This window comes from Schistocerca americana, chromosome 3, assembly GCF_021461395.2.
Source record: "Schistocerca americana isolate TAMUIC-IGC-003095 chromosome 3, iqSchAmer2.1, whole genome shotgun sequence".
Lineage (NCBI taxonomy): Eukaryota > Metazoa > Arthropoda > Insecta > Orthoptera > Acrididae > Schistocerca > Schistocerca americana.
In genome coordinates, this window is record NC_060121.1 from 874,177,547 (window position 1) to 874,249,635 (window position 72,089).

A 72,089-nucleotide genomic window follows, 5' to 3' on the forward strand; every position below is an offset into this window, starting at 1 on the left:
ACATTCAAATGAAGCACTCTTGAGAGAACTACAGTTCTAAATTACGATCCAAGGAAACAAATTAACGTATATTAGATTTCTGTTTTGACATTAGCACAGTTTTTGCATGAGTAAATCACTGTTAAATGATCACACGTTTTCATTTCATAATGCAACCCTTATTTGCATGGCATCTTATATCCGTAATACATCTTTCCCAAATTTAAATCAATTTTATACAGGATGTACATCTTAGGCTTAGCAAATAATCTGAATAGTTTATCAGTCTGAATTTGTCTGATTACGGTAGTTACTTATTCAGCACACCCGTAGCTGACTTAGGCTTCTTCAAAAACTGTGAACTAAATTTCTGCTCAAAGCACTTGCCTTTTTGAACTGATTTTAAAATCAAAAATTTCTCCAAAGACGTTTCTGAAAGCATGGACCTGAACTGAGTTTTGGTCTTTGTAACTGTGCTAAAAATTCTCTCACATTCCGCATTACTCCTTGTCCACGATAAATTTACGACTGCGCTGGTGCTACCAGAAGCGGAGGAAATTGGCACAAGTTGAAAGATATTCATTTGTCTCCGAACGCTGCCAACGATAAGTTCCTTACTTCCTTGTAGATACGAAGCGAGAGCTACGCCTACTGCCGCTATCTACCAAGTTAACATAGACGAGTAGCAGACATACCTTGTCATCCACCAATATATCGAAGGCGCAGGATTTTCAAATAGTAAGGAAAGTATTGAAACTGCTCTGAAAATCGGGAGATCGGTGTTCACTGTCGGGAGATCGGGAGGAAGAAGGAAAACTCGGGAGTCTCCCGCTTAAATCGGGAGAGTTGGCACGTCTGACAAAGTAACAATGCGGATGCGATCGAACCGCTGTATTGACAGTCTAGGCATGGTTGAACTACAAACAACACGAGCCGTGCACCTCCTTCCTAATGGAATGACTGGAACTTATCGGCTGTCGGACCCCCTCCGTCTAATACGCGCTGCTCGAGCATGGTTGTTTTCATCTTTGGGCGGGTTTAGTGACATCTCTGAACATTAAAAGGGACTGTGTCTGTGATACACCAACCACAGTCAACGTCCATCTTCTGGAGTTCTGGGAACCGGGGTGATGCAAAACTTTTTTTGACGTGTGCATTACCCTCGCTGTCATTTTGTCACCGAGTAGTTCTATAAGCCTGGTTTTGTTCTTTTCGTTTGCGAGAAAATGCTCCTGTCGAACAGTGACAGTCATGCTTTCATTAAAATTGATGTCAACTGAAGTTTTTTGTGAGTACCCTTCTCTTTTGCTGTGCTCATTCTGCACCGTTGACGTCATAACAACCATCAAAAACCACAGTACAATTTTGACCATAATGTTTGAGTAAACAGGCTATTTACTGATTGCAAAGCACAGGAAACTTGGGGCCGACATTCCATCTCACGTGGTGAAAAAGAATGCCTCTATCAACTACATTGGCGCTTGTTGTTAAGTCACGAATGGCATAACTGTCCTCTGGAAAAGTATCGCAAAGAGAAGATTCCTTTCCTCTCCTCATTCCCTCTTTATTAAAAAGAGCAAAGTAGAATACAGCTAATTCGTCTCCCATAAGCTTTACAATATCCTCATCACTGTTTTTTGCAACAACTTTTCTTGGGAAAATTGTCAGAGGGTCTACAGTTACTGTTACACAGTGCATTTTTATGGCGTTGTTCATACTGGCAAAAGACAGCAACACATTCTTCTGTGACTGTATTGTGTCGCCAAAATTACAACCAATATAACTTTGATTGATTCTGGTACCAATTTCTAGGGCTTGGTGCGTATTTTTTTTTTTCTTTTCGAGTTTCCCATTATCCCTGTCGACAGAGACATACGTGAATTCATTTTCGGAAAAGGAGGATGGCCAATGAACCACTCACAAATCTTTTCACGGTCTCGTCCATCGCTACTTTGTCCCATTATCCCTTAGACGAACCAACGCATTCTTAAATTTATTTAAAAATAATGTCAAACAAGTATCTCCCTCAATTTTTTGCACAATAATATCTTTTATATCTATGTACGATTATATCTTCTACATTGCTCAAAATGTTGATAACACTCTTCTCTTGTTCTCCTGAGACACTGGCGCTTTCCAGAATGATATGAACTGAAACACCTTGGCCAAGAACGTGTTCGAACGCCTCTGCTGTAAGCGTGTCTAGTTAACATCTTGTCAACTGAATTTGCAACACAAACTAAACTTAACACTTCTGTAATCCCAGATGGCGCCATTATGTGACCAACACAGACGATGTACGACATGAGTATATGAAATCGCCCCGATCTCACGGAAATAATCCCAGACTGGATTTCTGGAGCCTTTATGTGCAGCTGTTGGTCGAAAGTAACAAAACAAATTACGGCACCTTGCTGCCAGCTATCGTTAGCGGCGTATTGTAAAGCTGAGTACACTGTATTGCAGTCACCTGGTGATGAATTAATGAATGGTAGGAAATTTACTACACTTCTTTCACCTCTTATTGTTTTACTGGCAGACTTCATAAATCCCTTCCACTTACAAACAGCTGGCACTTGTAGAGTGGGCTGTATGGAACGGAGGCACTCACCCACACATCCATAACATATCTGGCTGGCATAGAGGGTGTTAATATATCAGGTGGATCTGAACTAATCATGTACCGACCTCTACGGCAGAGGGAGCCGACTCAGGCTTCTAGATCTCTTCAGATAGTGGGAGAGCTGAGGCTGGGGTGATGCGTTTGATGCCCCTACCATGTGAGCAGTATTCCATCTGTCGGTAGTGCAGACGTTGAAATCGACACTTTGAATCTATATTGACAAAGTGTTCCACTTTGGGGCACGCTCTTCATTGTGGTAGACAGTTGACACCTTCAGCGGTAGTGCTGCGTAATACGTTTCACTTAATCCCAAACCAGCCAGTAGATTGATCACAATTTTTGATTCAAACTTCCTGTGGATGAAGAGGGCTACAGCGTAATATTATAGGTGATGTGAATGGTCGAGGGCGTGAGATATAAGTGTCAGCTTCTTTTAAATTTTCTTAGCCCCTTTTCTTAGCTGAAATGCAACTCATGAATACACGAAGTGCACAACGTACCATTTCCCGAGTCCCACTACATAATTTGTCAGAAAGTGGAAAAACTGAACCGTCGTACGCCACTGACTCATCTTCTAAGATTATAGTGGCAGCAGTTTTAACAATTCTTTCCCGTTCTGCTTGTTCGTCGTCTTCACTTTTTGAGGAATACAACGCTCCATCAAAAAAAAATTTCACCTGAACTACGAATGCACACAACAGTTTTCCTGGTGCAGATTGTGCTGAAAAGAATGCGGTCCTCAAATTTTTCTCTCAGTCTGTCCTTGACTGTCTTTATATAAGGTAATGCTCCCGAAACTTGCTCCAAAAACTCATCTAAGGTGAACTGGCAGTCGTCATACCCCTCTATGTAATTGAACGCATTAATTCCTTCATCGTCAGGGCGTCTACCTTTTTCTAGATTTAGGTGCTGAACCTGTAAAGAACTTTTTACAGCAGTCCTCGTGATATCTTGCATCTGCATCGTGTAGATCCCCAGCCCAGCAGGTACGTCTTCGCATGGTCTCCCCATTCATCCATCTTCTCCTCTGCACGAACTGTAATTGTATTATCGTAACTGAAGGATCTAACACTGTCAACTTTTCGTCTCCGCTTTCGGGCTTTTTCCTTCTGTTTATCAAAAAATTCATCATCAATAACTTCTGCACATAATAGGCAGCTAGTTTTGAAATCAAGCCTCTCTTAGAAATCTTTTAACTGCCCTAGCTCTGTTGTACTCTTTTCTGCAAGATGCATGAAAAACATCGAGTTTCTTGTTCCTGAAACTATCAGCTTTGTCATATTTTGTCAAAGAATCAGCATTTACCAACCCACGTACTCCTTTCTCACCAACACTGCATAAGGCACTGAAATCACACTCACACATCAAACACTTCTGTCATTGTTTATATGAACATATTTTATACAAAAACTCTTTTAATTACGGCAATTAACTACTCACTGAACAAATTGAAAGTCACTCCACTATTTAAAAAGGAGCAAAGTGAAGTTATTTTGTCTACACGCAAAAGAGAACTGTACAGCAAATGCTGGGCAGTATGTAGTCGATTATTGTGTATGTAAACTGAAAAACGGTCATTTCTCGTGTGGTGGGAGAACTGATCTTTACCCAGAAAAAAGCCACAAGAGTCGTCCGGAATGATTGTCACTCAATTTCCCTGCTAGCAGGGCAAGGCGGTGTGCAGAGACTTATGTAGATTCTCTTTGTACGTGTAGTTTCATTAGTAACTAATATCTGTATTTCAATTAACGTTAACGCATTTTGAGGAAAATAACGCTTCCCAAACATGCTTAGCACAAGGCATTTTGTGGAAAATAAACTCTGTCCAGGCGCGTCTCCCCGCTGCGTCACCAGTGATTGACAAGGCGTGCTGCGGAAGGGGCGCTATAACTGCGTAGTTGTTTCCAGCGACGTAGTGGCGTAGAGAGAGTGGCGACTCACTTGCTCGCTCTTCGTTTTGCAGACGCTCAAATGAATGAATTGAGTGGCCTCTATCTCCGACCTGCCTTCCTTCACACTTATATCCCCCCCCCCTCCCACACACCCCAAATACCACCAGTCACACCGCCAGAACACAATTTGTCGCTCAATATGGTTCTACTGCACATAGATACGGTACAGTCAGTTTAATTAACAATTAACATTAATTTCATACCATTAAAAGACGATTTTTAATAATTTGCGATTTTTCGGTCCTCTGCAATGCAGAAACTATTAGTTGTACAGAAAAAATGAATCGGACTTCTTTTGTAGGAAATTTAATGTAGTTTAACTTTGAACTGATAAACATTTTCGCTAGAAGCCGCGGTTCTAGTCATTCAGAAAAAACCTAAAAAGTGAGCTTTAAACGGCCCCAAAGGTGGGGATTTTCAGTACGTAGTTCATGACAGTCCTCCCTACCACAGTACCAAAATTTGTTACTACGCGAATTTTTGCCCCTGGTCGCCGTGTTCTAGTCTTCGTTCACTGGGCGATAGACCGGTGGATCTGCTCTCATTCGGCTTTAATTCGTTCGATGTCACGGCTCTTACGCCGTGAAAAGTTATCGTCACTACAAAATCGTTGACTTACAACGAGACAACCTGGCAATCGAATTTTTGTAGTTGTTTATATTTAAGGTACGTGAAGTTAAGAACTCATATATCGATCTACCAAAGCACTTCGATGCAACTCCCAAACATTCTTGACGAAGTCGACTTTAAGAATGTCCAAATGTGTGTTAGGTCCTAAGGGGCCAAACTGCTGGGGTCATGGGTCCCTAGTCTGACACATTACTTAAACTAACTATGATAAGAACAACACACACACACACACACACACACACACACACATGCCCGAGGGACGACTCGAACCTCTGGCGGGACGGGCCATGCAGTCCGTGACATGGCGCCTCAAACCGCGCAGCTACGCCGCGCGGCAGAGTCTACATACTTTAAAGAGACAGACATTGAGCGCGCTGGAAAGCACAAGCAAGGCTTTTACAAATACCACCAGAGTGACTGACGGTCACTTTCAGACGTCACTGACCCTCCCTCCCTCCCTCCCTCACTCATTCCCTGCCTCCTCCCCCCTCTCCGTCGGCCTGGTCTGGCGCGCTGCCCGCGGCGTCAGAAAAATGCCCGCCAGGTGTCCGCAAGTCAGGCCGTCGCGTAAACAGTCTTAATGCCGCCATGCCGCCACACATTTCAGGCACGCCGCCCAACTGCACAGCCGCCACAAGGGGAACGCAAAACAGCGCGACACACGCCTTCCCAAAAGTCACCTTGTTCCTCCTAACCCTAACCTGTCTCGCGAATGCCGCTAACGAGCACGGAGCAACTACATTAAACGCCGCAGGCATGCGGCTCACGATGGTACACGCGCAAGCCGCCTCGAAGCAGGTCCATACTACAGCCCCGCTGTTTAAACGTACCCTAGCTGTGAGCCTGGCCGGCCGAAGTGGCCGTGCGGTTAAAGGCGCTGCAGTCTGGAACCGCAAGACCGCTACGGTCGCAGGTGCGAATCCTGCCTCGGGCATGGATGTTTGTGATGTCTTTAGGTTAGTTAGGTTTAACTAGTTCTAAGTTCTAGGGGACTAATGACCTCAGCAGTTGAGTCCCATAGTGCTCGGAGCCATTTGAACCATTTTTGAGCTGTGAGCCTGCCTCCTCTACTGACGTAACAGACAGGCTTCAAAAACTGTGAATATGCGCTGAAGACTTTAAAGTACACACCTTCTTCGAAGACGACGGAACCGCTCAATAGCCGAATGAAAAGAAATAAAAAGGAATGAAGATCAGCTTCTAACAACCTGAAGAGGTATGTTTTCCGAGTCGTAGTCTCATCGGAAACGACTCAGGTCAAAATCATGAATTACAACTTTATTTTACCACATACTTTGACAAAAAACGTGCGCCGGGTGATGTTTCTGACTTCACTATTCCGTACTTACACACGAGTGCCCGTCATTACAGCCATGCAGAACAACACGGCAGTTATTCACTTGCAATATTGTTAGTAGAGCACCTTCGCTGAAACAGTAGATTGAAATAGAAGTGGTAATGTGCAATACTTGCCAGTAAATGGTCGTGCTACAGACAACCACCGTCCTGACCACATGTGCCAGACGCGTACAGAGACATTCAGCAACAAGAGAATGCTCAGACACTAAATACGTTAGTCAAAATTCTCTTGACAATGACAATATGTGGTTCATGGTTTGGGTTCTTGTTGTCATGTCCTAGTTCATGAACCACAGGCAACGTATGAGTGTCCAAGTAAGTAGTCCTGACAGTCGGGATACCAGTTACTTTGGAATAAGGCAGAGCATCTCAGGCATATTCTGAGTCGTGGTCACCTTTGTGCTCAGACGGCAAAGACCACCAAATCCACCGGTTAGTCCCTCAACCGTTAGGAGTAAAACTCAATGGGACCCGGGGCAAGTAAGGCTAGCAACCTGCTTCCCTGGTACTTTAAATATGATGCTGGCAACAATCAGAGCAAAATGCCTCGGACATCTGGAGGTGACGGAGTCCCACCTCTAATTGACAAACCAGGGACTCCTAAGATACGACTCGGCAAACGAATAGTAACAAGATGGGGAGCTATTAATATCAATGGGGGCTACTCTGGGAAGAAGGTAGAGCTGGCAGAGGCTGCAAGTAAGATGGGGTTGGACGTTTTAGCTGTTAGTGACATTCGGGTAAGGGGTGAGAAAGAAGAGGAAGTGGCAGAATACAAGGTCTACCTGTCAGGAGTGAAAGCAGGAATAGCACAATGGGGTGTAGGGCTTTACGTCAGGAAAGAAATAGAACCCAGCGTAGTTGCAATAAGGTATGCAAACGAACGACTGATGTGGATAGATTTGACAGTGTCTAGCAAGAAAATTAGGTTTGTGTCAGTACATTCGCATTGTGAACGGACAGATCAAGATAAGATGTATAGTTTTTATGACGCACTCAGTGATGTGGTTGTTAGAGTAAAGGACAAGGACAGTGTTCTGCTCATAGGTGATTTTAATGCCAGGATTGGAAATCGAATAGAAGGGTATAAAAAGGTTATGGGTAAATTTGGAGAGGATATGGAGGTCAACAGGAACGGGAAACAACTCTTGGATTTCTGTGCCAGTATGTGCTTAGTAATCACAAACTCCTTCTCAAACATAAGAACATTCACCGGTATACTTGGGAAGGCAGGGGAACCAGATCTGTCATTGACTATATAATAACAGATCAGGAATTCAGGAAGACTGTGAGGGACACACGTGTATTCAGGGGATTCTTTGATGACACTGATCGCTATTTAATCAGCAGTGAAATTGGTACTGTGAGGCCGAAAGTGCAGGAGGACAGGTCCATATGTAGGAGGATAAGAGAGGAGAAACTTCAGGATAAGGAAATGAGACACAAGTACGTAACAGTGATCTCAGAAAAGTACCAGTTAGTTGAATGTAGTCAATTACAGTCATTGGATAAGGAATGGACGAGGTACAGGGACACAGTACTAGAAGTGGCTAAATAATGTCTTGGAACAGTAGTGTGTAAAGGTAGGATGAAGCAAACAGCTTGATGGAATGATACAGTCAAGGCAGCCTGTAAAAGGAAAAAGAAGGCGTATCAAAAATGGCTACATACTAGAACTCAGGTAGACAGAGAAAGTTATGTTGAAGAAAGAAACAAAGCCAAACAGATAATTGCAGCATCCAAGAAGCTATCTTGGGAAGACTTTGGAAACAGGTTGGAGACTTTGGGTCAAGCTGCTGGAAAACCATTCTGGAGTGTAATTAGCAGTCTTCGAAAGGGAGGTAAGAAGAAAATGACAGGTATTTTGGACAGGTCAGGAAAACTGCTGTTGAATCCTGTTGATGCCTTGGGCAGATGGAGGGAATTTTTTGAAGAGTTGCTCAATGTAGGTGAAAATACAATCAGTAATGTTTCAGATTTCGATGTACAATGGGATAGGAATGATGATGGAAATAGGATCACATTTGAGGAAGTGGAGAAAATGGTCAATAGATTGCAATGCAATAAAGCGGCTGGGGTGGATGAAATTAAGTCGGAACCCATCAAATACAGTGGAATGTCAGGTCTTAAATGGCTACACAGGATAACTGAAATGGCGTGGGAGTCGGGACAGGTTCCATCAGACTGCACGAAAGCAGTAATCACACCAATCTTTAAACATGGAAACAGGGTAGATTGTAACAACTACACAGGTATCTCTTTAATAAGCGTTGTGGGTAAAATCTTCTCAGGTATTGTTGAAAGGAAAGTGCGAGTATTAGTTGAGGACAAATTGGATGAAAATCAGTGTGGGTTTAGGCCTCTTAGAAGTTGTCATGAGCAGATCTTTAGCTTACGGCAAATAATGGAGAAGTGTTACGAGTGGAACAGGGAATTGTAATTATCCTTTATAGATCTAGAAAAGGCATATGACCGGGTTCCTAGGAGGAAGTTATTGCCTGTTCTACGAGTTTATGGAATAGGAGGCAAACTTTTGCAAGCAATTAAAGGTTTTTACATAGATAGTCAGGCAGCAGTTAGAGTTGACGGTAAATTGAGTACATGGTTCAGAGTAGTTTCTGGGGTAAGACAAGGCTGCAACCTGTCTCCACTGTTGTTCATATTATTTATGGATCATATGTTGAAAACAATAGACTGGCTGGGTGAGATTAAGATATGTGAACACATAAAAAGCAGTCTCGCATATGCGGATGACATAGTTGTGATGGCAGATTCGATTGAAAGTTTGCAAAGTAATATTTCGGAGCTAGATCAGAAATGTAAGGACTATGGTATGAAGATTAGCATCTCCAAAACGAAAGTAATGTCAGTGGGAAAGAGATATAAGCGGATTGAGTGCCAAATAGGAGGAACAAAGTTAACAGGTGGACGGTTTCAAGCACTTAGGATGCATATTCTCACAGTATGGTAACATAGTGAAAGAACTGGAAGCGAGGTGTAGCAAAGCTAATGCAGTGAGCGGTCAGCTACGATCTACTCTCTTCTGCAAGAAGGAAGTCAGTACCAAGACTAAGTTATCTGTGCATCGTTCAATCTTTCGACCAACTTTGTTGTATGGGAGCGAAAGCTGGGTGGATTCAGGTTACCTTATCAATAAGGTTGAGGTTACGGATATGAAAGTAGCTAGGATGATTGCAGGTACTAGTAAATGGGAACAATGGCAGGAGGGTGTCCACAATGAGGAAATCAAAGAAAAACTGGGAATGAACTCTATAGATGTAGCAGTCAGGGCGAACAGGCTTAGATGATGGGGTCATGTTACACGCAAGGGAGATACAAGGTTACCCAAGAGACTTCTGGGTTCAGCAGTAGAAGGTAGGAGGAGACGGGGTAGACCAAGGAGAATGTACCCGGATTCGGTTAAGATTGATTTTGAAGTAATACGCTTAACATCAGAAGAGACACCAATGTTAGCACTGAATAGGGGATCATGGAGGAATTTTATAAGGGGGACTATGCTCCAGACTGAACGCTGAAAGGCGTAATCAGTCTTAAATTATGATGATGATGATGATGATGACAATATGTTCTGAAATGTATACCACAGAAACAATGTAAATAGAATACGCGAGAGATGGTTACCTCAAAATTGTAGAATGCTAATGACATACATGCCTGCAAACTTTCTATCCCACGGAATTACACAATTACAGCGTGTTAGTAATAGACTCACTCCAAAATTCAGCTGCCACCTACGCATTTGGGGGCGAAGAAAACTATTTTCCCAGCATTAATCATTAATATAATCCAGAGATTAACTTACAAGCAACGAAAAATTCTTATGCATTCCAAGAGTGTGTCCATTTTTCCATCTATATTAGACTTCTCTAGATCATCTTATTTGCTAATTTCTGGTAAGTTCCTATGGGACCAAACTCCTGAGGGGGGAGCCGCGCGAACTATGGCAAGACGCCTAGACCGCGCGGCTACCCGCGCGGCGAAATCTTCTTAAACACAGGCCACCGAGACAAAGGGTTCCTTAGTGTGCTCTCCAATACTTAAAATGAGAGAAATGTACATAAAATTTCACTTAAAGGACTCCGTAATAATTCACGAAACGCATGGCAATAGCGTGGGCTCAATAATGCCACATGGCCTTACACAAACGAACAAAGAGAGAAACCCCAATCATTCACTCGATAAATCCATATGTGAAACGTTTATCTTCTGAAAGTATTGTTAAAGAAAGGCTGTAGCGCAAAGCGTTAACACAAAGAGCGAGTAACGGAATACGAAACAAATTAGCAGGCTGAAGGCCAAGCTCCTTCAAGACAACTGGCTGTAATCGTTAATTTTTCTATGTCTACTAGAAAGCGTTACTACAAGCATTTAACTCATAAGTTATTCCTAACTGAAAGACATGAAACAGGTATTAAATTCTCCTCTGTCATATAAGGCTATAGGCAAAGGGCTGGTGTCACAAAACTGTGTACAGCGCGACGGGACGCCATTAGCACTCCGATGCAAACCCTACACACGTGTGTTACGGGCTTCACTTCAACTCCGACTCGCTGTCTCTTTAAGCTTCCGTACGACATTCCACTCAATCCGCAGTCGTTACTGTTCACAACGTAATTTAAAAAACTGCGCATCACCTGTGTTACAACGACCGTCTTGAACCTTAAACTCGAGGGGCACACGGAATGAAACGGTAAAGTTTATAAAACTATAAAAATAAAACTGATAGCCGAGACAAAGGCGGTCTATTCGACAGTTAACTCTGCATATCTGTGAAATCAAAATCTTCTGCTGGCTAACATTCAGTACAGTGTTGCTGCGCGCCATACACTGTAACCTGCTCGCATACTCCTTGGAATGCTGCCCGTAGGAAGGTCAACATGCCGCTGGCCAAACCTGTCGCACTCTTCAACGGTCGTCATAAAGCGTGCGAGGAGGGAGTCTGTGATGACGCACTGCGAGTTTCAACTGCGTCCAAACGGGCTCAGCCGAATACAAGTGAGCAGAGACCGCACGCCGTGCTAATGATTCAGGATTCATCCCAGGTGTTCCCTTTGCCACCATCTAGGCGCACCGCGGAGCGAAGGGGGTTAGTACCGTTGTTACACGGTAGCGGATGCCGCGAAGTCTAAGCAGTACCAATCTCCTGAACGGGAAACACATTTCTTCCTGCGGACAGGCAGTTTCTCGGGCCCGTTTTCGTAAAACGTACGTGGCTGTGACAACAGCCACTTGCGAACGAACGAACATTTCGACAACGCCGTCGTCAAATCTGTGTCCTCCGACCGCTTCCTTTAGAAATCCAGACAAAGGAAAATCGCAGGGAGATAAGAGCGAATTGTACGAAGTAGGGTCTCATATGGTCCACAACAATTCCTCAGTCTTTTGTTGAGTTCGGGAAGCTGTGTATGGCTCAGCGTTCTCATGAAGCACGATCGCATCCCAGGTTCTGAACACCCACCTTTTTTCCCCACAATATCCATATTTTGTTTGGTTCAGAAGTTGGCAATAGTATGAATTGTTCACAATAATACGTTCGTGGAGAAAATCGATCAGAACTCCTTTAAAATCAAAAGAAACTGTTGCAAGAACCTTCCCCGCGGAGAAGTTTTTAGCTTTGACGGGTGCAGATTCGACTTCTTGCACCAATCTACGTCGCTTTTTTTGATTCTGTGGTGGAACGGGGCACCCACGTTTCGTCGCAGGTCACAACCCTGTGCACAAAATGTTCCCCTCCAGTTTGGTAACGCGTCAGTAGCCGTTTACACACCTCGACACGATGCGGCAAGAAGATAAGGCACGCACCTAGCGAACACTTGCCGAAGTCCGAGGTTGTCAGTAATGGTTGTCTGATCATTACCGTAGCTTATGCCAAGCAATTTCTGCAACTGCTACTCGGCGACCGTCTTCAATACGCTGGCTGGGAATGCGAGTATTCTCCTCAGTCATGCCCGTCGTCGAGAGACGTCGGTGAGCTGCTTCTCGTCCTCACAAAAACCGTTCCTACCATATGTACACTTGAATCTTTCTCAAGGCGTTGTCCACGAAGTGTGCAACAATTCTTCTCAACAATTCGGACGGTTCTACGTTGTCTGCTGTGAGAAGCTTGATTATAATGCGTTGCGCAACAGATGACGGTCCCTATTGCTCTCATATTGCGATTCTGACAAAAGAAACGGCACGACAAAGTTCTAGCTGTGCAGAACAATCACTGGAAGGGAAAGCAGCAAGGAGCAAAGATGGCGCCGCTATACGTTTACAAAAAAAGGCCTAAAACAAAAACACCCTCGTGTTCATTGCAAGTCTTCTAGTGAATGTATAGACAAATGTTAGAAAGTGTTTCAGAGAACTCATTATCTGTAATAGGATTCTGGTCCGATACGTTGTTGTTGTTGTTGTTGTTGTCGTCTTCAGTAGGCAGACTGATTTGATGCAGCTCGTCATGCAACTCTGTCCTGTTCAGACCTCTTCACCTCCGAATAACTACAGCAACACACGTCCATTTGGACTTGATTACTGTACTCCTCTCCCGGTTTATCCCTGCAATTTTCACGTCCCCACACTTCCGAGCAAAACTAAACTGACGATTCCTTGATGTCTCAGAAATTGTCCTGTCATTATACCTTAGCGCCATAATTATAAAGAAACAATGTGTAGTTTAAGCGATCTGTCAGTTTATTAAAATCTCGCTGGCCATCATACCCAACAGAGCAGGAAAGCGCTGGGGAATTTACGTTTCACGGAATACCAGCGCGAGCTCTGAAAACAGAAGAGCATTAAAGGACGCAGGGAGCGTCAGGCGTCAGACTCGGCTGTAAACACCGACACCAGCTGACAGTCTGGGTACAGTCCAGGTAGCGAGTCCACGTAACAGCGAAACTCGCGACACCTCGAGGGGACGGCTGCGTCGGTCGCCGATATTGCGCACGAAATGCAAAGGACAACTCGGCAAATCACCCGGAAGCACATCATCCAAGTGTAATTTATCCTAACAAATGCTGTCAAATATTAACAAACGCTCGAGTAATAATTTACTGGTTGGGGGACAGCGAAAAGGTTTCAATTCTATTGCGAAATATTGAAATAAATTCTGAATTTAATAAAAAGTAAATTGCTATCTGAATATACGTTTAGATAAATGTTTAAATTTTGTTTAATATTTCATTGTTTTCTGGGTGATAAAATATGGTGACAAAAGTCACAGTACATAGATACGCTTATACACAGATGGCGGTAGCATAGCCTATACAAGGCATAAAAGGGCGGAACCGTCATTTGTGCTCAGGTGATTCGTGTGAAAAGGTTTCGGACGTCATTATGGCCACACGACGAATTAACACACTTTCTGAGAGCGGAATGGTACAAGCGCTAGACACATGAGACATTTCGTTTCGGAAATTGCTAGGGAATTTAGTATTCCGAGATCCACAGTGTCACGAGTGTGCCGAGATTACCAAATTTCTGGCATTACTTCTCACCACTCCCAACGCAGACGGCCTTCACTTAACGACCGACAGTAGAGGCGTTTGCGTAGACTGAGGCGAAATTTGACGTTAATAGGCTGTGGCAGCAGACGACCGACGAGAGTACCTTTGCTAACAGCACGACATGGCCCGTAGCGCCTGTCCTGGTCTCACAACCGTATCGGTCGGACGCTACACGACGGGAAAACCGTGGCCTGGTCAGATGAGTCCCAATTTCAGTTAGTAACAGCTGATAGTAAGGTTCGAGTGTGGTGCAGATCCCACGAAGCCATGGACCCGAGTTGTCAACATCCTCTTCACTTGATTGTTCCTTTTATATGCCTGAATATTGACCATTCCTGATACGACACTCTGCATTAGACGGTACACATATATTAGGAAATTATTTTCTGATTCTATATTCATTTGCATAGTCATATGGAAAACTGAGCGCGGAGTCCTCGTGTGTCTTGTCTTACGCACGCACTCTGGTAACAGTATGGTGCATACCGTTGAAATTAAGTCGCACTTGCTTAAGAGTCCACGTTTGCATAGCCAGAAGCCAAAGTCGACTCCCACAGAAAACTTGGGCCACATTCTCGGTACTGAACGACTCTTTAAAAGTACTTTTTAAAATACTTTTTTATTTTTGTCTACATCATCAATATTCTAACCGGTTTGATGCGACCTACTATCATATCCTTTCTCGTCATCTTATGTTATTATTACAGCAGCACTTAAATGTAACGCCCTGAATCATTTAACGTATATAACGCAGTTTTCTCTTGTCTGCGACTCCCTATAGTACTGGTAGTTATTCCCTGACGTCCCGTTAAATTGTGCCTTCTCCTAGTGAGGTATTTTGCACACATTCCTTTTCTGACCGATTCTGCAAAGAACCTTCCTCCTCCCCCCCCCCCCCCCCTTACTTATCTTTTCAGTATCCTTCAGTAACACATCATTTCGAATGCTTTGATTCTCTTCTTTTACAGTTCTCTGCAGAGTGCGATTCACTTGCATACTATGCTATGCTCCAGACATACACATTTCCTTCTGAAGTCAAGACTAACGTTTGATACTAGTAACCTCCCTCTCTCTCTCTCTCTCTCTCTCTCTCTCTTTCTTTCTTTCTTTCTTTCTTCGTCTATGCGATCCCTCATTAGAAAGTCAGTTATGCCGCTAATCTCTTCCGACGGAGCACGAAGGAGGTCCGCAGCGCGGGGCCAGGCCAGAACCGCTGGCGGCGTGCAGGCGCTGTCGGACCGAGGGGCTGTAGCCGACGACCGAACCCAGGACGTTTGAAGTTGAATGAACCATGTCCAGTATTGAAACCTCCACTGTTTGAGATCTCGCTGTTGTTTGCGTGTTGCTGCTCTCAGGGTCGGTGTGACCAACCGCAACAAGTGGAGTCTGTCAGGTTGGCGGAAGCTATTAGCCGCCTTCTACTCCTTGATGTTAGTTTGGATTTAGTATTATTCTTATTAGTGAAGTGCAACCAGTGGTATTTTCTGCCTTGTGGCCGCTAACGCCCCAGTTACCTGCAGGAGGTTAGCGTAATTTTCCGGCAGTATACCTTTTCTCGTTGTGTTTATGCTGTCCGACACAGCGTGTAGTTCGACAACCTCTTGAATTGTACTGTGCATATGTTTTGGGAGGTCCACCTTGGTTCTAGTGTTTCCTTCGGCCTTGGGTGTGTTCCTGAAGACGTGGTGCTGTCCATCTCTTCGCCCTTGCCTAAAAATATTCCATCGTTGTACCGGTGATCGGACGTTAGGCGGATTGGTTAGTCGGTCGGTCGGTCGGCGCTTAAGCTGCCCGTAGTGTGAGTTGCCGTCCTCTTACGTAGTACAACTCTTGGCTGCCTGTCTCACCGCTTACACAGATGTAGTCACCTTCCTCAGGTCGATCCAGGGAGCACTATCTGTGGATCACTCCGTCTTATTTGGACAAGTTGTCATGACTGTCTAAAATTTACCCTAATGTTTTAACATTTTATTGCCTTCCCCACTTGTAATTCCGGCATTTGGCCGTTAATTGTTTGTAACACTGCTCGTGGCCTGGTTGTGTAGCTGGTGGCTTTACCCCTTGAGACGAAAAGTTTGACGGTTTGTTGCACAGCGGGATGAGGGGACCGCGATGCTACCTTGAGACTGGGCGATATCACAACCTCAGAGTTGAATTTGAGTCGCATGTCAGTGTGGCCATGCCCTTCATGGAGCGAGGGGTAACGAGAACAGAACTATAGGTGCCAGACGGGAGAACGCAGAGTCTGCAACTAGCCAGTAAATTGCGAGCTACTGCGTAAAGCACTTTTTCCTTCACCCGAATCTCTTGGACAGCCCACTCATCAAGATACACGGGACAGTCCCGAGAAGCGGCGGCATGGCTGCCATTGCACTTGATACAGCGGGGAGGAGGAGGCGGACAATTGCCCTCGTGTGTATCCCTACCACAGGTTACACATTTGGCTGGGTGTCGACAAGACGTTCTAATGCGGTTGAAACGATAACACTGGTAGCAGCGCATTGGGTTCGGAATGTACGGCCGGGCTGTGGTAAATTAATAGTCTGCTTTGATCTTGGACGGCAGCACCACTTTATCAAAGGTGAGAAAAGAGTGCTGGTGGGCACTAAGGAGGAATCTCCCTTTTTCATTACACGATGGATGGCAATATAACCCCGATCAGAGAGGTAAGATTGGATTTCGGCTTCGGTTAGACTGTCGAGTAGCCTGGTGTAAATTACGCCATGGGACGAATTCAAAGTTCTATGGGCCTCGACAAGAACAAGGTAGCCGTGGAGATGCGAGGCAGCAAGCAGTTTTTGTGCGTGAGAACCAGAAGCAGTCTCCAAAAACAAAGTGCCATTCCGTAAACGAGAGCAGGATTTCAAAGGGCCTGCAACTGCATCAGCACCTTTCTGAATAATAAACAAATTTACCGTTGCGAAGGACTGACCGTTTTCAGTACGTGAGACCACGAGGAACTGTGGTGCAGAGGGGAGGGTCTTCGAACCATTAGCCTCATTACGTTTACGTTTCGTAGACGCTGATTGGGAAGATGACTGACTCATTGCAAGAAAATCCCCCATGATTGCCAGTATCTGCGATGGCGCACTCCTTCCAACTGGGGGCTCCCTTCACAAGGGGGCGCACCCGCCTTTGGTGATTGTTAACACCTCAGATCACACCTCCTGAACACCTGGCAGAGGAACCAATCGGCAATTTGGGAAGGTTGCAGCTCAGGCAATCACCACTCCCTGCGCCTGGCCTGAACCAGGGGGTACGTGCGAACCCTACCTGTCGACCCGGGACTGGGAATTACACGTCACCCAGTCACCTGTAACGCGTCAGACGCTTAGGCCGGCTTTAAGGAGCGCACAGAGAGGAAGAAGAAAACGAGGAACCTTAAAGGCCGAAGCGGAGGAACAAGAGGAGAAAAGAAACTAAGAAAGGAAAAGGGAGCAAAAAGCAAAGGTGAGACTGTTCTTACAACAGCGACAGACAATGCAGAACATTCCCAATAACATCCTAGACATGTTCCCCAAGGGAGTGGGAGAAGAATAGCAAGAGGATAAACATGCAGCACGGAACGGAAAAAACGCTGCAAAGGCTGAGGCCCTGTGGTAGCCAAGCACGAACCCGTCAAAGAGTGGCGAGCCCTCTGGGGGGGTTACAACTTGCGCAGGCTCTCAATTCCAATGACAAAGAGAAGCGTCTCGCATTTTGTGATTATGTGCTAGCAAAGATGGAGGATGATGCATTTCTGCAGCTACGTTCCACCTTAGTGGAAAAACGTTAGCATATGGGGTTTGGAAAATCTTCATTCACCATTGCAACACGAAAGGGACTCACCGAAGATCAATGTGTTCTTTGCCGTACCCCGTACAAAGGTTTATGCGCCACATTTCTTAACGGAAAGAACTGTAACGCGAATCACGTACCTGGACATGTTGGAACAATCGCTAATCTCTCAAGATATGGAAGATTCCCAGCACTTCATTTTCCAACAGAACGGAGCTCCGCCCCATTGGCACCGTGATGTACGAGACTTTTTGAATGACTCCCTTCCTCAACACTGGATCGGTCGCAGGGGTCCTGAGGACCTGCCTCTGCACTTCTGGCCACCTAGATCTCCAGATCTCACACCCTGCGACTATTTACTATGGGGTTATGTGAAGGAAGCTGTTCACGTCCGCCTCTACCGACCACTCTGAACGATGTGAGGAACCGGATCACTGCTGTGCGCACTCAGGAACAGCAGATACGCTTTCGCGTGTGTGGGACGAGTTTGGCTACCGCGTAGATGTTTCCCGTGCAGCCAACGGTGGCCACATTGAACGTGTACAACATTTATGGCATTTCTAATTATTAAACAATTATTAAAAACTTATTAATTACAAATTATTACATTTATTAAATTGATATCAACCATTATGAAAAAAGCTTTGAAACTTCTTCTTTTCATTGGTATAAAGCTTGTTCATTTTGCATTTTTACTTAAATAAAGAGGCAGTTTTGAAAATGGGTCCATCCTTTAGAATAGCCCTGTATATGTCTGGAACGTTGTCTTGTAAGGAAGTGAAACGTGGACAATAAATAGTTTGGACAAGAAGAGAATAGTAATTTTTTTTTAAACTTGGTGCTACAATAGAATGCTGAGGGTTATATGGGTAGATCGAGTAGCTAATGAGGAAGTACTGCATAGAACTGAGGAAAAAATAAATTTATTGGACGACTCGAGTAAAACAAGGGTTCGGTTTATAGGATAGACAATGAGGCATCAATAAATAGTCACTTTGCTAAAGAAATGAACTGGGGGGGGGGGGGGGGGGAAGCGTAAGCAGGTTCAAATGGAGAGCTGCACCAAAGCCAGCCTTCTGACTGAACACGGCAACAACATCAGTGCACCTCTCGGTGATGGAGGACTCCAGCGCCTCTGTTGCAGCGTCTGCCACAGGGGTTTGTTGAACAGCAAAGCTATCATCTTTACTATGCGCATTTGTAATGAAACGCGCCGCCCCCCGTTGTATCTTGTCTATCTCTTCTACTTATCCCAACTGGTAATGGTTCCACACTGAGTCGGTCGAACAAGCGCCTTCTACGCCACTGCTTTCGTGGATGAATTACTTCTCTTTGAGATTCTCCCAATAAATCTCAGCGAGGCATCCGCTTCTCCTACAACAGCTTTATGTTGCGAGATTCTACTGGGGTGTGGCTGGGCACCTCCGTGCCCCGCCACTCAGCCGCCCGCACCGCTGTGGGGGGCAGCGACACACTTCTGAGCGTGTAACTACGCCGGACAGCCGCTGCTAAGCGCGTGACACCAGTAATTGGCCAAACGGCACCCGAGCCGGGCACCGTGCCAGCTCTCGTCCAGTGCGTCAACACCGTCCAGAGCTCTGCGATCGCCACAGACAAGACAGCTCCCTCAGTCGGTCACTCCTTTACGCCCTGTGACGCGGAACTCGCGTTGTACGCACTCTCCGACAATGTGTGCACCACGCGTACACGGCCCCAACCAGCTGTAGCGGTGTACGGTCAGCGGTAGTTTCCTGATAAGAAAAAATGTTACGAGTGCAGAGAAAAGCAGAAAGTGGATGTACCACATGAAAGAATTACTAGTCAGTGTGGAAAGCTACGACTCTCAGGGAGCAGTTTTGTCGCGGTAATAGAGGTAGAAGCCCTAGACGTGCATTGAATGGGAATGTAGCTGATCCAAGAAGAAAGATCGCTTACAGAAATGAGTATTTGACCATTTCTTTAGTATAAGTCGTCAATGTGGAAAGTTTGCAAGATAGGATTAATATAGGAAGTGGACAAGATACAAAGAAAAGCTGCGCTTTTCGTCATTGGTCTGTTAAGTACACGTCACCGAGATGCAGAGCAAATTCCAGTGGTAAACCGTATATCGTATAATTTACTGATGTTCGTTCACCTATTGTAATGGAAAACTTGATACACAGTGGTAAAAGAATTGAACATAACTACACGACACACGTACCAATACACAAACAGTGCGCCACTCCAGAGTTAGTCTATATTTCTATCGCTAACTAACGTATCTTATATTAAAATGTTCGCCGGCCGGAGTGGCCGAGCGGTTCTAGGCGCTTCAGTCTGGAACCGCGCGACCGCTACGGTCGCAGGTTCGAATCCTGCCTCTGGCATGGATGTGTGTCATGTCAAATGGCTCTGAGCACTATGGGACTTAACAGCTGTGGTCATCAGTCCCCTGGAACTTAGAACTACATAAACCTAACTAACCTAAGGACATCACACACATCCATGCCCGAGGCAGGATTCGAACCTGCGACCGTAGCAGCCGCACTGTGTGTCATGTCCTTAGGTTAGTTAGGTTTAAGTAGTTCTAAGTTCTAGGGGACTGATGACCTCAGAAGTTAAGTCCCATAGTGCTCAGAACCATTTGAACCATTTATTAAAATGTTCTTTTCTGAAAAAAATTCCTCCCTTTAAATCCTCAAAGTGGGATACAGCACAGCTTATACCATTCACAAGAATAGTGACACAAAACTAAAATTTTTATATTTAAAAGGACAATGAAACATAGCAAGATCTAAATTGTACTTAATGTACATCGGACTTAATGAGGCAACAGTTCTTCCTTGTTACAGCACCTTTTTTAGTATCGTGAGATAGTGTGCTACTGTTGAATACTGCACATCTATGAAATTGGCACTTAGCAGAATATTCAAAAATTAATATAAGAGACTGTGTCGATTCAGTCACGCTGTATTGAAACCTGGTAGAATCAGGACACGAAAACTTGGATAGCTGCTCTACAATTAAATTCCATTTCATCATTATGATGTCATGCATACATCTGGTTACAGTAAACAAATTTGGAAAGTAAAACTGATTTCTGACGTATTCTCTGCAAGAAGTGGAAGTAAAGTACAATACATTATGAGAAATTACGACAGTTAACATCATTATCCATGGTTCTCCCGCTTCCTCTTATGTCAGTAGTTGAGTCCGCTCACGATTTCTCGACATTTATCGGCCAATGGCTGCCGTTCGTCATCCGGTACTCACCTCCATTGCAGAACAACGGAGTCACCCGAGGTGCGTTTGCGAATTCCTCGTTTCGTTTCATTGTTCTTCCCCGTCGTCCAGATTGTAACATTTGTTCCTTTTTACTTTGAAACGGCGTCATCAGATTGTTTGCTTAGCACCAGGAAAATGGTGCCGCTTCAAGCACGTGCTAAAGATTCATCCGTACATTTTTGTACAACAGCAAAAGTTGCTGGATTTGATTAATAGAAATAAAGAATCGGTAAGGCAGTATTTATATTAAGAACTCGCCTATTTATTGACAGATAAAGTTACAGTTTAGAATACGGCGTTCTACCGCCTCGAAATATTAATGCGTCCTTCTGGTATGACGTCCAGAAAACGGAAATCGACTAAGTCATCCCCATAGTACACAAGAATGAAGCGGCAGCGGCAATACAACTGATCTAAGATAGCGCCCTACTCGAAAAATATGATCACGAAACAACATAACCTGCCGCGACACTCCCTGATGAGGGAGGTGTATACACCACACGCTGCAAGAGAGGCCACGTGATTCACTTAAAGAGCTTCTCTGATAAAACTTCGAAAGCAATCATTCCAAGAGGAGTATGATACACATTCAATCCTCCCAGACACATCTCGCGGACTGCCCCGGAGGAGAAATCGTATAAGAAGGCTTATCTACAGCCGTTCATACCGCGAACCACTAAGGGGGGGGGGGGGGGGGGGGGAGTGCTACAGGAAACAAAATGTTGCGGTCCACTACATACCCTCCGCCATACAACCTAAGGCGGCGGGCGGGGTATAAATTCCGGGAAAATAGCGACACGAACGTCGTAATTTGCGTCTCGAGTTCGCTATGTGTTAACACACTCGCCTGCGACACACGCCGTGTTAACTGCAGTGCCACTTCTCACGGGGCCTTCCGAAAATATTTTCGCTACTTCGGCGATAAACCCTCACGCAGCTCCGACTGCCGCGGATTCCGACTCCGTATTTCTGCAGAGTGTTTCGTAAGAGCGGAACATTAATACGCGCCCGTGTCTCCGTACTGCGCTATTCTGGCTCAGTGCGGCGCTTTTATTTTTATTTTCCTGCAGCCCCGATCAAAGAGCTCTTAATCCCCGCACTGGCCGCTCTGTTTGGGGTGCGACTTGGCTGTGGCTGCTCTCGTTGCCGGAGTAAAAGTAAAACGGGCGCTTTTTGTTTTTCCTCCGAGCGGCGGTCCGGCGCGCGTGCCCGAGCGGCGCCAGTATTTCACCTCGAAGGGCAGAGCCGATCTGAGAGCCGGCCAGATAAAACAAGGGACGGGCGACAACGGCAGCAGGACGCTAATGGACGCGCCGCGTCCGCCACAAATACCCCGCGCCCTTCCGCCGCCGAACCGAGTCTGGCTTCCAAAGGGCCGAGGCGTCCCTCCCGCGTCTACCTCGAGTCCGCCACTGTGCGCTGTGCACGTGAGAGGGCGGGTCGCGGGGCGGCGCGCAGCAGCCGCGGTCGGCGTACAGAGGGTTAAGGCCGCTTCACACACACACACACACACACACACACACACACACATATACACACACATATTCTAGTGACGCAACAGCGCCGCGACCGATCCCTGATTGCACCGGCCAATGTTTCTTTCGGCGTGTCGCAGTGCACTCGAACGGCGGGGTGGCCAAGTTCTCGCACGACGATCTCATGCTGATAGCTGTGATTTTGGATGAAGAGGGGGTAAAAGGAGTGAAAAGACGGAAGCGGTTACATCAGGCCTGGGAAGATAGAGAAACAGAAGGAGAATTTGTCACTGTGAGCAGTGAACAGACGGACGGCGGAGCAAAGTTTTATGAATATTTGAGAATGTGAGAAAATTCGCACGTCTTAGTACTGAACAAGCTGGAAGGTCGAATGAAAAAGTGGAATACACAGGAAGAAAGCCATTACGCACAGGAAAGCGCTCGCCGTTTGCTTGCAGTTAGTTGGTATTATCTAATAAACACTCACTTTCACAGTCTATTGGTAATCAAATATATGAAATCAACATTCACCATTATAGGCTTTTGTTGTACCCTCTTCAGTTTTTTTCTACTTTTCCGCGCGACACTCATTCGCTACACCTAAGACCACCTGTGAAATCTTCGTTTCTTATATCCCGACTGTCTACCTTTTCCAGACATATCGCCACTGGAGATACGCTAAAGACGATTTCAGTATTGGTTAAAAATAGTCTTGGCTGCAATTTTAGTTTTTTATTTTTCAACTACACGTTTCGCCTTATTTAGGCATCTTCAGGTTATCTTAATTTGGTATTTCTTAGAAGGATCCTTTAGTCAGTGTAGCCACAGGGCATCGTCGAATATATCAGGCTTCGTTCAACTCAGTAAAAACTTTTCTAGATGGACGCGAGTGGCGAGTGACACCAAGATCTGCATAACGCGTTCCCGTTCACAGGAGCGATTTCCTTTAGTTATCGCATGGGACATAACATGGTTCAGATTGTACGAGAAACCTGCAAGACAATTACAGACAACATATGACGGACGAATCGATGCCTACTCGACAGAAGAAATGTGGAAGAAAATGGCAAAGAAATTTTTTAATGAAATGTGGAACTTTCCCAACTGTATAGGAGCTCTGGATGCGAAACACGTTTCTATTCAGGCTCCTTCGAATACCAAGTCACTGTTCTTTAAATATACACAGGCATTCTCTGTAACTTTGTTGTCTCTGCTAGACGCTCACCGAGCGAGGTGGCGCAGTGGTTAGCACACTGGACTCGCATTCGGGAGGACGACGGTTCAATCCCGCGTCCGGCCATCCTGATATAGGTTTTCCGTGATTTCTCTAAATCGCTCCAGGCAAATGCTGGGATGGTTCCATTGAAAGGGCACGGCCGACTTCCTTCCCCATCCTTCCCTAATCCGATGAGACCGATGACCTCGCAGTTTGGTCTCTTCCCCAAAATAACCAACCAACCTAGACGCTCAATGTAACTACACTGTTGCTGCGTCGGCGCATATGGGAAGAAAATGTTACAGTTCTAGACAATTCTCTCAATCTTTCACCTACCTGGTTGTATTCAATGATGTAAAATCATAAACTTACTAGTTGTTTTTATTTCTGCTCCTATTTCATTCCAGAGAGTATTCTTCAGCTCTGTGTCTGTATGTGGGATTGGAGAGATGATACAACACAGAATAGCTGCGCACTAGATCAATAAATTTTTCGTCATTAATGCTTCTGATGATAAACCACTGCACGACAACACAACAATTTTGCCGTGCACAGCCACGAGGTGACGAAATTTTGGCCGCGAGAAATACGGCGATCACGGCCCGTCCTCGACGGAAGCACGGTTTGCACCGTCACGCCACGGGCTAGCGGGAACACTGCACTTTAAATTCCTAGAACAACGCCTTCAAACAAGTCGCCGATATAAGGAACTGGTCACGGCAGGCGAGTGACTGATGTGTGTGAAGCAGCCTTTAGCGATGTCAACAAAGTATGGCGAAGGTATTTAGCCAATGTAGTATTTGCTATGGGTGGCATACAGCGTACACATCAGGTAATACGTTACGAAGTGGCAGTGATCACAGCACATGGAAATTTTTCCTAGACAGAGTTCGAAGCAGAAATAGTGGCCCATGTGGCCCTTACCCCAACGTTGCCACTTATCAGGATAGACAACAGAGCTGAGCAAGTTATGTGGAACAGAGAGCACAGCCACTGGCAACGTCGCACAAGTACCCCATCGCGTCTGCCTGGAAGGCACCTGCCAGCCACCTTCTCCCTCATACACCACTACAGCGATATGCGGCGGCCGAGTCAAATGGTTCAAGTGGCTCTGAGCACTATGGGACTTAACATCTTATGTCATCAGTCCCCTAGAACTTAGAACTACTTAAACCTAACTAACCTAAGGACATCACACACATCCATGCACGAGGCAGGATTCGAACCTGCGACCGTAGCAGTCCCGCGGTTCCGGACTGCAGCGCCTAGAACCGCACGGCCACCACGGCCGGCGGCCGAGTCAACACTGTGCGACGTATCGTTGCGCTGATTCTAGAGAAGAGGCTTTCTACGATCATTCTGATCACTTTGCTGCACTGCTACACTCACAAAATACTCTTAATGAGGACCGCCGCACTCGCTCTGACCCATTAGACTGGCTGAAATTGTGGCCGGCCCGAAATCAATAACAAATCATTTGTGTACATGCAGTCCACGAAACATTCCGATATCCGACCACTGCATAGGAAAATGCGCACCGCTGAAAGTCAATGCAATATGACCGGTTCTTTGCTAATTCCAGAGATGATCCCCAAGATGAAAATACTGGATAACAGTTCAAAGATCATCAGTGAGAAAAATATTCCGATCATCACGTGCTGTTCCCCGTAGGAAGTCAAAAACCGTTGCTTCTCCGCGTCCTGTTCACAAAATACGGGAAAAAAGTCAAACATTCAACACGACAGTGAAGAACCTAGAGATCTACAAATATATCTCTCTCGCCGATGTATCAACATGATACGCCAACGTCCTAATTTGCATCAGCCAGCGTTAGCAACATACAGTAAAAAAAACTCTCAGTCCTGTAAGCACTTGTGAACCACGTGTCGCCGACAGTGACACAGTGTGCACACAGACCCGCACCACGTCCAGTTACAGCTGTGAACCTAAGAGCGGTGGCTGAGTCGAGGAAGAACAATACCGTGCGACTGCTACGGTCGCAGGTTCGAATCCTGCCTTGGGCATGGATGTGTGTGATGTCCTTAGGTTCGTTAGGTTTATGTAGTTCTAAGTTCTAGGGGACTGATGACCACAGCTGTTAAGTCCCATAGTGCTCAGAGCCATTTGAACCATTTTTTTTTTTTTTGAAGAACAATAAACCAGTCGCCGCGCGGGATAAGCCGAGCGGTCCAGAGCGCTGTAGTCGTGGACTGTGCTGCTGGTCCCGGCCGGGGATGGGTGTGTGTGTTTGTCCTTGGGATAATTTAGGTTAAGTAGTGTGTAAGCTTAGGGACTCATGACCTTAGCAGTTAAGCCCCATAAGATTTCACACACATTTGAACATTTTTGAACTACACCAGTGTGCGGAACTTAAAGACGAAAGTAACTTTCGGATGACGTGTCATTGACAAGTAACAAACCTGGATGAAACTTGGAACGTAATAATACGACGCGTGTTTTTTAAGTAAGAACCGTTTTGAAATTAAAAAAAAGACGTGCTAAGATATCTCAATAATTTTATTTTTACATGAAAGCCTGTACCTTAATCTACTTTTCTACTTAATTTCCCTCAATATTGAGGCACTTGTCATAATGTTGTACCAGTTTTTGAATACCTTCCTCATAGAAGTCTGTCGCATCACCACTGGTTTGACTTCGTTATCGGCTTGAAGCGCTGACCGCCCCGGTGTTTCTTCAAGATGAAACATGGGTTCCCTACGTCACACCAGAATCAAAGCAACAGTCCATGGAATGGCGGCATTCAGATTCACCCAGAAAAGTTAAGTTCGAGCACACAATTTCTGCTCGGAAAATCATATGCACAGTTTTTTGGGACAGAAAAGGAGTGTTGCTTGTGGAATTTCTGCCTCGTAATGTGACAATCAATGCAGCAGCTTACTGTAAGACATTTCACAATCTGTGCCGTTCAATTCAGAACAAAAGACGTGGCAAGCTGAGCAAGGGCATCGTTTTGCTGCAAGACAATGCCCGTCCGCATGTGGCGAATCAGACCAAAGATCTCATCACATCTTTTCGATGGGAAACTCTAGATCATCCTCCGTACAGCGTCGATCTTGCGCCCAGGGACTACCATCTGTTCCTGCACTTGAAGAAACACCTGGCCGGTCAGCGTCTTCATGACGAAGTCAAAACAGTGGTGATGCAGTGGTTAACAAGACACGCGGCAGACTCCTATGAGGAGGGTATTCAAAAACTGGTACAACGTTATGACAAGTGCCTCAATATTGACCGAAATTATGTAGAAAAGTAGATTAAGGAACAGGCTTTCATGTAAAAATAAAATTATTGAGATATTTTAGCACGCCTCGTACATTATACGTAAGCTACCGCGATTTATAGCGATCCCATGAACATTATAAAAGGCGGGACATGTTCTTCAATAGTGCGTGTGATGATCACGGACGGCAATGTATACTTTGCAACGTGCTCCCATACTAGTCATGTAGTTGGAAACAAGTTCCTTTGAGCAGTTGTCAGAGGCCAGAAAACACGTTACTGCGCATGCGCAGTTACGATGACGTATGGAATCCGTGCTCGGTGTTTGCTCTGTTCGTACGCTTCTCGGCGCATTTTCGTTTGGAATTTCGTGTGTACTGAGACATCACGTGACCATCTGCAGCACAGTGGCATGTCGCTCACAGATTACTAACAACGTGGAAATAAAATAAAATCAGAAAACCTAAACTAATAACATACTTGAGTTTTCCGTGATTACGTGAATACGTTTCATTTCACTTAATTGCTCCCTAGCACAAAAATCCGTTTTCGCCTCACGTGAAAGTTGTAAACTAAGAGCAAAATCACGACGGAGTTACCCTCACTACAACTCTGACAGCTCTGCGCACGCGCGTATCTGGGAGCTTGGGCGGGCCAGAACAATTTTTCCGGGTAGCATCTGGCCGCTTGCTGCTACAGCTCATAGAGCCAACAGCCACGCAGCAAGCAGCCAGAAACTGGATCAGACGCTGCTCGTAAGAGGCTCTGCGCATGCGCGCGAGCCCGCTGGCAACTGCTCAGACGAACCTCAGGAGCTCTTGTGGTAGCCACCGGCGGCGCTGAGAACTGCCAGGTGGTCGTTACTATATGCTCTCCAACGCACCTCGCGCTCGATGGGATTTACGACGCGGGAACGGGCAAGCTGCTCCGTTCGCCGAATGTCCTCTCGTTCCCAGAGCTCCCCCAGTTGCGCAGTTCGACGCCGGCGCGCATTGTCACCCATAAAAATGAAGCCGGGACCAATGCACCACTGAAATGACGCACACGGAGAAAGAGTCCCGTGGCACGATAGCGTTCACAGACGAGTGCATCTTGTTCAAAGTCTTGGAGGTCAGTACGCCCACGAAATACAGGGTGATTCAAAAAGAATACCACAACTTTAGGAATTTAAAACTCTGCAACGACAAAAGGCAGAGCTAAGCACTATCTGTCGGCGAATTAAGGGAGCTATAAAGTTTCATTTAGTTGTACATTTGTTCGCTTGAGGCGCTGTTGACTAGGCGTCAGCGTCAGTTGATGCTAAGATGGCGACCGCTCAACAGAAAGCTCTTTGTGTTATTGAGTACGGCAGAAGTGAATCGACGACAGTTGTTCAGCGTACATTTCGAACGAAGTATGGTGTTAAACCTCCTGATAGGTGGTGTGTTAAACGTTGGTATAAACAGTTTACAGAGAATGGGTGTTTGTGCAAAGGGAAAAGTTCTGGACGGCCGAGAACGAGTGATGAAAATGTAGCACGCATCCAGCAAGCATTTGTTCGCAGCCCAGGAAAATCGACTCGCAGAGCTAGCAGAGAGCTGCAAATTCCACAATTTCAGCAGGATGGAGCGCCACCACATTGGCACTTGTCTGTCCGTAACTACCTGAACGTCAACTACCCGAGGCGATGGATCGGCCGCCAGGCAGCCCGTGACAGAGCACTTCATCACTGGCCTCCAAGAAGCCCTGATCTTACCCCCTGCGATTTTTTCTTATGGGGGTATGTTAAGGATATGGTGTTTCGGCCACCTCTCCCAGCCACCATTGATGATTTGAAACGAGAAATAACAGCAGCTATCCAAACTGTTACGCCTGATATGCTACAGAGAGTGTGGAACGAGTTGGAGTATCGGGTTGATATTGCTCGTGTGTCTGGAGGGGGCCATATTGAACATCTCTGAACTTGTTTTTGAGTGAAAAAAAAACCTTTTTAAATACTCTTTGTAATGATGTATAACAGAAGGTTATATTATGTTTCTTTCATTAAATACACATTTTTAAAGTTGTGGTATTCTTTTTGAATCACCCTGTATAATGCCTCCCAACACTGTAACACACGGACCACCGAACTGGACATGTTCAAGAACGCCATATTTACCATCATATGGCGAGAGCTGGGAACACGTGATGCAATCAGGAACACTGTCGAAAATGTTTTACTGGTTGAGGTGTTACGGTGTGGAGCGATGTAACACAAACTTGCCACACGTTCTGATAGGAAGATGCAGTATACTACCCGTGGGAAATACAGCTCCTACAACAACTTCGGGAGCTGACCGGAGCTTGCGCAACTGAGGTGTCGATTGGTAGTCTTCCTCAAGTGACCCATCAAGTACATTTTCCAATCAGCAAGTCCGTTTCCCGTGTGCACTGGCTTTATTATTATTATTATTATTATTATTATTATTAAGGAATGTTGCCGTTTAGGGTGTGCGCATAACATTGGTAGGAAGAGGCCAGTTTGAGATTGTGGAGTCTTTAATCATCCCGAAGTGCCGTTGTAAATAAAGAAGGACTCGGTTTGGTCTAACTGAGGCCTGTAGACGCCGTTTGTTTCCGTGGAGACATGAAGAGTAGTGTTTTTTGTGACTTGCAACGCACTGATTTCAAACTATTATTCTGTTTCGTTTTTGTGCAAATTTTACGTCGAATTCAACAGGCATCAGCAGGCATTGGTATACTTACTGTTCGCGGTGTAAGTTATGCAGTCCAGCGATACGATCTCGGGGATATTCCTGAACGGTGCGAGACAGCTTCAGGGCACTAGTTGTTGGCTTTGGACAACTGACAAGATTAACGCTGTCTCGCGGAACACAGCCAGGCTAGCGACCCTCAGGTAGATTGGTTTTAATACGGTGGAACTCAGAGGGATAGGTACACTGCACACGTGAAGCAGACCGTCAACTTCCTACACGTATAGAGCAAAACACACACACACACACACTAAGCTTCCAGATTTTTTGTGTGGGATAGGATACCGCAGAAGTAACCTAAAAGTAGTTCTCAAGCTGCAGTTGTGACCAAGGTTTTTCAAAAATGGTTCAAATGGCTCGGAGCACTATGGGACTTTACATCTGTCATCAGTCCCCTAGAACTTAGAACTACTTAAACCTAACTAACCTAAGGACATCACACACATCCATGCCCGAAGCAGGATTCGAACCTGCGACCGTAGCGATCACGCGGTTCCAGACTGAAGCGCCTTTAACCGCACGGCCACACCGGCCGGCGTATGGTTTTTTCCGCTGGTTTCGCTCGGTTATAAGACAAATATCGCAACTCATTACCGCCACCCATTAAATTCTAATTGAAACTCCGTAGGCTTCACTAACAGCTTGTCTAGTATTGTATTCGGCGGCGAAGTCTGTGACTATCCAACGGATCTTTACTCTGACAGCGCCAACCGGTGTGGCAGAGCGGTTCTAGGTGCTTCAGTCCAGAACCGCGCTACTGCTACGGTCGCAGGTTCGAAACCTGCCTCGGGCATGGATGTGTGTGATGTCCTTAGGTTAGTTAGGTTTAAGTAGTTGTAAGTCTAGGGGACTGATGACCTCAGATGTTAAGTCCCGCCGCGCGGGATTAGCCGAGTGGTCTCAGGCGCTGCAGTCATGGACTGTGCGGCTGATCCCGGCGGAGGTTCGAGTCCTCCCTCAGGCATGGTGTATGTGTTAATCCTTAGGATAATTTAGGTTAAGTAGTGTGTAAGCTTAGGGTCTGATGACCTTAGCAGTTAAGTCCCATAAGATTTCACACGCATTTGAACATTTTTTGTTAAGTCCCATAGTGCTCAGAGCCATTTGAACTCTGACAGCGCGCCCAATTTTAAGAGTACCGAATGAGAGGTATTAAAGAGGTAATGCAGCAGTGCAGAAAACAGAGGCAGGTCCGGCAACAAATGTTTCCTGCTGAACCTTCCGAGCAGTTTGCCTCGCGCGCCGTGACCGGCCGCGGGTCAGACTTCGCACAACGTCGAGGAAGCGCCAGGGTCGGTTAAGTAGGGTGCGAACTGGCTGTTCGATGGACGGCTGCAAGTGGGACGGAGAACGACGCGTGGCACGCAACACGCAGGAGGACGTCTTCGTCGGTAGGTGAGCTGGCCGGCAGGCTAAAAGCTGACAGCTGGTCAGAGCTATCCGGCTGCCGGTGTGACCGCGCGGGTCACCTGGCCGACGCCAAGTTCCGGAACGCCTCCGCACCGCCCCTGGGAGATCGCCAGCCAGCGGCCACCGCGCGGCCTGGGCTCTCCAGACTCTCCAGCTGTGGACAAACACGCACGCACGCACCTGCGGGTGGCTCGCCGCGCGCCCTCACTCGCGGACCTTGGCGGCACCCCCGGACTATTTTTACGGGCCGGACCGCCGTTCGCCGCCCTGAAATAGCGCGCTGCTCTCTGCCCGTCTCTCTCTCTGGCCTTGGGGACACGGCGGCCGGCCAATCTCGCCAACCTGCGCTGCACCGGCTCCGGTGCAGGCCACGTAGGCGGGAACACACCGCATCTGTTTAGTGGGCGCTCATATTAACGCTTCCAGCCCACACGCCCTGCTGGGAGAATTCTCCGCCTAGTCCTTCCGCACCAAATTACTGAAAACAAAATACAGACCCCGACAGTGTTAACACGTTACTGCATCCATCCAACGCACAAGAGATAGTCAAAATAGCTCACACTTTCCTTCACACTTTGTAAACTCGTCAAACTTTGAAACTTCCTGGCAAATTAAAACTGTGTGCTGTGACCGAGACTCGAACTCGGGACCTTTACCTTTCGCGGGCAAGTGCTCTACCAACTCAGCTACCCAAGTACGACTCATGACCCGTCCTCACAGCTTCAGTCCCGCCAGTACCTCGTCTCCTACCTTCCAAACTTCACAGAAGCTCTTCTGCATACCTTGCAGAACTAGCAGTCCTGGAAGAAAGGTCCAGCATACAGTTTTAATTTGCCGGGAAGTTTCGTATCAGCGCGCACTCCGCTGCAGAGTGAAAATCTCATTCTGAAAATATCCCCCAGGCTGTGACTAAGCCATGTCTCCGCAATATCCTTTCTTCCGTTAGTGCTAGTTCTGCAAGGTATGCAAAAGAGCTTGTGTGAAGTTTGGAAGGTAGGAGACGAGGTACTGGCAGAATTGAAGCTCTGAGGACGGGTCGTGAGACGCGCTTGGGTAGCTCAGTTGGTAGAGCACTTGCCCGCGAAAGGCAAAGGTCCCGAGATCGAGTCTCGGTGCGGCACACAGTTTTAATTTGCCAGGAAGTTTCATATCAGCGCACACTCCGCTGTAGAGTGAAAATCTCATTCTCGTCAAACTTTGTTAGCTACTGTAGGAAGCCAGTCTAGTGTTTTCATGAGGGCTTTTCACGTGGCTGCTGCCAAGCATTACATTTTCCTATTTTATTCGCGTGATCCTTATTAGCAGAGTCTTGGGCAGTAGAACAATGTTTAATTTCGACAGTGAAAAATGTATATCCGACGCCGTTCAGCCGAGCAGATAAACGTTCCTCACGAAAAACGTGGAAAACGCATCCGATCAGCAATAAGGCGTGCAACAGGAAGAAACATAGGGCAGCCTGTGCAGGCGGCAGCGATTCACTCTAGGTGTGAAGTAGCCGCGTGCGTGTTGTGCTACTTTATCGTATGTTATGTAACGACAGAAGCGGCTCAACCGCCGCGGTGAACTGTGGAAACAGCCAAAAATTTAAACAACTGCAACAAGTGCTGCCGCCCATTACACACTGTCACACCTTCTTATAACCTGACGAAACAGTCACAATTTTTTTTTTAACCAGGAGAGCACAGCAGTGCCGAGCAGTAGCTAGTGCTGCAAGGAAGGCGCAATGGGGGGTAGCAGCAAGACGAGCGGCGCTGTGCCTATTCGAGAGGCGATGAGGACGACCGCAAACGCGGCTGTCACAATGATAACAAACAGCAGCACAATGAGAGCGCGTCTGTCTCAGCAGTGGCTATGAGCAACAAACACAACTGCAGTCACGGTAACGACGACAGACGTGAAGAGGTCTGTCGTGGCCGATGTGCGGAAGTTAGCGTATGCGAGATATGTCGCCGAAATCGCCAGGTACTCAGGAGCAAAAGTAACAGAGTGTGCAGTTGCCGACAGAGCTCAACAACAGGTGGGAATTCAGACCGCTAGCTAAGCGTGCGACTCTGTTGCCGGTGTCGTTTTTTCTACGAGCAGCTGGCCTGGATGCACTTACGACATAAATAATGCCGTCATTTGCGTCCCAGTGGCAATAAATGCAATTGATTATTGAGTCAATAGATTAACAGATCGACACCAAACAAAACTCTTAAAACAATAAGTAAAAATAAATACTGAAAATGCAGTAGAGTACGAAATGCACCACGAAAATGTATAAAGTGCGCGAATATGGGGAAGTGTTACAGCACACCGTGGCTCAGACCGAGATGTGGGGCATGCCGCCTGTCAGTACCACCGCCTTCCTGATGTTGCGGGGTATGCAGTCACGTCTTCAAGCGATCTGCCAGCTGTATGCGAGTTTGCGCGCCCTGCCGTGCGTCGCAAGGTGGCACCACAGGATAATCACACCGCAAATGATATCATAATTGTTTCACACACCGCTAACCGCGCTTTAATTTTTTATCGTTAAATATCTTTTGTTTCCACAATAAAATACTGATTACACGCGCCTGTAGACCTTGGCAATGTACCAGGAATTTAGTTCAGATCACATTTACAAACGCAACTACGTTTTTTCATATGTTCAAGTAGAAAATAGCTTTTTTCTCCGACTTGCTTTTAACATTAGTGTTGTTATCTTTCGTAACGAGTAACTGACAACTCCTCGATGTTGTTGATAAAAGAACTGATGTCTGATATTTTTCGCTGTTTTTATTATCATTTGAAACTACCACGCATGCTGTAAGGAGGACTACTTTTTGAGGAGCACTACTGTGTACTTGCACTGACTCAATAAGCGGAGACCATTGCAACGAGAAGGCGCGAGGAGGAGGAGGAGGAGGAGGAGGAGGAGGAGAGGAAAAAGAAGGAGAGAAGAATGACTCTTAGTGTGCCTGCATATGAATGAAAGCACGGGGCAGGCGGCGACTGGACGGGGCACTCGTCACGAAGTCCCTGAGAACAGGCTGCGCCAAACGCGGGCGGCGCAGCAGGGGGCGGAGTGGAGAGCGCCGCCGACGAGGGGAGGGCAAGCCGCCCGCGGCAGCGGCCGCGCCGAGAGGCTCGGCGGGCGACGCAGCACGCCGACTCGTGAAGCCCGCCGGTGCTCCTCTCGCTGTGCTCGAGTAGACCGACTGCAAGTGCCTGCCGTCTCCCGTGTAAGTAAAGCACATAACAACTGCCCCAAACAGAGACGTTGGTCATATCTTACCGAAAAATTTCGGGAGCGCAAAGTTAACGCTTTACGTTCTCGGTCGAGAACTGGAGACGATTCACGTAAGCTCTTCAACTATTTCCGAGTGACGGACTGCTCCACTGTCGCTGCACGTGGACTTCTGAACGTACCAATGTCGCAACGTCCTGCCAAATCCGACTGCACTTAGTGACCGCCTCTATAAAATAAAAAAATACAATAATGCCGAACACTTTACTAAATACTCCACTTGCCTCGGTATCTCCTCTTTCAGTTTCCCACACGCAAGGATACATAACGGATAATGCAAAAAGTTCCAAGACCTATGAATAGTACCGGTAGTTTATCTTTTCTCTACTGTTTCAGGATTTTTATTACTCTACAGAGACTACTGCAAATCCACTGTAAGGTCCCCATACACCTCACATATGAAAAAATATAATGCGTAAAACAAGTGACAAGATACAGTGTTCTAGCGGTCTCCAACACATCTAACAATCAAATAAAACGGTATGGTTTCAGAGACCGTTTCAGGCCTGAAACATCCGTGGTGTATATAGCAGATTGAAGCGATGAATGAAAATTTATACCAAGCCGCAATTCCAACCCGGGTCTCATGTTCGTCGTGCAGATGCGCTGGCCACTACGCCACCCTGGCACAGTGGCTTCACACGAAAGCACGGGCTACCCTAGCACGCCTCCCGCCTCAATTCAAATTCTCATTCACGCCTCAGCCCACTTCGTATTTCCCCTAAACTGGAACATTGTGCTTCGGTGCCTCTTGCACTTGTGCAAACCCACTCTGCCAGGGTGGCGCATCTGCCTAGTGAGCAAGAGAGTCGGGCTCGAATCCTATTCTTGGTACAAATTTTCATTCGTCGCTTCGGTCTACATATATTCGTCTACCAAGTCTTCCATTCACCTGTCTCAGTACTGGATTTACATGGTCGTCCCATTTCACATCGTCTCTTAGTACGTACCCTAAGTATCTGTGCTATATCACGGGCTCCAGATATTCAGCCCTAATCTTGTAAACCGTATACTGTGGTAAGGAAGGAAGACCACTGTTTGAAGTCCGATCGACAACGATATCATTTAGAGATGGAGTACAAGCACACATTGTTTCAAGGATGGGGAGGAAAATAGGCCGCACCTTTCCAAAGGAACCATATAAACATTTTCCTTGAGTGATTTAAAGAAATCGCGGATGGTTGGAGACACAGATATGACGCATCCTCGTCCGAAAAGCGTATACAGTGCGGCAACCACTGCGCCAACTCCGTGTGCACTATCGGTCTCTCTCTCTCTCTCTCTCTCTCTCTCTCTCTCTCTCTCTCTCTCTCTCTCTGTGTGTGTGTGTGTGTGTGTGTGTGTGTGTGTGTGTGTGAGATCATTTAAAGAAGGCTGCCATTATGAGCTTCTGCGAAGTTTGGAAGATAGGAGACGAGGTACTGGCAGATTTGAAGCTGTGAGTACGGATAGTGAGTCGTGCTTGGGCAGCTCAGTCGGTACAGCACTTGCCCGTGAAAGGCAAAGGTCCCAAGTTCGAGTCTCCGTCCGGCACACAGTTTTAATCTGCCAGGAAGTTTCGAGGCTACCATTCTTTGCAGAAAATACAAATTGAGTCCAAGTCTCTCAGAATTTACTTACAACCGTCCAAAGACGATAGAGGGCATAGGCAAAATAATGTGAACAGTGGTAGTAATACGTAATGGGATGATTGTGTTTGACGGTCAGCAACGCAGGTAAGGCACGTGTCATGTTGCACTTTGCATGTTCAGTACGGACTAGGCAACAGTGCAGCTTGTTTACGAGTAGTCTGAACCGTCAGTTAGGGCGGTTCACAAACAACAGCTCAAGTACACATGTTATTCTAAAACGTTATCGTGGAAGTAGGGGCCAGCAGGTGCTGGTGAAATAACACGCACTCCTAAAGATACCTTTTTATTTAAACCTTCTCAATAATAAATTTTTAAGTCTGGAACCTTTTTAAAAGAACAATTTCAAAAACAATTTCCAATAGCTGACAAATTTTGTTTATGAAAAGGAGATTGCAAGGTATGAAGTTAACAACTTCCCAATAATAAGATTTTAAACTTGACATATACATATAAGACAACAGTTAAAAAACTCTTTTAAAAATAGCTCCACGTAAAGAATATTGCAAGGTTTGACGTTAACAATAAGAAGATTTTAAACTTGTTATATCAATAAGGGAACAATTCCAAAAACAACTTTAAGTAGCTAGCTTGTACTAAGCAAAAATGGCTGTCTCTCGCCAGTTAGATAACTTATATTTGTTACAAGATAAATGTGAATAAGCCAGGACACAAACCTTCACATTAAAGGCAGTTCCCAAAAAAAAAAAAAATATTCCTTAGCTCTGTGAAGGAGTGACACGTGTAAAGGGGCCCAAATCGCAATAGGCGGAATAGTTACTGGTGGTCTACAGGGCGATAGCAGATCAGCCCCAAAACCTCCATTACAAGCCGAAACTTCCCAGAGTTACTCAAAACCAGAAGATGTAGCAAGGGCGGTGCCTGCACAGACTCCGAACCACAGAGACCCGCGACCCCGACACTAAATCACCCAATCGAGGTGTGAATGAAAACGACTCGACCAAGATGCAACTACCACATTCCCGCGAAGAAGGCAAAAGAAAACTGTGGTGGGAAGACCCCAACAAAACCACTGGTGAAGAAACTCATACACTTCACCAGAATTTGAAAGCCTTCTCTTATAAAAACAGTACTCAACTTCTCACACTCCACCACAGCGCCGGGAACACGTCGCACGTCCAAATGCTCGTCAGAGCCAACCGCTGCCAGTGGTTTCAACGGCCGATAAGAAGACATACGGTCCCTCGCGCTGATCTCCTGCACCACGCCTTCTAAGCTTCATAAGCCACGTACATGCGGGTAAGGCAGACTTAGCCCCTGACAGCCAAGAGGTCGGCCAAAGCACGTGGCGAGCAGTCGACGACCCCCAACAGCAGGGCCCCGCTCGGGCCGAGAACGTACTCCTCGATCGTCACGCGACCGTACACTTGCTCCACCTCCCGCCAAAGGGCGGTAGCGATCCAAACAGCCCGCCAAACCGAAAGCACTCCGCCTGGCGCGCTTTTCGAAGGGCCGGACACAACTACGGCTCATAGTCCACACTTCGTTTTTGCATTCAGAGGCTGAAGTCGACGTGCAATGAAAGACCTAACAGAGTTCCAAAGCGGGCAGATCGCGGGGACCCGATTAGCTGGAGCATTACTAACGAAGACAGCCAACTTATTTCTCTTGTTTCGTAAGTCTCTTACGTGTTTTGAGGGGGTTAAAGGTGATGTTGCGCTTCCCTACGTTACTTCCATTTCCGCTGAAAATTCCAGTAGAACGTGCGGGGTTCTATTAGTCAAAAATTCAGCGAGCCAGTGGAGTAAAACTGTGAAGCTACTGAATACGATCCTATATCGGGCAAGGGCAGCTTTACGTTTATGGAGACGGAGGTATCCTCGGCGTACTGCTGCACAGGAGACGGCCAAACTCTGTGTTCAGACTTGGCTGTAGCCGCTGTGGCGGTTCGCTACCCGCTGCACAGCGGTGTCGCCACGGCGAGACGTGCTTCCCTACAGGCGGCACGCTCGCTGTGTGACGAGAGGCCGCCAGTCACACACACACACAGTGTTGCCTGGCAACGCGCCACCCAATCTCCGGCCTCAGCCTGGCGGCGCGATCGCTGGCACGGCCGGCCGCCTGATTCACTCGCTACTTGGCTCGCAGTGCCCGATGCACGCGCAAAAATTTAGTCAATTAACTACGCCGTGTTAGGGCGGCAGAAAGTGAGGCTACATTGTGCTACGCAATAAATAGCCCACCACGCCTCACCGCAAACCCGGAAAATCAGCGCATGGCAACTGGGGCGTCGGTCGGAAACTACCCGATTGGGGCAGCTATTTCTAAGAGAACACGGCGGCTCGACGTGCTTGCTGTCTCTACAAGAAACACTAGTTTGCGATAGGCCACTCCAAAATCCCAGAGTGCAAAGAGAAAGAACGACTCTCGCAGAAGGCAGTTCTCGTTCATGCTTAACGTAGAAAAGGGAGCGAGTGTGTGTGTGTGTGTGTGTGTGTGTGTGTGTGTGTGTGTGTGTGTGTGTGTGTGTGTGTGTGGGAGGGGGGGGGGGGAGGAGGAGGAGGAGGAGGGCTTTCCTGGTGGAGCTGCTGAGACTTCCGTCATGTCGGATAGGCCCCTTGTCCCTCGCAGGCGACGCGCCAACCACAGGTTGGGCACAGCGCCTCCAACAGAATTGCTATAACGCTCACTGCGGGACGACTGACCTCGACATACTGCGGTGTTTTATTACCAGACGTGGCTAATCAGCAGTGATGATAGTACGCGACAGCCTGAAACTGAAACGCACAAACCAGCATCTGTCGTAAACTGATTCTAGCCTGCTCTAAAAGACACAAAGATCTCAAAAAAGCAATAAGTACGACAAAACTAAGCCTGCACACCTTTACGCATAAAAACTTCTGCTTCACTTCGGCTGGGCAATTGGAGACTCTCACTGTTCTATGGCAACAAACTGCGCAGTAGATTATCAGACTACGTACAAATAAACCCTCCAAACCTAGCATCAATAAGATGAACTGTAACGAGTTCCCACTGCAATGTGTTGGTATGACACGCCAAAGCTTCTGGGCCAGATTCGAGTAACACACACATCGATTCCGACACGATACTCCCAGAAAGCCTGTAACCGCCACCCACACCGGCTGGCCCACGACCTGGCGGTACTTGGGGCGGTCACGGGCAACTAACCTGACACCACAGCACTCTCACTTTAATTTCCCTAGGGCGCGTATTATCTTTTTCTTGGAAGTACAGTCTCTAGGCGAAGATGAATCAAAACTTAATCGAACACACGATCTCAAAGAAGAAAGCTAAATACGAGGTCTGTTCACAAAATTCCGGAACATTCGTAATTTCGCCCCAATGGTGTGTTGGAACGAAATGCGGTTGGCATCCCTGTACAAGCCTGGATTTGAATGTGTAACTGCTGGAGGTTACATTCTTGTATGTCTGTTAGTTATTGTTCAGTGCTGTACTGAGTAGATCGCTATATCTTACACTTTGCGAATTTCGAGATGGCAGAGTCAAAGGAGAAACCTGTCTACATAAAATTTAGCGTGAAACTCAACAAAATCTTTATAGTGACACATCAAATGATGCAGGAAGCCTTCGGTGATGATGCTTAAGCCGTACTCCGCCTAACGAATAGTTCATACGGTTAAAAAATGGCCGGACGGAAGTTAAAGATGACCCTCGTTGAAGACGCCGTTCGACGTCTACCGCGAGGCTCATATCAGGAATGTCAACGAAATTGTGCGTGCCAATCGAAGACTTGACTGTCCGAGAGAATGCAGAAGAATGTAACAATTCATCTGGATCATGTCATGAAATCCTGACACAGCATCGTGAATGCGTCGAATTGCTGCCAAGTTCGTCCCACGGCTTATGAGTCGAGACCAGAAAGACCTTCGCCTCGCAGTCTATGAAGAGCTTTTGCGTCGCGCAGATGAGAACGAGACTTTCCTTAAGAGAATCATAACTGGTGATGAGAAGTGGGTCTACAGTTATGACGTTGAGACGAAAGTTCAATTTTCACGATGGATCGAGAAAGGTTCTCGAAGACCAAAAAAAGCTCGCCAGGTCAAGTCAGGTGTCAAAGCCATGCTGACTTTTTTTTTTTACTTTGAAGGATTAGTTCATCATGAATTCGTGCCACAGCGACAAACTGTTAATCGATGGCACTATCGGGACATGTCGAGACGTCTGCGAGAAAATGTGACGACAATTCACGCCGCTTCCATCACCATAACGCACCCGCACATTCGTCCCTGTTGGTGCGTGACTACTGCAAACAAAACGAAATCGCTGTGCTGCCTCATCCTTCGCACTTCCCAGACCTGGCCCATGCGGACTCTCTATTTCCAAAGTCAAAAATCCCACTGAAAGGTCGAAAATTTGCAACGATAGTCGAGACAACAGAAAATTCGCAAGCGGCGCTCGCGCGATCCAGCATGAGGCGCATCAAGACTGCTTCCGAAAGTGGAAAGGGTGTTGGGAGACGTGTAGAAATTCTGGAGGAGAGTATTTCGAAGGAGACCATGCACAATAAGATGAACGCAGAAAAATTTTGTGGGCAAAGTTCCGAAATCTTTTGAACAGACCTCGTACATCAAAAAGCGTACATCAAAGCCCAACTCAATTAGCTACAAACTAAATTACTCAGTAACAATATCACTGCCAAACAATGAAAATGTTTCGGGTTCGAAAATAGCTCATCTCGTACGTTTCCACATGTTGAATTCAAAAATCACCATAAAAATGGCTGATCAGCTCTTGGTTTGCAAGTACAATGACATCTCATTTCTTCCCGCTGTACTTTTGTTTGGAGTAGTTTTATTTTTGGCATTAAAAAAAAAATTCTCAACCTGTTTGCGGCTTACAAACATTATTACTGTTGCTGCAACTGTGAGTTTCATATTAGTGCAGAATTTCTGGTTTTTGTCTGCTTTTGAAGTGTAAAATTTGTTCAAATGCCACGATAATGTATAAATTTTTGTTACATGTGTGGTGAAGTAACATTTTCATCACAAAAACGCCATTGGGCGCTTATTGTGGAGACTGCCCATCTGCATTACTTTGGTAAGAAGGTCGCGGACCAGGATAAGTCGTGTGCTCCGCGTATATGATTCAACTTTTGTTCACTTATATTACTACTAGAATGGCTGAAAAATAAAAAAAAGCCGATCTATGGCTTTTTTACTGAGTCTATGGTTTAGCGGAAGCCTACAAACCCTACAGGTAATTGCTATTTCTGCTTGGCTCCACCTATTAGGGTCGGTTTCTCAATTAAGCAAAATTATGAGTTTGAAGTAGAAAATGAAGTCATTGTGGAAGAAGAAGAAACCAACAACTTTGCACATCCCACGACCTTGATTTTGACGAATAAATTCAGAAGCCGCAAAGATTGAGTCAAGTAGAATTGAGTGATTTCATTCTAGACCTAGATTTGTCGAAGGAGAAGGCAAAACTTCTAAGCTCCAGATTACAGCAATGAAATCAACTGAATGGAGGCTATCCCTGGAATCCTCCAACCTTAGACTAAAAGTTGTATTATTTCCCAACGGCAACCATCTCCCCTCTATTCCTAATGTCAACATGGCAGTCCATTGGCAGCCTTCCTCGACTCAATCGAATATGCTGAACACTAGTGCAAAATCTGTGATGACCCTAAGTGTCATCATTGTAGTCCTAGGAATGCAACTGGTTTACAGTAAATAGCGCTGCTTCTTATGTATGTGGGGCAGTAGCGATAGGAGATCAGATTACATTCAAGTAGACTGACCTGCAAGAAATTTTAAATCCGGCTAGAAAAGTATCATTGCCGAGCCTCTCCTGGGCCCAAAAGATGTTCTTTTCCAATTCCTTCATATAAAGCTAGGTATTATGCAAAATTTTGCCAAAAGTATAAACCGAGAACGACAGGCCTTTAAGTACTTAAGAGATAAATTTCCTACGTTAAAAAGTAATACAACAGTTAAAGAAAGTTTTTGTTGAGCCACAAATTGGACATCATGTAAGGAATCTGCGTTTGATCGTACTTTCGAGTGGAAACAAAAGGGTGCTTGGAAAGCTATAAAGAGAGTCATTTGTGGATTTTTAGGCAACAAATGAAATGAAAACTACAGTCACTTGGTGACAGTACTTCAGCAAAAATACCACCAACTCGTATACAACATGTGCTGTAAAATTCAATTTCTCCACTCATACCCAGACGTTTACAATTCAGTTGTGCAGCTGTTTGATGACCACGGAGAAAGACTTCAGCAGGATATTTCTGTAATACAACAAGGGTATCAAGGCCGTTTGTAACACTTATATCGATTAGGAATAGGTTTATTTTATGTAACTGTGTATTTACAATTTATGAAGTGTGTATTTTGTGTTGTTTAAACTCCTTGATGTGTGGCAAGAAAATTAGAGTTCTGTAATGCATGTATGAAAAAAGCAAAATAATATGTTGAAATTTTAAATTATTATAATATGAATCTCTTTATGAAAAAACTTGTTCATGCTTAGGGCACTTGTATTTGTAACATGTAAACGCTATAGGGAAGTCCCTCCGCAACGAAAGTGGCATGGCGCGATGTAAAAGGTGGGTTTGGCGGTCGAACTGAGCAGCTCCTTTGTGTGAACGACACGTAGTATGTGGCTAGCCTTAGCAGACGGTGCTGAGAGTGGCAACTGGAAGCTGCGTTACACGGAATAATAGAATGACTCTAGTATGTTGAAAATCCGACGCTAAGAAGAGAATTTATTGAGCATTCGCACATCAAGAGCCTTGAGTACAGTTAGCCGCCATTGCACCTGCCACCAATCCCCGCCACTGCTTCAAAAACTTCATACATTCAGTTAAGTAATGTCTATGGGCATGGACCAGTTAATTTGTGTGTTGCTTCAATGGTAATCACATAAAAAATAAATTCGTGTCCAGAACCATATTTTCAATCCTAATCACGAACCTACGCAGGATCCTCACCTAAGTGCTACTAAAACCGAGTACCCTGATTTAAATGAACAATTCTTGCATTCATGTCTTTAAAATACTTCTACCTCTTGTGTATCACTGAAACTAGAGCACAAAAATTTTTTTTCTTCCTCATGTTGGCTTTACTCAAGGCAAAATTAGTAGGATTTGACTCATGAAGTGAAGGAAGCATTTAAAAAATATTTTAGCTTAGCTGTGTATTCGAAGTGTAGAGCGAAACATTAGTAACAACAGCTAACCGGCAAATAATCAAATGGTTCAAATGGCTCTGAGCACTATGGGACTTAACATCTGAGGTCATCAGTCCCGTAGAACTTAGAACTACTTAAACCTAACTAACCTAAGGACATCACACACATCCATGCCCGAGGCAGGATTCGAACCTGCGACCGTAGCAGTCGCGCGGTTCCGGACTGCGCGCCTAGAACCGCTAGACCACCGCGGCCGGCCGGCAAATAATCTAATGACACTCGCACACAAGCTCTCAAAATGCATTAGAGCAGTGTAGACTATCGAAGTCGCTATAAGAATGACGCACCACAAACTGCTTTTCAGGTGCAATTGTCCCGAACCAAATTCAGCCGGCACACGCACTCTGGACGATTAAAAAAGCTAAGTATTTTTCGTTATTTATTTGATCTAGGTTACAACAGGTGCTTTTTCTTTACTTTATTTATTTATCGTATGGTGACAACAGCGAATACTAAGAATAAAACGGTTTACAACTGTACATTTAAGAATATAGGCACAAAGCTAATATGCTTAAATTCTGAAAAATCAACAATTCAAATAAACTAAATGTAGAACATTTAAACTACAAAATTAGAACTATGCTTCAACGGAGTTCAGTATGTAGTAAATGAAGCCAAGAGCGAACGGAATTAATGAAGTCAATGAATGGTACTGAGTACTTTGGTTCAAATGGCTCTAAGCACTATGGGTCTTTACATCTGAGGTCATCAGTCCCCTAGACTTAGAACTACCTAAACCTAACTAACCTAAGGACATCACAGACGTCCATGCCCGAGGCAGGATTCGAACCTGCGACCGTAGCAGCAGCGCGGTTCCGGACTGAAGCGCCTAGAACCGCTCGGCCACAGCGGCTGGCTACAGAGTACTTTCTCAGAGGGCAGTGTCTGACAGATTACCGAACAGTTTGTTCTTCGGCCCCACAGTCTTCCTCTGGAATGTTTCAGAGTCCCAACTAGTGGATAACAGCATTACACCTGTTCTGTCTTGTCCACTCACTTCTCTCCAGATCTAATCCTAGCAGACTGGCAGACGGACCTTGAAAACTATGATGTCTTATTTTTGCAGCATTGCATCTCCTCTTCTCTCACGCCAAACTTCTTGTTGTTTCTTCCATTATGCCACAGTGGAGTGCGTGATATTACGTGGTCTTGAGGAGGCTCATGTAAGACTGTATGAAATGGAAGGTCTTGGGAAATGCAGCTTCCTCCTGTCTCCGTTGGCTGCTTTTTGGCGTAGCAGTTCACGTGGTGAAATGTTACTAATGGTGTCCAACAAGGGAAGGGTGTGGACTTTAGTGTGCCTCTAATAGTTCCCATTGGCTCATGCACATGGATATCTAGCTTCCTTGTATGAACACTGTGTAGTCATACTGGGGCACAGTATTCAGGCTACTGGGTGGACCAGTGTAACAGTTACTTTTTACTAAGACCCGAGTAAAATACCGAAATACCAATTAGCCATAGCAGCAGTGCTAAATTTTTTCTTTTTTAAGTAAAGTTTTTTTTATAAAAAGAGTAATTTTTATTCGTAAAATTTGCATGGCTTTTAAATATTCAGTTATTGTAGCATATGGGAAAAGCAATCCGGGCTATTTTAATGACAGTGCAGACAGAAACGAGCAACAAACACAGGGCCTAAAAATTGACACAGCATTGCTGAGACAACACTGTGATGTCCCTGTTGCCGCGAGTCGTGGTTTCAGGTACGCGTATACATGCAGTGTGCAAGACTTCGGTCCCCACCTTGTCTATGCGGTAGTTTCTCGCTATCGTCGCCGAATATCCGTTGTATTGAAGAATGGCACCAACCCCTGTCAGGAAATATTTTGACGAAGTGATATAACAATGAAGTACAATGCATCCTGTGTTTCGGAAGATTAAAGACTTATCTGTCATTTCTATGAAAGAATGAAAGAGTAAGGAAATCATGGTAAAAGTAATAAATTAAAAACTTAGCAACAATTCATTCATAATAGACAATAAAAATACAAAATAGCTGATCTGCTGTATGTGTCCACATAATATGTGTTTATCTGCTTGTATCCCTTGGAAAAGGACAAATTACGACGAAAAATAGAGTTCTTCAACCTCAATTTCCACCGCTTAGCACTCACTATTCGTAATGCCTAATTAGTGATACGATCCCCGATTATAACACGATTTTCGAGCAGAGTTTCAAAAAATCAGAATCAATAGAATACTGGTGACTTCTGTACTATTTAAAAAAACTTACCACTTTTCGAGAAAAGCAGCGAATAGCGGACAGACTATGTTTTCTTTCATTTAGCTTTTTAATTTAATATTCTGATTCTATGTATCCTGAAACTTATAGTGTTAACATTTTTCAGTCTTTGTTCGATTTCTACGTTTATTACAGGAAATAGTACGAACAAAAAACGGAAAATCGGTTATCTCAAACTGTTTTTTGAGCTGTTTTTACAGTCAAGTTAAACTGATGGAAAAAACTATATAAACCACAACCGGTTGTTTCAGCGGCACCCGCCATCCCTACCCTAGAGCAGATGAGGGCGACTACGCTGTGTCCAGCCCTCCAAGGTGCTCCAGCGACCACCAGCGACGCGCGAGAGCCGTCTCTTAGTTCCCTGTTCGTTCTCTGGGTAGCGCGAGTAGCTCGTTTTGTCAGATGCCAACTTATTCAGCAGGAGTGGCGTGGTGCTCACTATTACGGGCTGCACCAGGCGTGTGCGTCACTTTGAGAACTTACGCTGAGAAAATGAACGATACGCCTGGTACCACTGAAATAAAAATTCTTTAACCAGTACCCTAAAATGTTGCCGACCGGCTGATCACGCTGTACAGCTAGCCGCGGAGTTGCCTACCTGATACTGCTGCGTCACCTCTCTTCGGTCTTCTGGTCCATCTGTAAAAAAAAAAAAAAAAAACACGTTAAAAATACTTGTTCCACTAATTACTGCCGTACTAAGTCTGAAAGTTGATTTAATATTGTCGATATAATAATACGTATAGAATACATTTTACACAAACTGATGTCATTAGCTCATAAAAGTGTGAGTAAGAAACGAGGTTTAAAGTTCAGGGGGAAGAAATAAAATCTTTAACGTTTACCCATGACATTTTAATTACGTCAGAGGCCGCAGAGGAATTGAAAAAGGAGTCGAATGGAATGGACAGTGTCTGGAAAACTGGCTACAAGATCTTCTTAAGTAAAAATAAATCAATGGTAAGAGAGTGGAGTGGAATTAAAGCATGCGATGCCAGAGGAGGTCGGATGGAAGAGAGATACAATAGGCAGTGGAGGATTTTTGTTATTTGTGCGCCCGCATCTCGTGGTCGTGCGGTAGCGTTCTCGCTTCCCACGCCCGGGTTCCCGGGATCGATTCCCGGCGGGGTCAGGGATTTTCTCTGCCTCGTGATGGCTGGGTGTTGTGTGATGTCCTTAGGTTAGTTAGGTTTAAGTGGTTCTAAGTTCTAGGGGACTGATGACCATAGATGTTAAGTCCCATAGTGCTCAGAGCCATTTGAACCACTTGTTATTTGTGCATCAAAAAACTGAAGACAGCAACTGTATAATGGATAAAATGCAGACCGGCAACAGCGAGAAAAACGTGTCTGAAAAAGACAAATATATTTTAATCGAATACAAATGTATCAGAAGGTGCTGTCAGAAAGCATTTGTCCGCTGTGTAGCGTTATATCGAAGTGAAATGTGCAGGACAAACAGCAGAGGCAGGAGATAATGTAAAATTTTGAAAAGTGACTGTTGAAATGAAGAACTGATGGGTACATCGAATAACTAATGAACAGCTGCTGCGTCGAATTGGAGGGAAGAAACGTTTCTGTCCGAGTTAGAGGAAAATAAATATAAGCCGGTAGGATGCATCCTGAGGCATCGAGGAATAGTGTTGGGAAGTGGGGTTAACGTAGCATAGGAAGAGGAAGGTCTTAACACAGTGAGCAGCTTGAGATGAATCTGGTAGCGATCCAGAAGTTGAGAGGCCTGCACAGGATGGTGTAGCGCGAACAGCTGCGACACGCCGGCGGCAGCACTGGAGAGAGTGCGACGTAACGCAGCACTGTACTCGGGGAGTGTGGCTCGCTATTAATATTCGCGGCGGCGCTGCCCTGACTCAGACAATTAATTCCGCGGCAGTCCTCTCGGAATGCCAAGTGAGAGCACGGAGAAATATTTACTTGTCGGGGGCGATGCACTTTCTAAGCCCGCCAGCAGAATTTGCACTCCCTCTCTCACAAGACTGGTTGATCGCATCCGCTGGCTTTCGAGTTGTCCTGGCAGCTCTTCCAGAACCTGTCCAACTCAATCTCGACAGCCTCGCTAAGACTTTTCAAAGCACACTGCTAGAATGTATCAACACGGCACTCCGTTTGCAACTTTATTTCCACTGGTAGCGACTTAAGCCTGGCTGTAAAATATGGCGCAGTTAACCGACTCGCCAAAGGAAGCCGGTGTCCCTGTAATGTCTCAGCAGTCCTGGTTGCATTCTTATTTACACTTTAATATCATACGCGACCCTAAAACCCATTGTTCTAAAATGTCTCAGAACATGTTGTACAGAACTTACGTAACATCTGTAACTGACGAAAATGAACGTATTTAATTCATGAAGAACTGTGTATCTTGAAAGACAAAGTTACACAATCGTGGATCAAAGTATTATATAATTGGCAAAATGTTGATAATAGAATTTAACGAGCAAAAGGAGTACAAATATTAGAAAAAAATATGGTAAGTGTGCCATCGTAAGCTGGCGCCAGCACAGCAGGTGGCAAAGAGGTTGCCAGAAGATCGATAGAGGCCAGCCGGCCGCGGTGGCCGAGCGGTTCTCGGCGCTCAGTCCGGAACCGCGCGACTGCTACGGCCGCAGGTTCGAATCCTGCTCGGGCATGGATGTGAGTGACGTCCTTAGGTTAGTTAGGCTTAAGTATTTCTAAGTCTAGAGGCCTGATGATCTCAGATGTTAAGTCCCATAGTATAGAGCCATTTGAATCAACAGCTGTGCAGTTTCTCCGTCGTTTGGCTCACTGAAGACGTCCAGCTTCTCACTCTCAGAGAGCTTTAGTACGTGTGGTGCAAACAGCGCCGAGAGACGCCTCGCCAGCAGCGTCCGAGGGTGGGGGAGGATTTCACTGTCAGAACACTCGCTCTCTGCGAGTTTAGACCTCTCGTGTAGAAGGCAACCTCCGTCTCTCGAGAGTTGCTCGCCGTAGCTCTCAAACACAAAAAAAAAAACCCTATATCGGCACTGTCGGGAGAGCTGAGAGTACTCGGAAAGAGCTGAGCAGCGGTACTGCGTCCCAGAGTTGAGCCGTATTTCACACTTTGTACACTACCACATCTTGCTAATGTATTTTGCAGTACCCTTACACTCATTCCACAGACGTACCCACGAAACTGCGTGTTTTGAGTCATTATGTGCCCGTGGTGTGTTTAAGAGCGAGGAAATCGTCTGTTTCACTTTCTAAACGAGCAGCACGAGCAGTTGGGTTGGGTTGTTTTGGGGGAGGAGACCAAACAGCGAGGTCATCGGTCTCATCCGATTATGGAAAGATGGGGAAGGAAGTCGGCCGTGCCCTTTTCAAAGGAACCATCCCGGCATTTGCCTGAAGAGATTTAGGGAAATCACGGAAACCCTAAATCAGGATGGCCGGACACGGGATTGACCCGTCGTCCTCCCGAATGGGAATCCAGTGTGCTAACCACTGCGCCACCTTATTCGGTGCACGGGCAGTTAACGAATTTCGAAAATTCTAGACTTCAACAGTGATAAGCAGCAAAGAACATACAGAAACATCATAGACATATTATGTAGTATTAACAACCGGAAAAAAATGTCACTGAAGACGTTCGACCCCACGGTAATCCGAAACTATGAATGGCAGACTATCGCGCAATCCACTGCGCCACTTCAACGAGTCGCTCTATAGACGAGTACCGGCACTGGGAGCATAGTTGAGAGTACCGCCCGGTAGATACGCGCTGCGAGTGAATGTTAGCCATGTTTCGGCAATAAATGTTATGAAGAAAGTTGCCAGGAAGTGGACTCAGGACGAAGTTTTTCATTTAATTCCACTGTACGGAATGTACAGCTAATTGACTACAGGAACTGAGATAAGAAGCAAACTATGTTAGCTGAAGTGATTATAGTTTTTAACACCTCCGCTAAAGAAATTTACCAGAACCTCCACAATTCAAGGAATCCCACAAAACATTTTTTAACACAGATTAATTAAGATAGAAAAACAAATGGAGTTGTGTTTCACAGTAATAGTTCTGGAACTCTGAAAATTGCCATTTAGTTTCAAGTAATACAGCAGTATCTATAATTTTATATGAAGTGATATTTAGTGATTATCCTATCATACAGAGAGTTGAAGAACAGACCTTCCGGAATTTACGAGCGGTTTCTAAAGCCGATACGAATAAAAACGCTCCGGAAATGCTTCATGTATCAGATATCCGCCCATATGGGTTTTAAAAGTCCGTGGATATAAAGATGAAATTGGTGTAACTTTATTTCATCCTAATTTTTGCCTTCCAATACATTAAAAAGAATAAACGTAGCTGATGCTAGAAACATTACTGTCGCAAGCAGATTGTCTTTACGATAAATGGATTTAAGCATAACAGCGTCTAGAGTAGCAATTTTGGGTCCAATTATAAACGGTATTTCTTCCATCTCTATCGCGGTCATTCTCTAAAAGTTTCGATACTGTTGTGGATTTTCTATCACAAACTCTACATGCTACGAAATCACCCCGCTGCCTAACCCGCTCTTGTACCAACACGAACACTGTCGTTTACGTTTCTTCTTTGACACTAAAAGTATTAAAAGTGCATCTGCAGCCCGACACTCTTCCATGGCAACCTCTTCCTCCACGCACAGAAATACGACAGAAAAATCTCGCTTCTCACATACACTTTCATCCTACTGTGTGTATACTCTTACGACATCTGCTCTCGCAAGACTCTCAGACATCTACAGAAACTACTCGCAAAGAACGATCAGACAGTAACTATCAGAGAGAATTCGCCTGTAGTGTACACAATTCTGCGAGTAATACCGATAGCATAAAACTCTCACATGAAATGTAACCCTTACGTGCCGCTGTAAGAAATGGCCTTTTGCAAGGCACTCGCCAACAAATGTCCACTGCATGCCGTTCGCTCGAAAACTGGTTGAGACGGAACAGAGCAATCACTGACAACAGCAGTTCTCGTCGGGTTTCAAACCGACTGTCATTTGCAAGGCGTGACCCTCATGTGCCGTCCGTGTCAGTGAGGGTGTGTCTACGATAACTGTTGTTGCGCCTTGTTGCATGGCTGCGTGTGGCACACCGTACCCTATAGACAACCTGGACAGCCCGCACTCACACGTATCATCTAACTTCATTCACGGTGTGGTCCCGGGAACGCCGAAGGGCGGCGACTCCTTTCTGCCGCTCTGTCGAGTCTCCTCATTCCGTACGACCGCCTGTCACAGACACACAGGGACTTCTCAGCCACCTGCAACGCTCCATAGCGGCCACTATCCTCTCCTAAGTAGGCGACCAGCACCTTTTTCCCGATAAGCTTACTTTACAGGGCAAGGCTGTAAGCTACTACGAGCAACTCCTGTACAGGGTACATGGAGTATGCCTCAAGTAAGCTTCCCAACTTCGCCTTTTATTCTCGGCAGTATTACTCATAATTTTCAGTTCTGCTACAAGTCTACAGAAAATGGAAACTGCAAAATTGTGCCCAGTTTCCTGAGTAAAGTTTCAGGAAGTGCTATGCAAGTGCAAATGGTTTTCCTCGTCTAGTGCCGAGTGAATGCGATATTTCTTTTTGAACGATAAAGGAGTACATGTATACAGATGGCATGATTAGCATTCCGAGTAGCTTCAAGTCAACCTGGAGAAAGTTCGTGAACTAAAATCCCAAATCGCTGCGATTGCCTTTCTCAGAACTAAAAATGGTCTTAGTGAATTAATAATATTCTCGGATATCGAGCTGCGTCGAGTGGTTAAGTGCCCACGAGCTGTCGGCAGAGATCTACATCTACATCTACATTTATACTCCGCAAGCCACCCAACGGTGTGTGGCGGAGGGCACTTTACGTGCCACTGTCATTACATCCCTTTCCTGTTTCAGTCGCGTATGGTTCGCAGGAAGAACGACTGTCTGAAAGCCTCCGCGCGCGCTCTAATCTCTCTAATTTTACATTCGTGATCTCCTCGGGAGGTATAAGTAGGGGGAAGCAATATATTCGATACCTCATCCAGAAATGCACCCTCTCGAAACCTGGACAGCAAGCTACACCGCGATGCAGATCGCCTCTCTTGCAAAGTCTGCCACTTGAGTTTGCTAAACATCTCCGTAACGCTATCACGGTTACCAAATAACCCTGTGACGAAACGCGCCGCTCTTCTTTGGATCTTCTCTATCTCCTCCGTCAACCCGATCTGGTACGGATCCCACACTGATGAGCAATACTCAAGTATAGGACGAACGAGTGCTTTTTAAGCCACCTCCTTTGTTGATGGACTACATTTTCGAAGGACTCTCCCAATGAATCTCAACCTGGTACCCGCCTTACCAACAATTAATTTTATATGATCATTCCACTTTCGTTCCGCACGCATACTCCCAGATATTTTAGAAGTAACTGCTACCAGTGTTTGTTCCGCTATCACATAATCATACAATAAAGGATCCTTCTTTCTATGTATTCGCAATACATTACATTTGTCTATGTTAAGGGTCAGTTGCCACTCCTTGCACCAAGTGCCTATCCGCTGCAGATCTTCCTGCATTTCGCTACAATTTTGTAATGCTGCAACTTCTCTGTATACTACAGCATCATCCGCGAAAAGCCGCATGGAACTTCCGACACTAATATATATATAGTGATCTCCTCTGCCACTTTTTAGTGCTCGACAATGGTAGAGGAGACCTCTGCCGAGAGCTCGTGGGCGCTTAACCACTCGACGCTGCTTGGTACCCGGGAATATTTTATTAATTTTATCATTATTCTCGTAGCGTATTACAGGACGCCGTTCAAACTCAGAGAGGTGTTAATAATGACGTCTTTGTCACCTTAAAGGCATTCTTGGCCGACACCAACTCATCACGTCCACTGCCCAAGTTTACCAACGCCCACGACCGTTATAGTGTGTATTTAAAGCAAACCTGATTTACAATGTTGTACAAATCCTTTCCGGTGTTGCGATTTTTTTTTTCGTCCGTGTAGTATTTTGTTTGCCGCTTCAAAATGAAATAATAGACGTCAAATATTGAAGGGCAGCGAGTTTATGGTCAACAATCGAGAAACATTTATGATTATGTTTTACACCCATACTTAGGACTCTTATTCCTTGCGGGTGTATATTGATCATTTCGGAAATGTACAAAAAGTTTGTGGGATAACGACACTGGGCGGAACATATTCCTAGCAACCATGTTCAAGGAAACATCCTCTAAGGTAAAGCATGTCCCGCGATTTGATAAGTAATCCAGTAAAAGGAAAGATGACATAGTGATAAGCTTAATACAAATTGTAGTATCTGGGAGAAGCTGGTACAAGTATTTGCTTAAGTGCATAATCCACGGGAAAATGTTACTGTCGACGAGCAGCTATTGGCATCTAGAGGTTTCTGTCCAGTCAAACAGTATACACCAAACAGAGCAGCAAAATATGGGATCAAAATATGGACTGAGTGTGACGACAAATCTTCATACTTAATGAAAGCCCAAATTTATACAGCAACAGAGAGCAGAGTGGGGAAAAAAAAGAAAAGCAAGTCAAGGTGTGAGGGTCGCTGCAGATTTCACTCCTGAGTTGCGAGGTCGGATTGTCACACGTGACAACTTTTTTTACGTTACACAATTTTGGACATCTGTCCCTGGAAAGGACATTAAAAATGTCCGAAACTATACAGAGAAAGAAGCCAGAGCTTCCACAAAATACGACCAAGAAGGACATTCGTAGCTGTTCATTTTACTTCACAAATGACACTACTGTGGTGAACTATATTCCTATGAGAAATAAGAATGTTGTGCTAATGAGCGCAGTCGACCATGATGATGAAGTTAGTAGCAGGGTTGATAAGAAGTGAAACTTAATTTTGAATTATAATTCAACGAGAAGAGTCATAGACGTTGTTGGTCAACTGATATTCATGTGACTGCTAGTGTCCAAACTGCAATCAATGTCTCTTGTGGGACCTGTGTCCCGCGTCACGCGGGTCGGCTGTGTTACTATTGATTTGGTATTGGTAGTTGCCGAGGGTGGCCACATGCCCTTCCTGCCGCCCCCCCCGCCCCCCCTCCCAAGGGTGTAAGTAGTGTACCCCAGATGTCTGCATCTAGTGTAAGCCACGGAAGAGTGCAAACGTCTGCAAATGTCTGTGAGCTGTGCAACTGAGGCGGAACGTGCGGACCAGCCCGGTATTCACCGAGCGGGATGTGGAAAACCGCCTAAAAACCACATCCAGGCTGGCCGGCACACCGGCCGCCGTCGTTAATCCGCCGGGCGGATTCGATCCGGGGCCGGCGCGCCTACCCGAGTTCAGGAAGCAGCGCATTAGCGCTCTCGGCTACCCTGGCGGGTGTCCAAATGAAGAAATGTAAGAAAAGAAAAATAATGTAATGATTTCTAAGAAAAATGCATCATTGAAAATGTCAGTTGTTTCGAATTTACAATATGTGAATACTAAAATAAAAATTTTCTTGGAAACGGTTCCGTGTAGTATTATTATTTTCAGCAACATATATGGATACAACAATGTTAACAAAACATGTGTCAGTCGACGTTTTATGCCTCATTAGCCAGAACAGCACACCTGTAGAGTACAAGTGAACAGGTGAGCGAGCACAGCAGGGTTACGGAAGCCTGCTGCGGAGCCGCGTCACCTCACCCGCTGTGACGACACGGCCGACACACGTCACGGTGTGGGCGGCCAGCGTCTAGCCGCCACCTGCTCAGGAGCGCTCTCTGGCCCAACTCACCTGTACTACATCCTTTCATCATAATAATAAACATGATGTGAACATTACATCGCTTATTCTTCCTCGTCTCCTTGAATCTCACTGGATTTCGTTACACGCGGAGCGGAAGCAGAGCAGTGTCCAGTGCAGTCGAGTACGATCATAAGAGTATCTTTTATTCTGTCTTAGACGTACATAGACTAAGCCAATAATGCGGGACAATAGCTTTCGTAGTGCATTTAACTTGGGCAGCACTGGCAGCCAGCTGGTTCAACTAACCTGCAATGATGTGAGCAGTTGCAGTTCAGATGTAAAAAGAGACGAGCAACGAAACAACATGCTTCGAATGTCATTTAATTTTTACCGAGAATGAAATAATATTCGGCAAAACTCCAGGAGCACTACCGCACGCTTCTTAGGTAACCAAACGGAAAGTATAAAATGCTCTCGTTCTCACCTGACATAGCATTCTAATTACAAAGAAGAGTGATGAAAATTCCTAACATAAACACAGGGTAATTTTTCTGAGCGAGCTATGTGTGATGCAAAAACTTACTGCAGGGATTTCACCGTACTGTTGAGTGTTGAAGCACTCCTTTTATGACGTGTCCTTCTATATCCCGCCAACGTTTGACAGTAACATGTGGTAAAGCTGTGTGCGTTAGTCCAGTACGTCTGGCAGCTTAACAGTCTTGTTATTTCTTGGGGCCAAATACCTTAACTTGGCTCCGCATCAGTTCTGTTGGATTGATACTGTAATTGTACAGTGATAAATATAAAAATGCAGCATGTGTATGGTGTGCTCGATATTGTCAAAATGATTGTTTTTTCTGTTTCTACGACACTTACCACTCTGGTTCGTGAGAGACTACATCTGTGCTATAAAACAACGGACATAGTCAAAATTAAAGGAATATTTGTTTTTTTCATTTTTGCCCTGAAAAATTAAATTGTTATTTTTTCTTAATTTAAGTAATCTTTACCAACCATCTTTCACAAAATATCGATAGCTAAGAATTTATATTTGAAATGAAAACAGAAATTTCGCATGCAATACGTAATTAGAAACAAAAAGACGTCCATTATTCAAAAAAAAATTACGCATTTTATAACAACGTGATGTAATTATTACAAATCGAACGCAAAAAATGACCAAGGCGAGAAGACTTGAACCAGCGATCTATGAACCGCACCACATTATTAGTCTACTATTCCGCTACACATGCACTGTGAATACGCACCTCAACTGAATCGAATATAGTCACTCGGAAAAACTCGGAAAAACTTATCTCTGTAAATTTCTGAAAAGCATTAAGAACGACCCATTTCTCGGCACTTTTAACAGTATTCCACACGCGTGTTTCACTACAGAGCAGGAAGCAGCCTCAGCCATTTTCACACTGCGCAATAACAGCGCGGCAATTAGAGCACAAGAGTGCACAGGCCGTGACTGCACACGATTTTTACAATAAAAGCTACATAGTTACAGCGTGATTAATAAAAACTTTGATGGCTGTTAATGCATTGGAATATCTTGGTTTCATTTTACGAAACTATGTAATAAGATATCTAATACAAGATATCTAATACATAAGTAGAACATACTTCCAAAAGCGTAACAACACCAGTGTACGTGTGCAACGGCTGCTCACCAATCATTGCGTTTGTGTGTGTTTACGTCAGGTTTATTCTTATGATGAACGGAGTATACACTTTTTTAGTTTTACTGTCTCTCTGCGAAGGGAACAGCGTCAGCGGATTCTGGGTTTTGTGGGCGAACACTCCACTTTTTTTTTTTTATGCACGTTGGTCGCATCTGCACCCTAACATTCACACTAAAGTGTCTGGCAGACGACTCACAGAACCACTTACAGTCTATTTTCTCGACCGTTCTACTTTAGAATAAAAGACCACTTAAATCTTTCCATCGCAGTTCCGTTGTCTCTGACTTTATCACGGTGGCCATTTCTCCCTAAGTAGGTGGGCGTCAACAAAATATTTTCGCATTGGGAGGAGAAAGTTGGTGACTGAGACTTCGCAAAAAGACTTCGCCGCATTAAAAACGCATTCGTTTTGAGGATCGACACCGTCTCACTTTATTTCGCGATAACACAAGACGAGCTGCCTTCTTTGAACTTTTCCGATGTCCGCTGTCAATCCTACCTACAGAAGGATACCATACTCTAGCAAGCGGAAAAGCGTAGTGTAGTCAGTCTCTCTAGCAGAACTGTTCCATCTTCTAAAGTGTACTGCCGATCAAACGCAGTCTTTGGTTTGCCTTCCCCATTACATTATCTGTTTCATTCTTCCAATTTAATTTGTTCATAGTAGCAATTCCTACATATTTAGTTGTACTGCCAGCCTTTATATTTATGTTATTTATCGTACTCGCGAAATTTAACGGATTTATTTTCGTACTCATGTGGATGACTTCACACTTTCCATCATTTAGAGTTAACTGTCAATTTTGTGCGCGGTACGTATATCTTGTCTAAACCATTTTGCAATTGGTTTTTATCTCCTTATGACTTTACTAGACGGTAAAATGACAGCATCATCAGCAAACAGTCTAATAGGGCTGCTCAGATTGCCTTCCAAATCGTCTATACAGTATAGAGCACGAACTGCAAAAAGCCAGTAACGCTTCCTTGGGGAACGCCAGATATTACTTCTGTTTTACTCCATGATTTTTCGTCGACTTCTACGTAGTCTGGCCTTCCTGACAGGAAACCACAGATCCAGACACAACTAAAGCGATAATACTCCATACGCACGGAATTTGATTAGAAGTCGCGTTATGAACGCCGTCAAAAGCCCTCTAGAAATGTAGAACTATGGAATCAATCTGAGATCACCTGCCGGTGGCAGTCACTAGTTCGTGAAAATAAAGAGTCAGGTTGTTTCACATGTACGGTATTTCCTGAACCCGAGTTATCTATTTATCAATAAATCGATTTCTTCCAGTTGCATACGCAGCTACGACCATAGATGGCACAGTGCACGCGACAATGAGGTAAATTTACTCGCCGGTGTGCTACTCAGGCGAGGCACAACTGGAGTCTATTAGGTCTCGTCTGAATAAGGATTAAGGACTCCTTTTTATGGTATCTACTAGAGGAAGGTCCTTTCCAATTCTTCCGCCAGCTGGTTAAGTATGTCCTCGTGAAGACCGGCCACCGGCCTTGCCGCAGTGGTGACCCCGGTTCCCGTCGGATCACTGAAGTTAAGCGCTGTCGGACTTGGCTAGCCTCGGATGGGTCACCGTCCGGGTCTGCCGAGTGCTGGCAAGCGGGTTGCACTCAACCCTTGTGAGGCCAGTTGAGTACCGGCTCCGGTCACGAAAACTGATAACGGGAGAGCGATGTGCTGACCACAGCATGCCTCTCAATACCCGCATCCAGTGACGCCTGTGGGCTGAGGAACACATAGTGGTCGGTCGGTACATGTAACAGGGGTCACGTTCTAGTCAAAACTCGAGCTTTCGAAAATGTTTGCAGCCTTCGTCAGCAGACGACTGCCTGCCGGGGTTGGCGTACACAGCAGAGGTCTGGATTTCTGCGCATGTGCGAAAGCAGTAAGTGGACAACGAACACAGTGCTACCCCCTGTTCTCCTCCTGGGGCTACGTAGTGAAAGAAGACAGAGAGATTCGGATGTGTAACAGCGCCTACACTCTGATGAGACAAAATACTGCCACCACCTACTTAACAGCAAGTTGGTACACCTTTGCAACGCAGTACGACAGCGATTCTGCGTGGCGTGGAGGTATGTGGCACCTGACTTCTACCGACATTTGACGCAGGTCGTCTGTCGTAGAGCCTCGTGTGTATTGTATTGTAAGGAACTGTCGACCTAGAAACGACGGAGAGGCTTCGTCCCCGCTGTAGCCCTCAGTGGTTCACAACCCCACGACAGGCTACAGCAGTCCACTCACCCGACCGCCGCCCCACACCGAACCCAGGGTTATTGTACGGTTCGGCCCCCAGTGGACCGCCGCCCCGCCCCCTCCCCCGTAACGTCTCGTACCAGACGGGTGCGTGGTAGAGTAATTATGGCATACGCGTACGTGGAGACAGTGTTTGCGCAGCAATCGCCGACATAGCGCAAAAGAAGCGGAATAAGGGGAACCAGCACGCATTCGCCGAGACAGATGGAAAACCGCCTTAAAAACCATCCACAGACTGGCCGGCACACCGGACCCCGACACTAATCCGCCGGGTGGATTCGTGCCGGGGACCGCCACGCCCTCCCGTTAGACCGCGCGGCTAGCCGGACGGGGAGCCTTGTATACCTGCGATAGACGCGGAGACGCGGAAGGTCGGGACGGTGGCTGCAGCCGGCAGCAAGCAGCAGTTACGCCCACTGGCGGGCGGCTATGTGGGCCGGCCGTGTTTGTGTAACCTTGCTGCTGCCCGTAAACACGCGGCAGACCCGCCAAACAGTCCCTGGGCCGGCGCGGCGCGGCGCGGCTCGCCACGCCCACAGAGGCTCTGCCAGCGGTCACCTTCCACACCTCCCGCAGGGCCCGCGCCAAATATAAAAGGGCGAAAAAAAATAAAGAGAGAGAAACTCCGACATCTGCCCGCTGCCAACAACACGTCGCTCAACCTGTTTATCTTACACTTTCTTTTCGCCGTATCCCTGCAGGGTACCGTTCCAAAAATTATGCTCTGCACATCCTTCCCTCGACGACACGGAAATCTCAATCAGAGATCCGAACAGAAACTATCGGTGATCTTCTGCGGATGTCCTGTACTTCACCGGGATCCACGGAAATTCGTTGCAGTGGTGGATGTGATCATGGCGGCGGTGGTGATTATAGCAAAGTTTTTATTCTTTCGCACATTGTTGAAAGGACAGCATTATTTTGTAATATAAAAATCTATCCACTCACGAATGCTACAGCAGCTCGAAAATTACCATAGCCTGCCACAGCAAGTGGTTTACAAGGATTGGACGATAAATAAAACCCTAGTATCCGTGCCACATATCCGGAACTAGTTCTCTGACACCATAAGGAATGCTGCACGCGGTTCCACGCCGTTTCAACCAGTCCCCGAATTACTCCTTTTGATTAGGAAGCCCAGGCAAATTCAGACAACTGCATCGAACTGACTGCCTTACTTTATGACCTTTTTAATTAACTATTCCGCCTTTATCGACTAGCTTTTTCGCCAATAGTGGTATTTCATAGAAAATGTTGATTTTTTGGTCAGAAAATATGAAGCTGGTAATGAGTGTAACCGCTATCAAACCACACGAAAAAGAATGTAGTCGATTTTTGCATGGAAATCGGAGAAAGAAAAAGCGAAGACAGGCACCAAAATAAACAAAGAACAACCTTTAACTACTTTCATGGGGTAATTTATTGCCTCTCGCGTCACTCTATCGTTTACAATTCCGTTCCTACTGCAACAATGCCACTCCGTCTCTATGCAATCTTAGTACGGATTATGCTCTTCCACTGTGTAGGCGCTTGTTGACCAGCGAACATTATTTCCGTTTGTACCTACCAGTTGGGGTCGAAATATACCAATGAAAGTTACAAATGTTGCTTTCTTTATTTGTCCTCACAAATTATTTTTAACTTTTATAGACACAATGGAGCTACGTTTAAACGATGATCAACTTTTAAACTTATTGTTAGCTACTTAAGACAGCTAAGTCACTGGATACACTAGATTCTTTTCAACGTGCAGCCGTGTTTAGTTACAATCAAACAGAAAATATCTGATCATGAAACCGTCAGTGAAACAGAGGACGATGAAGTGCAGAAAAAAAATGTTCGCGTAGGAAATCAAGAAACAGTAGCACATTCTGGATGTTTTGTGGTTAAAAATCAGAGCAGCTAGATGTGCTTCGAGATTTTATAAAACAAATCGGTATCGCACTGATCAAAGCAAATATTAAAGAGAGGAAAATTACTTCCAAAAATTTTTCTAGAAAATTTCAAAGTGCAATGGACGAAGTTCTTTGCAAAGATTGGTTCAAATGGCTCTGAGCACTATGGGGCTCAACATCTGTGGTCATCAGTCCCCTAGAACTTAGAACTACTTAAACCTAACTAACCTAAGGACATCACACACATCCATGCCCGAGGCAGGATTCGAACCTGCGACCGTAGCGGTCACGCGGTTCCAGACTGAAGCGCCTAGAACCGCACGGCCACACCGGCCGGCTTTGCAAAGATTGCGAAAACGACAGCAAGGTCGACGAATCTGCAGTGCAAGGCCAAGCGGGACCGAGTCAGCAAAAAAGTCAGGTGTCAGGATGCCACATAACATGTCTACGCCTTAAAGACACAAAAACTCCCAAAAGATGTTCTAAGTGCCAAACATTCGTGTGCAAAATGCATTCCATTGACAAAAGGATAAATCTTGATTGTGATGAACGATAACAAGTGCTTATTTGGTTCGTTCGTGTATCTACTACCTTTTTAACTGAAAGTCACCGTTTATTTTCTTATTTGTAGTTTGCTTAATTGATCAATATTTTATCTCAAAATAGGTTTCTGAAAATTGCTGAAGTACACTCATGTTCAGGAAAAACATCCCACCTAGAATGACAAGAGAGAGGACGTTCAGATCCGCAGGACATGTACACTAGCATGTTCTGCAGAAATTATTAGCATTTCAGTCACCTCGATTCAGCCTGTGTCCTGTTGCTTAGTAGGCACAGCGTCTGCCATTGGCCTAATATATTGTTCCATGCGTGTCGGCATCGATGCGTACAAGGCGCGAATGGCGTCCTGTGGTATAGCCATCCATGCTGCGTTCATCCGGTTCCAAAGTTCGTCTGTGGTGGTTGGCACTGGGTCACAGTGCCGCACCGGTCGTTTCACCAAATCCCGCACACTTTCGGTTAGCGACAAGTCTCGCTATTAGCGGGCCAGAGCAAAAGGCTGACATGCTCTGCCACCAAGAAGGCACGTGTTCGTGCAGTAACATGTGACCGTGCATTGTCTTGCTGAAAATGGCGTCTGGGATGTTGGTCAGAAAGTGTATGGGTACGGGTATCAAGATGTCATTCACCTAGATCACTTTGGTCACAATGCCCTGAATTCGCACCAACTGTGGTTTGTTGTTTTACCCGATTGCACCTCACACTATAAGGTCTTGAGCTGGCGCTGTATGTCTTGTGTGACTGTAGTCACTATGATGCCTCTCCCCTGTCTGCGGCAAACCAAAATGAGGCCATTATTTGCAGACAGACAGAACCCGAATTCGTACGAAAACACTATCTGATGCCATTCCTGTTCACAGTGACGACGTGAACCAATACACCATTGCCTTCTAACACGTTTCTGCACATAAGTGAAATGTAGGCGGAGAAGTGGACGACGCGCGCGTAACCCAAGCCTTGATAAACGGCGACGAACTCTCCCCTGGTAGTTTACAGGGTGTTCCATTATTGCGCCAGAGCCGAGGAGGGCGCAGGTCTGTCCTGCAATGCCTGGATCTCCTCGGGGGAGTTGTGTGGGTGGTGCGGCCTGACCCATATCATCGTGTTCTACCGCCTTCCGTGAACCGTTCGGCTCACGCTTGTTCCACTGCCGAAACACTTAGTCCCACACGAGCAGCAGTTTCCTGGATGGATTTATCACAATCTCTCATGCCAATAACGCGCCCTCTTTCAAACACAGATTTGACGGTACGGTTCGTGTATACGTCTGCGAGGCATCCTGCACGTCTGCTCAAGTCACACTGATTCATTACCTTCGGTTTATAGCGACGAGAGCAGCAAGCCCATTTTACCGGTACATGTTGTTGCGCAGCGATATCGGTGTTGACGTTGAATCCGCAGGCCGATATGGTTCAAATGCTAATCATTTCTGCAGAGTATATTAACGCACATGTCCTGCGAATATTAACGTCCTATCTCTAGTCGTTCAAGGTGTTCTGCTTTTTCTACATCTACACTAAATCTACATCTACATTTGTACTCCGCAAGCCACCCAACGGTGTGTGGCGGAGGGCAATTTACGTGCCACTGTCATTACATCCCTTTCCTGTTCCAGTCGCGTATGGTTCGCGGGAAGAACGACTACCGGAAAACCTCAGTGCGCGCTCGAATCTCTCTGATTTACATTCGTGATCTCCTCGGGAGGTATAAGTAGGGGGAAGCAATATATTCGATACCTCATCCAGAAACGCACCCCCTCGAAACCTGGACAGCAAGCTACACCGCGATGCAGAGCACCTCTCTTGCAGAGTCTGCCACTTGAGTTTGCTAAAAATCTCCGTAACGCTATCATGCTTACCAAATAACCCTGTTACGAAACGCGCCGCTCTTCTTTGGAACTTCTCTATCTACTCCGTCAACCCGATCTGGTACGGATCCCACACTGATGAGCAATACTCAAGTATAGGACGAACGAGTGCTTTTTAAGCCACCTCCTTTGTTGATGGACTACATTTTCGAAGGACTCTCCCAATGAATCTCAACCTGGCACCCGCCTTACCAACAATTTTATATGATCATTCCACTCCAAATCGTTCCGTACGCATACTCCCAGATATTTTACAGAAGTAACTGCTGCCAGTGTTTGTCCCGCTATTATATAATCATACAATAAAGGATCCTTCTTTCTATGTATTCGCAATACATTACATTTGTCTACGTTAAGGGTCAGTTGCCACTCCCTGCACCAAGTGCCTATCCGCTGCAGATCTTCCTGCAATTCGCTGCAATTTTGTAATGCTGCAACTTCTCTGTATACTACAGCATCATCCGCGAAAAGCCGTATGGAACTTCCGACACTATCTACTAGGTCATTTATATATATTGTGAAAAGCAGTGGTCCCATAACACTCCCCTGTGGCACGCCAGAGGTTACTTTAACGTCTGTAGACGTCTCTCCATTGAGAACAACATGCTGTGTTCTGTTTGCTAAAAACTCTTCAATCCGGCCACACTCCTGGTCTGATATTCGGTAGGCTCTTACTTTGTTTATCAGAAGACAGTGCGGAATAGTATCGAACGCTTTCCAGAAGTCAAGCAAAATGGCATCTACCTGGGAGCCTGTATCTAATATTTTCTGAGTCTCATGAACAAATAAAGCGCGTTGGGTCTCACACGATCGCTGTTTCCGGAATCCATGCTGATTCCTACAGATTAGTTTCTGGGTTTCCAAAAAACATGTTCTAAAATTCTACAACAGATCGATGTCAGAGATATAGGCCCATAGTTTTGCGCATCTGCTCGACGACCCTTCTTGAAAACTGGAACTACCTGTGCTCTTTCTGCTGTTTCTGAACATGAATGTAGCTTTTCTTCGTTTTTTAATTTAATTCAAAAACTCTGTTTAAGAGGCCATCTTTACTGTGACATAATGTTGGGAAGATTATGTTTCCTTTTTTTTAGAACAAAGATTGATTTTTCTTAAATAGAAGCCTTCCTTTTATTGATTCTTTAACAACAGTTTAGCGAAACATAGAAGTAAAAAAGTTTCGGATGGTTTTTGTTTTTCCGGTCGAAAAATACGCCACGAAGTTACTAAAGTCGGGCCGGCCGAAGTGGCCGTGCGGTTAAAGGCGCTGCAGTCTGGAACCGCAAGACTGCTACGGTCGCAGGTTCGAATCCTGCCTCGGGCATGGATGTGTGTGATGTCCTTAGGTTAGTTAGGTTGAAGTAGTTCTAAGTCTAGGGGACTGATGACCTCAGCAGTTAAGTCCCATAGTGCTCAGAGCCATTTGAACCATTTTACTAAAGTCGGACCGAATTGTGAGTGCAGTTAAGGATTAAGACAACAAGTTTTCGGCCTGTAATTTAAAATAAGGAAATTCAAACAGATTACGAAACGAGACACTAAAAATTTTTTGGACAGGAAGTTAACCGCCGGTGGTTGTAGTAGGCAGAACAGATGGTAGGTAAAATTAACTACTGCATGGTACTGAATCGAACTGTGGAGAAAAGAACTTTATCGCACAACTTGACTGAAGGAACAGGCCAGTTGATAGAGCACATCTTGAGGCAACTGACCGAAGCAGATGTCGGTGTTCAGATGGTTCAAATGGCTCTGAGCACTACAGGACTTAACATCTGAGGTCGTCAGTCCCCTAGATTTAGAAATACTTAAACCTAACTAACCTAAGGACATCACACACATCCATGCCCGAGGCAGGATTCGAACCTGCGACCGTAGCGGTCGCGCGGTTCCAGACTGAGGCGCCTAGAACCGGTCGGCCACACCGGCCGGCACATGACGGTGTGTGTGTGTAGGGGGGGGGGGGTGGAAGGGGGGCAGGGGGGCACGGGGGAAGACAGTAGAGCGGGAGCCAGCCCTCAGTACAAGTAGGTTCAAATGCATGTAGGATGCAGCAGTTATACAGAGACGCTTTCACTGTGGGCAGAGCTGCACCAAACCAGTCTTCTGACCGAAAATCGCAGCAGAAACAACAAAACGACAATAACAACAATACACTGCTACTACAAATACACAATCTCCCATCGCATGGGACTCATCTACGAGGAAAAGACTTGGATCGGTTGCGAAACTCTCTCCGCTGTTAGTTTCCGGCTTTAATCAAATCTCGGTGCCCATTATTCTGTGGTCCCTCTAGTTTTGTTTAGCGCTTCAAACTGTGTGACACTTCTTTCGAATGCTTCTACAATTTAAATCAAATATCTTGATACTTCCGTCTTTTTAATGATTTTTTTAAAGTCCGACAATATTAGTGTTTCTGGGGGCTCCTGTAGATACGTTTATCCTGAGTCATACCTTCAACTTGTACGCTACCCATACGTGATCAGCTACACTCGCAGCCGCATCTCGCGTGCGGTGCACCTCTCCCCCGTTGAGACTAACTCTACCACTCTCCATCCGAAGGCCCTAGTCTGGCAAATTGCCATCTAGAAAGTCACAGAATCGACGAAGTCTCTGGTTCCACATATGTCTGCTGTCAGTAATGACCTCCGTCGAAAGCGCGGTTGTTTTCCATTTCAACGTCTAGCACCTTCTACATTAACCATATGGGATTGACAAGGTAACTCAGTCATACAGATCAGTGGCGGAAAGACATTCTTAGTCACGCAGACATATGACGTGTTTCGACGTATATGCGCAAACAGAACAGACAACATGTTTTGTCTTGTTATGAAAGTTGCGATTAAATACCGATCCATAGCGCACATTTAGGGCTAGGTTTGGAAGAGAGATCACTGTTTGGTTGGGAGTTGGTCAAATTACATCGACATGACGGCTCCATAGACAGCCTTTAATAATAACACAATTGCAACTGAAATGAGTGTCGGGGTTACTATTCCGTAAAATTCTGTAAAAATCGGAACGAACACGTCGAGGATAAAAATACGCTGCCTGACAAAAAAGTGGAGGGGGCACTCAGAAGGAAACGAAATGAAACTTCAGAGCTTATTTAGAGGGCGTTTGATTTTTTTCCAGCCAAAATGACGAAAACTTGTATGTATGGGCCCACTCATCAGTGCGACGTTGCCCTCTCTCTGGCCTGGAAGCATGCACTTGTTCTGTTGGAAATGGTGTCATAAAACCGTCTCTACTGGAAGAAACTAGATATTGGCACTAGGAAGGAAGTAACGTCTGAGCCGGTCCTACGCACGTTCTATTGAGCACAGATCTGAAGATCTTGCTGCCTACTGGAGTATCTCAACATCACCCACACAGTTCACAGAGAAATGTACTACGTGCGGAGGAGAACTGAAACGTTGAAAAACGGCACCGTGGTACTGTATCACAGTGGTGACACAGTGGAATGCACTGACGTGCCGTTGTGTCGCCAGGTTTCCTAGCTACCAGCCGTGGCGTGAAGTGTCCTATAGCTGCCGTAGGTGATGTTCATTCAATGGTAGAGGCGTGCTACTGACCAAGGGATTGCATTTTTCAAGACGAAAATTCCCTGACACACAGAGGAGCCAAAGTTCCAATGTCGCTTCATGAGCATCATCGTGAACTGATACGCCCTACCTGATTTAAAGCAATGTAAGTGTGTCAAAAAAATGGTTCAAATGGCTCTGAGCACTATGGGACATAACTGCTGAGGTCATCAGTCCCCTAGACTTAGAACTACTTCAACCTAACTAACCTAAGGACATCACACACATCCATGCCCGAGGCAGGATTCGAACCTGCGACCGTAGCAGTCGCGCGGTTCCGGACTACAGCGCCTAGAACCGCATGGCCACAACGGCCGGCAGCGAGGTCATCGGTCTCATCGGATTAGGGAAGGATGGGGAAGGAAGTTGGCAGTGCCCTTTGAAAGGAACCATCCCGGCATTTGCCTGGAGCGATTTAGGGAAATCACGGAAAACCTAAATCAGGATGGCCGGACGCGGGATTGAACCGTCGTCCTCCCGAATGCGAGTCCAGTGTCTAACCACTGCGCCACCTCGCTCGGTAAAAGGTGAAATCGAAAGTAATTTGACGAAGTGCCATTTTGTTCTAGTCTGCAGTTCTCTGCATTGTTGGCCCATTCTCCCGAAATCATAATCGGCGTTGTCATTATCATACACATTTTAGTAGTTTCAGCTGTGGACCCTCTTGTATATAGTTTTTAGTTTTACAAGATAGTCTGACACTGTTCCTTCTTGTTCTCAGTGGAATCTTTTGTGTTACCTCGAACTAATTTTCCATCAGGATCTTCAACTGGTTGTAAGCAGATGTTTCCGCCAGAGCATTTGGCAGCGGCCGGACAAGAGAGGTATGTTGTCAATCTGCGGGAAGCAGACTTCGACGCAAGCGACAAGCTGACGTGTTCCCTCTGTCCTGCTGAGCTCACTGGCAGACTGTCTGCCAAGTTTGACGTATAGTGTGTGTGTGTGTGTGTGTGTGTGTGTGTGTGTGTGTGTGTGTGTGTGTGTGTGCGTGCATACATACTTGCGTGTGTGTAAATGAGTTGATACGTAGTGAAATGACATCGAAATGAAACGGTCGGTCATTTCTAAGCACCTCCCTCCTCGCAACACCCTATCTTTTCGCCGACCAACGAGGCTGGTAATGAAGTTCAAGTATGCGGCACTCGGACTGGTGATTATTATACAAATACTTCATTTAGTACGGTGTATCCGGCAACTAAAACGCAATCCTCTGGTTTATTTAGTAAATGTACTCCCGGCCTGTACTTGTAGAACAATGATTTTTGTATATGCAGATGCACACGTTGAAACACTGAGCAACTTTCAGAAATCCACGCTGGAGTCACGCTGTCTCCGTTTCTCTAGATCGTAGATTTATACAATGTGTGGGAGAAATACTAATGGCGCTCATGACTGACTGACAGCTTACGGCGTCGCGTTTTTCCCTGTCTCATGTATCTTTCTGATAGCATCATTCTCGTACCGCTGTTGTTGATTCTTTTAACTTGTCAAATGCCAATTACGTGGTACATAATTGTTATACGGAAATACAGTACGTCTCGCCGAACTGTTACATGTCTTGTCATTCCACTGCACATTGTTTAACATTGATAAGCGTTCGGTTTTTACGAGGGTGAGTCAAATGAAAACCTTAAATTTGTAATAACAAATCGAAATTTCGCGCCGTTATCCTGTAAAGTTGGTAAGCGTGCTTCAAACAGCGTGCAGAATGGCCTGTAAGTGGCAGCACGTTGCAGATGCACACATACCGTCGCAGTATCAGTATAAAGATGGCCGCCTACTTGCGACTTGCACCAGGGAAGAACAGCGTTCTGTTATTCGGTTTTTGCGTAGTGAAGGTGTGATACCTACTGAAATTCATCGACGAATGAAGGTTCAGTACGGTGACGCATGTTTGTCACAGCAGCAAGTCTACGAATGGAGTAGGAAGTTCGCAAACGGTGTGACTTCAGTGGAAGATGCTCCCCGTCCAGGTCAAGCACAACGAGTTTTAACTCCACAGAACATTGCAGCAGTTGAAGTCATAGTGAAGGAAAACCGCCGACTGACACTGAATGACATTGCCGCATGTTTACAGATTAGTCATGGGTCAGCACACTACATTGTGCATCATGTACTCCAGTTTCACAGTGTCTGCAAGATGGGTGCCACGGCAGCTGACTCCTGAAATGAGAGAACGACGTGTTGATGCTTGTGAAGAACTTCTTCGGCGCTTTGAAAGAGAAGGTGATGGCTTCCCTGCAAGAATCGTTACTGGAGACGAAACCTGGGTTCACTTCCACCAACCGGAAACGAAGAGAGCGAGCAAGGAATGGCCCCATTGCTCATCATCAAGACCAAAGAAGTTTCGAACAGAACCATTAGCAGCGAAGGTTATGCTGACTCTCTTTTGGGGCGAAAAAGGCGTCATTTTGTAGCATTACATGCCTAGAGAGACCATTGTCACCAGAGCATCATACACAGATCTCCTAAAAAATCATCTGCGGCCTGCAATCAAATCAAAGCGATGTGGATTGCTGTCAGCAGGTGTCCTTTTGCAACATGACAATGTACCGCCCCTCACTGCCCGTACAACAGTTGCAACAATCACAGACGTGCATATTGAGTGTCTTCCTCATCTACCATACTCATCACACCTTGCCCCAAGTGATTTCCGTATGTTTGGACGACTCAAAGACGCAATGGGAGGAAAGAGGAGAGAGGAGGAGATTAGTGTTTAATGTCCCGTCGACAACGAGGTCATTAGAGACGGAGCGCAAGCTCGGATGAGGGAAGGATGGGGAAGGAAATCGGCCGTGCCCTTTCAAAGGAACCATCCCGGCATTTGCCTGAAGCGATTTAGGGAAATCACGGAAAACCTAAATCAGGATGGCCGGAGACGGGATTGAACCGTCGTCCTCCCGAACGCGAGTCCAGTGTGCTAACTGGGAGGAAAGAAGTTCCGTTCTGATGAACAGGTACGTCACGCAGTGCATGAGTGGTTGCGCGGACTACCAAAAGAATTTTTTTCTAAAGGAATTTATGCACTTTGTAAGCGCTGGAGGACTTGCATTGAGCGTGGGGGAGATTATGTTGAAAAGTGATACAGCTTTGTACCACTTCTGCACAATAAATAATATTTAAAAAGATATTTAAGGTTTTCATTTGACTCACCCTCGTATATTCTATTCTCTTGAAACGTATGTACAGGAAAATATTTTGTAGTGTCTCACAGTACGACAAAAAGCTTTCAGAGCCACAATGACACGTCGAACCCACAATGACGGGCCAAAACATGACGGCCACCTACTCAGTAGCGTGGTCGTTTACCTCCACCTTCGGAACGCCACGCAGCAACGGCACTGAGTGGCACGGGTGCCACAGGTCACTGGTGGCTTTTATGAGTACGTGGCACGAGACGGCTACGTAGGTGTCACGCGGTTTCCGTAAATTACGGGACGGTGATTGTGGTTTCTGGCCGCGGAGCTGGCACCCGATAGCGTCCCATGTGCGTACCAACAAGCTCAGATCAGGCGAATCTGGTGATCAAAACAGCAACGTGAGTTCACTACCGTGGCCCTCGAACCACTGTAGCACCATTCTGGTCTTGTTACACGGAAAGTTACTCTGCCGGAAGACAGCAGGCATCGAGAGATGCAGGTGGTCCGTTGCTGGCACGGTACCTTCGATCTCTACCGTAAGTCCCAGGCGAGCCCAGAACGATGTCCCCCCGCACCGTATTGTGTCAATGGCGCGGTGCGTCTTCCGAGCAGCCGGTGACGGTTTATCCGGACACGACCGCCGACGTGGTATGAGACGAAATGTCATCTCTCCGACCGGGCAACACAGTTCCACTGATTTCCCGTCCAGTATCGACGACCCCGTGCCCACTGGAATAGTTACTGACGATGTCTTTCGGTCGACGTGGGAACATGTAGGGGTCGCCTGCCGTACAGGCCCACAATCAGCAAAATGCACTGAGCGGAGCGCTCCAAAACTCCCGTCTGTGCACCAGCGTTGCAGTGCCACAAAGCGACAGCTATCCCGCTTTACGAAGCACGCAAGTGTCTGCTCTCGACGTTCTGTGATGAGGCGTGTGCAGCCAACACCCTGTCTCCTACTCGTGGTTTCACCGTACTCCAATTTCCGTAGATTTTCACGAGACCAGCAGCTACTTCAGCCGTTTCAAGAATGAAGGTTGCCCGGCGGCGATCAGTAACAATCTGTCCTTCGTCAAAGTCGCTTACGTCAGAGGCTTTCCTTACTTGTATCATCCCTAGAATGATTCCCCATCTGTCTTACTTCGCTTATATATTTGCGTCATCAGCGTAATTTGTCTTCGATAAGGACTCGACTTTTACATTTTACTGATCTGAAATATTTCCTTGATTCTAACGATAAAGCAAAAATTTATAAGAAGCATAATGACAGATCGAACATACAAAGTGTGGAGATGGGAGACGATTTTCAAAGGATACTGGCTATTAACGTCATCAAAGAATATGCTAGCAGGGAAAACAGAAATCGCTTCACTTTCTCTGCAGTACACAGCCCTCGTTAGTATCAAGATACGGAATTACGGAACTGATTTTTCACTAATTTTTGCCTATCCGTAGAACACACCAATTCTTCGTAGCAAACTGTTACATTTACTCCCACCAAATTTAAATACACACATCAAAAGAAATTTTGCATCACCCCAGTTCCCAGAACTCCTGAATATAGACGTTGACTGTGGATATTGTATCACAGACACAGTCCCTTTGATTGTTCAGAGATGTCACTAAACCCGCCCAAAGGTGTAAACAACCATGCATGAGAAGCGCCTATTAGACGGAGGAGGTCCGACAGGCCAACAGTTCCAGTCATGCCACCGGTCAATACCGCGGTTCGATCGCATCTGCACTGTTGCTTTGTGCCTGGAAGGACTCTCAACACGGTAAGTGTCCAGGAGTCTCGGAGTGAACCAAAACGATGTTGTTCGGACATGGAGGAGATACAGAGAGACAGGAACTGTCGATGACATGCCTCGCTCAGGCCACCCAAGTGCTACTACTGCAGTGAATGACCGCTATCTACGGATTATGGCTCGGAGGAACCCAGACAACAACGTCACCATGTTGAATAATACTTTTCGTGCAGCCACAGGAAGTCGTGTTACGACTCAAACCGTGCGCAATAGGCTGCATGATGCGCAACTTCACTCCCGACGTCCATGGCGATGTCCATCTTTCCAACCACGACACCATGCAGCGCGGTGCAAATGGGCCCAACAACATGCCGAGAGGACCGTTCAGGATTGGCATCCCGTTCTCTTCACTGACGACTGTCACATACACCTTCAAATAGACAATCGTCAGAGACGTGCTTGGAGGTAACCCGGTCAGCCTGAACTGTCCAGCGAGTGCAGCAAGGTGGAGGTTCCTTGCTGTTTTGGGGTGGCATTACGTGGGGCCGACGTACGCTGCTGGAGGTCATGGAAGGTGCCGTAACGGCTGTACGATACGTGACTGCCATCATTCGCCCGATAGTGCAAACATATCGGTAGCATATTGGCGAGGCATTCGTCCTCACGGACAACAATAGGATAACTACATCGTTCGACTAGGGTGGCCAGCATGTTCTCTAGTTAGACTGAAAAGGGTTGTCTATGGACGACGTGAGCCACCAACTACTCTGAGGGATCCAAGCCGTATCGCTGTTGAGGAGTGGGACAATCTGGACCAACAGTGCCTTGATGAACTTGTGTGTAGTGTTAGCAGTTAGCCAACACTACGAACACTACCTGAGTGAGGAAGCCGATATGCACGCGTTAACCCACGCAGGCTAGAGATAGGTCTGAAACAGAATACGTAATGAATGCTATAAAGAAAAGTACGTAGCTGCTGGAATACTTAACTTTAATCCATCATTGTTGTACATCGCTCTTGACGATACAAGTGAGACTCTGTAGATACATGCAATGTTACTAATGGCGCCTTGCTAGGTCGTAGCCATTGACTTAGCTGAAGGCTATTCTAACTATCTGCTCTGCAAATGAGCG